Source organism: Prosopis cineraria, unplaced genomic scaffold, assembly GCF_029017545.1.
Source record: "Prosopis cineraria cultivar Desert tree isolate PC_DT_omini unplaced genomic scaffold, ASM2901754v1 PC4, whole genome shotgun sequence".
NCBI classification, from domain to species: domain Eukaryota; kingdom Viridiplantae; phylum Streptophyta; class Magnoliopsida; order Fabales; family Fabaceae; genus Prosopis; species Prosopis cineraria.
In genome coordinates this window covers 14808286-14880374 of record NW_026555335.1, presented here as the reverse complement: position 1 = coordinate 14880374, position 72089 = coordinate 14808286, and the positions used below count along the sequence as shown (strand labels likewise).

The following is a 72089-nucleotide window of genomic DNA, read 5'->3' as shown; positions in this document are numbered from 1 at the left end:
GTTTAATGTGCAATTAATTTTTCTTAAATGAAGGTAGAGGATAGAGAAAGTAAAATTTAGTAAAAATTACATATTAAACTTTGATTTTTAAAACACTAACTAACGTTTGTTTAAATTTAATGATAAGAAAAAATTATCACAACTTTAATTATTTAAATTTTAGAATATATTTTTTAAAAAAATTTAGGATTTAAATCACTCCTAAACTTACAATTTAAAATTCAAATTATATAATAATTTAATATTAGATATTATAAATGTACTAATTATCACATCCTCAAAAATTTCATAAATCATAACTCTTAATTTATAAATTAAATTATTATTTTTTATAAATATAATTCACCTTTCTCACCAAATTTTAATTGTTTTATTTATATTTTTATTTTTCATTTCATTTTATTTTATTTCTTTTCACTTCTCAGAACGTTTTCATGCTCCAAATACCAATTAATTATCTGGGATCTGGGCGCTTCCATTTTCGTGAAAAGACGAGTCCCATCTGGAAATATCAGAAGGTGATCTCGAAAGTACTAAATTTCTCCCTCCGTCTCTTTTAAATACCTGATGTACCCTCCCCATCACCAGCGGAACATTCTTCTATTCGTGACTAATCCACATCAGCATCAGCGCTCTGTCTGCTCTCTCTTTCAATTTTGAAGCTCCACAATTCGAACATGTCGTTGATCCCGAGTTTCTTTGGCGACCGTAGGAGCAGCGTTTTCGATCCCTTTTCTCTCGATGTCTGGGATCCCTTTAAGGATTTTCCTTCTCCTTCTGCTATCTCAACTTTTTCCCGGGAAAATTCTGCATTCGTCGGAACTAGGATTGATTGGAAGGAGACCCCGGAAGCACACGTGTTCAAGGCCGATCTTCCAGGGCTGAAGAAGGAGGAGGTCAAGGTTGAGATCGAAGACAACAGTGTGCTTCAGATAAGCGGAGAGAGGAACATGGAGAAAGAAGACAAGAACGACACGTGGCACCGCGTGGAGCGTAGCAGCGGCAAGTTCTTGAGGAGATTCAGGCTGCCGGAGAACGCCAAGATGGATCAAGTGAAGGCTTCCATGGAGAATGGGGTTCTCACTGTGACTGTTCCCAAGGAAGAGGTCAAGAAGCCTGAGGTTAAGGCCATCGAGATCTCTGGTTAAGAATAATGGATGACAATTCTCTGCTTATGCTCTGCTTTTATTCCTGGGTTTATAATCGTCTTCTTGGCGAGAATTTCGCGTTTATGCTACCGCTCATGAATGTTTGTCATATATGTAAGAAATATTGAATGTCTTGGATGCTTGTAATGTAAAGTTTCGCTTGCCACTTGGGGTTTTGTTTTGATGTGTGTGGTCTTGGATTGAAATATGAGCCTCGTTTTTCTTCTCATATCTTCTTGTCTTCCTTCCCGATTTTAATTTAATTTCTTGTTCTTCTAAATTCAGTGGTGGAAATTTACTGAGATTGGATTGAAGAGGGTGTGAGAGTCAATGCAGGCTGATACGGTAAATGAAGGGGAGAATCACGCTGTAGCCCTTGAAAATAGATTTGTATTTTGGGTTTAATAAATTTTGATAATGCGGTTGAAGAATTTTTGTTGCAATTCTGTTTTGAGAGTGGAAGTATAATTTTATGGCTATGTGAACTTGCGCGAAATTTTAATCTGTAATATGATATTTATGAATACATAATATGATTTACATGAATTTTTAATATAATATTTATAAAATTTTAATACAATATTTTAATTTTTTTATGATTAATAAATTTAATAAAATGTATAAATTATGTGGATTATGGATAATATAATGTTAATAGATGTATAACATAATATTTATATATTTTTAATTGAATATTCATGCCATGGTAGAGCTATATTGATTTGAAGGATGCAAATGTACCTCTCACTTTAAAGAAAATTATAAGTGATATATAAAAATTATATATATCCTTACTTTTAATATTTTATACCCTTTAAATTAGATTAAAAATATTTAAGCTCAAATATTTGTTAGATAAATAATATTTGAATGATACAGATAAGATGAAGAACATATTTATAATAAAAAATCATATCAATTGATTCAATATAATTATTTATTCTAGCTCAAATATTAATAATTAAATATTAATTTTTGTTGCAATTCTGTTTTGAGAGTGAAAGTATTATTCTGTATAATATAATATTTATGAATGTGATTTACGTTAATTTTAATATAATATTCATGAAATTTTAATATAATATTTATATTTGTTTATATAATTAATAAATTTAATAAAATGTATAAATTATGTAGATTATGGATTGTGTAATGTTAATAGATGTATAATATAATATTTATGTATTTTTAATTGAATATGCATGTAATGGTAGAGTTATATTGGTTTGATGAGTGCAAATGCATCACTCACTTTGAAGAAAATTATAAGTGAGATATATAAAATTTATAATTTTGTATCCTTACTCTTAATATTTTGCACCATTTGAATTAAATTAAAAATATTTAAGCTCAAATATTTGTTAGATAAATAATATTGGAATGCATATTTATAATAAAAAATATCAATTGATTCAATATAATATTTTTAAAGATAAAAAATAATGATAAAATTATTTATGTTATTATAATTTTAGTCCTGACATAATTATTATTTTTTAAAAAATATTAATTTTTATTAAATTATTTCGCACCCCTTGACTCGGGTCCTAGCCCTACCACTATGTCCATGCATGATAAGTTAATTAATAGGTTTAATAAAATGTATAAGTTACACAGTTAATTAAATATTCATGGGTGTCAAGTTAATCAATATATTAATAAAATATATAAGTTACACAGACAATATACAACATAATGTTTATGGATGCATAACATGATATTCGTGCAATCTCAACATACTATTCATAAATTATCAACCGAATGTGCATGCATGTTCAGTTGATCAATAGGTTTAATATCACATACAAGTTATGCAAATAATGTACAACACATTATCCATAATTGTCGATAGATGCACAACACGATATTCATGCATTGTCAACTGAATGTCCGTACATGTCAAGTTTATTAGTAGGTTTAATAAAATGTACAAGTTACACATATGATGTACAACATAATGTTCATGAATGCACAATATGACATTCATGAATCCTAACACAAAGTCCATGCATGCACTAGTACAAAATATGAAATTTAAGGGGTACTTTTTATATCGGTTGAAAGGCAAACGGTGTAGAAAGTTAAGGCGGTGGCATTTTATAATTTTGACAACGCGTATTATAGTATTTACACCGGGTGAAAAGGCAACTGTTGTTAAAAATACTTTATACAGTGAGTGCATAAACACCTGCTCTACAGCGAGTGAGAGTCACCTGATGTAGAAAAGCAGCCTTCTACAGCGAGTGGATAACACTCGCTGTAGAAACACCATTTTCTACAGCAGGCTAGAGTCACCTGTTGTAGAAAATCACTTTCTACAGCGGGTGAATAGTGACTCGTCGTAGAAAGTGGTTCAAATTTTTTTTTTCTCTTTTACTCCCCGCGTCTCCTCCCTTATTTCCTCTTCTTTACGCCATCAGAATCTCCTTCCTCCTCTCCCTTGACTGACACCCCCTCCCCTGCCCCGCCATTTGACCCTCGCCCCCGTCCTTCCTCTTCCCCTTTCAAGCCCCCTCCCCTTGCCCCGCCCTTGCCCCTGCCCTTGTCCCCTCACTATCCCCCTCGCCCCTCATCCCCCTCGGCCCTATCCCTTTCCTCCTAGCCCCCCGTCCCCACCCCCCTCGGCCCCACCCTCATCCCCCTAGCTAAAAACTTGATCTCTCTTGCAAGTGTATGAGATTACAGTAATAAATTACTCGGAGTATTCTAGATGTTGAACCTACAAGGAAGTTACACTTTTACTAATTTAAATAATTAGTACTTCAAGAAAAATAGATAAAATGGATAATTTGGATAAAAATATAAGGAATAAAAATAAATCAAGAAAATAATGATGATAAAAATGCAATCACTTAAAGCGTTGGGGTTTAGGATTCACTCTATATGTTGTTAGTTTCTACCCTTTGAGTTGACTCGGATCAATTATAGTGACAACTATTCTTAAAGTGTCCTAATATTCTCCCGAATTATTAGTCTCTTTTTTAATTAGTTCTGAATTCGTTTCCACGATACCCAAACAACTAATTAAACTGTTAAGTTATAGTTTAAGTCACCATTCACCTCTCAGTTCATCAAGATTCCCTCCCCCACACTTAAATTTCACATTGTCCTTAATGTTTGCAGAAAAGGAAAAAGATAAAGGAACTGAAACACCCCTGATTTAATTTGTTTTGATATGACTTTGATAACCTTTAAGCTCCTCCCTTTTAAACATTGTAATCCTGCAATTCGTCTTAGAGGGGGTTTTAGTGATCAAATAAAATTTTATGGAGATAACAAACAGTAAAAAGAAATTAAAACAATTAAAATAACAAAGAAAAGGAAATAAAAACAAAATTAGGTTGCCTCCTAATAAGTGCTACATTTAATGTCTATATCTAGACACTGCTGTAAAAATCAAGAGATTCCTTCTGAGTATGGTAGAAATCCTTGTCCTCCTAAATCAGAAGACACCTTATCCCAACTAATATTCATCTTTCCCTTGGAGAGGGTTCTTGTTAACGAGCAAGGGACTTTCCAATTTGATTTCAATATATGAGTGCCAGTGCTTTTGCGAGGACTAGTGACTATATCTTTAGGTTGCCTTTGTAGCTCCCTCCTTTCTCCATTGCTAATTTCCTCCTCTTTATTTTCTAAAGTATGTAAGGGAGGGTCTTTTAGGAGTTTCTCCTCTTCCTGTGTCACATGTATGCTATATAAAGATTTTTCAAAAATAAGGAGATTAGTAGTTTTAGTAAATTTAAATATCTCTTTTTCCTCATCTATTTTGAATATTAATTCTCCCTTAGGCACATTAATTAAGGCACCTCCAGTGGCTAAAAATGATCTTCCTAATATTAGTAAGACATTTCAATTATCTTCAATGTCTAAAATAATAAAGTCTGTAGGAATATAAAGTTTACTGACTTTCACTGTGACATCCTCAACTACACCATATGGATATCTAAGTGATCTATCTACAAGTTGAAGAGTCACATTGATCGGGTTGATATCTATTATACCAAGTTTCTTGCATAGAGAATAAGGCATTAAGTTAACACTAGCACCCAAATCACATAAACAATTTTCAATAATATTACAACCAATATCACAAGGAATAGTGAAACTTTCTGGATCTGTCAATTTGGGTGGTAGCTTTTTTTGTAGAATCGCATTACACTCCTCTGTAAGTGTAACCGTGGCATATTCTTCTAACTTTTTCTTGTTTAAAACCAACTCCTTGATGTATTTGGCATAAGCAGGTATCTTTGCCAATGCCTCTATAAAGGGAATATTAATTTGAATTTTTTTTGAACATTTTAAGGGATTTTTGAAAGCCTAAATTTGGATCTTTTTTGGAAGGCACTCGAGGTACGGAATGGGGGGCATATAAGGTTTGGCTTCAAAGGGAGAATGCCCACTTTTAGTTCCATATTGATCTCTTGAGATTCCTTACCATTCTGTATGGTGACTGCCATAACTTGCTCTCGTGGATTGACTTTGGTATTGCTTGGAAGTTTACTTTGATTCTTTCCAGTAATTAAGCTAGCCAAATTGCTTATTTGAGTCTCCATATTCATCAAAGAATTACCCATTTGAGATTCTATATTCTTCATAAAAGCTTGAGTTGAAGTGACTATTTGTTTTAGTTGGTCAATCTCTTGAGTAATTCTCTTCATGCTATTCACTTGGTAAGTCGCCATTTGAGCCAAAGCTTCCTCCAACTTCTTTACATGATCTTCAATTGTGTTTCTTGGTTGTTGAAAGCCTAAATGTGCTTGTGGCCCCTGAGTAGAGGAATTCTTCCAAGAGAAATTTAGATGATTTCTCCATCCAGGGTTATATGTGTTGGAATATGGGTCATTTCTTAAATTAACTTAATCATTATTAGCTCCTATATAATTAGCCTCCTCCACATAGTTACCATCACAACCTGTATGAAGAGAATTATTAGTAGAAGAAAGGGAATTAACAGAACTAGAATTTTTCAATAATATATTTAAACTCTTTGTTAAATCCTGTAGTTCATATGAGACATCTGATGTTGAAACTTCATTAACCATCGCCTTCCTTCCTCTAACTGCCTTCTGCCTTGAATTTGTTGCTAGCATTTTATAAATCTCCTCCCTTTCTTCAGCTATCATATTACTTGGATCACCTTGAGCTGCATTATCAACTTTTGATTGGCATTCAACATTAAGCCTATTATAAAAAAAATCCATCAAGAGTATGTGTGGGAATTGGTGATGGGGATATTGGTTTATGAGGAGATTATAATATTCCTAGGCCTCATGGAACAATTTACTATTTTGCTGTGTGAAGAAGTGAATTTTATCCCTTAATTCTTAAGTCTTTTGATGAGAATAATATTTCAAAATAAATTGCTCATACATCTCCGTCTAAGAGCTTATGGAAGCTTCTGGTAATCGTAAAAGCTATTGATGAGCTTCTCCTTTTAAACAATACGAAAAGCAGTGCAGCTTTAAATCATCATCCGATAGATTATTTAGCGGTAGTGTATCAATTACCGCATAAAATTCTCGTATAAAATCCAAGGCATCTTCAGTTCGGTGCCCGTTGAAATTAGTTAGTGCATTTACGTGAATATTCTTAAATTCATAATTACGCGCTCTCGTACTCAGTTGGATGCATGATGGATTAGATGTGATGAATGGGCATTGAATATATCTAAATGTAATGAATGGCTCTGGAATAGTTTCGTCACCCATCTTTCTTCTTCTTTGAGATCTATTTTTCCTGCAAAACCAATTTTTAAATTAATAGGAACCAAATTTAAATCACCATAACTTCTTAGTTGCAGAAAAAAATAAATAAAATAAATAAAATAAAAATTTAAAATTTAAAATTAAAATGAATTAAAAATTAAATAGTTAGTAATTTTATGACTTCCTTGATAATGGCGCCAAAAACTTGATCGTTCTTGCAAGCGTATGAGATCACAGTAATAAATTACGTGAAGTATTCCAGGTGTCGAACCCATAGAGAAGTTACACTTTTATTAATTTAAATAATTAATACTTCGAGAAAAATAGATAAAATGAATAATTTGGATAAAAATATAAGGAATAAAGATAAATCAAGAAAATAATGATGATAAAAATGCAATCACTTGAAGCGTTGGGGTTCAGGATTCACCCTATAGGTTGCTAGTTTCTACCCTTTGAGTTGACTCGGATCAATTATAGTGACAATTATTCCTAAAGTGTCCTAATATTCTGCCGAATTATTAGTCCCTTTTTAATTAGTGTTGAATTTGTTCCCACGATACCCAAACAACTAATTAAATCATGAAGCTATAGTTTAAGTCACCATAAATTTCTAGAACCATCCCTAGCCTAGTTATTTATGTTTATTTCTCTAGATCTAGGTTCTTTCTTCATCTCCCAGTTCATCAAGATTACCCATAGATTTGATTAAATGGTAACCGGTCATTAAATCAATATGAATAATAAGAAAAATAAATATAATTGGGAAAAAGCAAAAATATTCATAAATATAAATGTAAAGAGTAAAAAAAAAGAAATAGAAAACTAGCTCCCTAATTGGATTACATCCTTACCCTAACTAGGTAATTTAAAAACACATAGTAAAATCAAATAAAACCATTCTAAAATTCTCAATCATGAAAAATGATCACAGAGAAAATTAAGGAGTAGAAAAGAAATAATTATAATTTATGAAACTCCTCAATGATCTCACTTTTAACTTTCAGAATGCTTCTACAAGCTCTAAATATCTCAGAGAGAATTCTTGAGGTACTCAGATAAGTGATTGGATGCCTTCTCTCTTGATGGAGGAAGTATTTATAGTTAAAGTGAAGGCTCCTTCTTTTGTTCCTTGTCGATATGAGACTCTAATATATATATATATATATATATATTTCTCTTTTCCTTCTATTTGATTTATTCTTTTTCTCTGCAAAATATAAAAATAAAAAGATATGCGTGGATTTTGTATTAAAATTTCCTTTTGTCTTATAATTAAGTGATGAGGGAAAAATATATAAATATCAATTAAATAGATATGAAATCTTAATAAATATAATCGAATTCAAACTAAAATCTATACCTATTTAATTATAAAATATGCACTTATCACACCTCTTGGACAAGAGGCTTATGGCTACAACTTCTCATGTTAGAAGAAAATATAGGATATGGTGAAGCAAGAAATCTAGTAAGCTACTAATCCTATAACCACTTTTACTTCGATTCCACCTTGTTGTTGGGACATTGATTTTGCTTGTTTGGATGTTGATTATTCATGTTTAGGAGGAAAATAAACCAAACAATTGAATACTAAGCATGCCAAAGACACTGAATCTCAAATAAAATGGGTTCTTAGGTTCCCTTACCTTAATTCACCCGAATGCAGAGATGTAAATTTAGACAGAATGAAACAAGTTTGATTAAATAGTGTGTGTGGGCATGAAATTATAATAGTTAAATTGATAAGATAAACTAAATTGGAAGGTTGTAATTCCCTATGTTAGACTAGTAAGGTTACCCTCACTAATCCTTCCCAATCTCCTATAAATCAATATGATCTACCATTTGATAAAACTATGCAATTAGAATAACCAAGTTTTCACAATTACAAATGAAGGAAACAATTTCAAATAATTGCAATGGGACCGTAAGAAATTTAACATTAAAATACTTCTAGACACTTTTCAATAGTCTCAAATTAGAGTTTTAAAACAATGTAGAAGCCTGAGATTTAAGTAAGACCCAAATCATTTGATTTAAAACTCAAAGTTGTGAATTATGCAAAAATTGACATGTGCACCATAGCCCATGAGTCTTTGTGCCATATACTGCGGCATGAGGTGCCATGTGCCGTGGCGTATTACACAATCTTTAACAACAAACTTCTATTGTCACATGACAGCATTGGGAGTGAACTTTTGATGCGTCCCAAAACTCCATCCAACGTCTGATTGAGGTGATTTTAATATCTACATAGAGCTTTTTTCTAATTCTAGCTAATGGCATAAGTTTCACCCTTAAATTCATTTTCTACAAAGAGTCATACAGCCAAACCTATTTCCACTCCTTTTTCACAATAATTTACAACAATAGTGTCCAAGCTCACACATTAGTGCCAAAAACTTACACCAACTACTTAATCACACTCAACGAACCATATAAGACTCATAAAACATATCAAAATCATATAAATGCATACATAACACAAATTCACCACTCAACCTTAAATTTTATAAAACACAAGGAGGAGTAAATTCTCACACAAACTATTCATCTTCATTCCAAACTATCCAAAATACACATTTTTACTACTTGCACAAATATTTGGTCCTATACAAGGTTTACAACTATAATTCACTAACCCAGATCATAAAATACATAAGTTGTACACAATATTAGTGCAAGTAGCTCAAAAATTGATGAATGAGTCCTAGTTGGCAATTCATCAACAAAAATACACATAAATGAAGTAAAGAGGCATAGAAAGAGGATTTACATCAAAATCCTAAGCCTCAGTATGCTTTCCCTAATTTAGATCTGATGAGTTAAATTTTAAAAATATTGAAGATTGAAGGTGAGTACAACCACTCGGTAACCAACTTCCACCTTAATCTATATAGTCTCATATCAATTAAAAATATATACAAATGACAATAACACATATATGACAAACATAGCCACAACTACAACAATAACAACCATGTGACCGGGCATAAAAACATATATTATCGTTATATTAGCCATCATGCACAACTTGGGGTTGTAAAAATATCAACCATGTGCCCCCTAATGCATGTTGGACCATAATAATAACAACCATATAGCTGGAACTAAATGTATGATTAAATGCTAGTCTTATATCGTCCTGTTATTTTCAACATGAAATCGGTGTCTATTAAGTGATTACGTCTATCACAGACTAACTCAGCCTTCCCTTTGTAAAGAGCTATTGACCTAGGGTTAACTCACTCAATTGCGTATCACAATTTCTTCTAATACTAACAATCATGGGGTCTCATACCGCTAATTTAGCCTCCTCATGAACTGCTAGAGACTAGTTAGATTTGAGTCCCCTATGAAATAAATGGGACAGTCCGAAATCAACCATGGAATAAGGGCTACTTCCTAATTCTAACGGTCAATGTCAAGGCATGCTCTTGATTCCAATGGTCACCGTAATATCATGTGGATTTACCCAACTACTCCTCTCCCTAAGCGAATTCCCACCAATGATCATGCAAGGTACATTTTGACACATATTATGCACTTATGACAAAATTCACAATCATATATCATATTCATATTGATTACTCTCCCAATAGACTCCACATAATATATAACACATGTAGTACATTTTCATCATATTGCATCGTCAATAATCAACATTAACACATTTATGCATCATGCCTAAAATTCCTCATTTTCCCAAGCAATTTCATGTATCATATATCACATTGCCAAAATTGCATCAATAACTTTTTAAACATCAAACAAGTTTCAATTCATTAATTTCAACAATAATCTAATTAACCTACAATTATATAAATTAAATTTTTCCTGATTACCTTAAACCTTTGAGAGGTCAAAAATTTACCCCTTATAATAACCAACTTCTAAAGCTTCTTTGTAAGCTCGAATGGTGCCAAGTGAGTTACTCTACAATCATACCACAAGGATATAATTATTACTCTACTTTTAACAACTTTCACTACTATAACTCTACATTCTCCATTTTTTTACCAAAACCATAAATGCACTTCCAATCATACCCAATTAAATTAGTAAGTTCTATTGACCCATAGTCATTAATGAGTTATTAAAATATCATTAATGAACATTAAATATTCTCAACCACCTTATTTATTTCAAAAGTTGCATATTAATGGCTCCCAACTACTAACCACTCATAAAACCATTAATATTAGGTTTAGATACCCTAAAAAAGTCTTATTATATCCATTTTAATCAATGAGTTCGGACCCATAGTTCATATGGACCAAAAATTACAGTTAACACTCATATTCTGACTCAACTCTTCATAAAGATGGAAGGAAAGGGAAAGAGATAGGGTTAGTAATCTTACTTTAAGTGTTGAGAAGCTTTAAAATATCATCAATGGTCCCAATATATGTGCCCTAACAAAGCATTATGCATGTCTTCATTTTCTCCTTTCCCTTTTCTTTGATTTTTCACACAAATGCGAATTGATTTAACTAAATTTTTGGCCGTGCACTGCAGTGCACGTAGCCCTCCACCATTGCTCATGGCACAGAGAGGCCTTTCCTTGTGAATATGCCTCTGTGCTTCACGACAAACCACACACACGTCACAGCATGTGGCACAAAGGACTTTTCTTCTAATTTTCCTCTTCTTTCCTTGCCCTAATGGCCTAACTTTACTTTAGACTCGCATCTTGGGCTAAAAACACAATCAAATATACTAATTAGACCTTTTTGGTTGCACACTTTATCAATTCACTAATTATCCTCATTAACTTAATTAATTGAGTTTAGACTTCTCGAATGTTACAAAGGTACATTAAGGCTAAAGGCTAATAATTGATAGAGATCTTAAGAGTTTCAAGGTGTTTTTGCATCCCTACTTCTCTACTATTGTTCTCCTATTTATATTGCGCAAAAGCTGTATTGTCTGTTTGCAACTACCAGTTTGTTTTTTCAAAATATTCATAGGTGAAAGTCGCAATCTTGCAAGATTCTAGGCTTGTTTAGATCATGGTTTCATGTAAGGTAACGGTCCGGCTAGTAGTTTCGAGTTTTGAAGGATTCAAGGACCCATGCTTAGTTAGTCAAGCCATTTTACCATGTTGTGGATTGGACCTAACACTATTGGATCCCTTATTGGGTGACTCTCCTGACTCCATTTCCTTTTTTTCTTTTCCCCACTTCAAATGCATTGCTTGGCTTAGCACCTTTAAAAAACCCTAAGCACACTATTCAACTTTGTAAATCTACTCTCCCTCTTGGCCTCTCCTCATGATCTTGGCTTCTCTTCCCTCTTGACTCTTGATCTCGATGAAGGACTCACAGTGCTCTTACCTATTGTTTGTATTTATCAAATTTAATAAAGTTGATCTAGATTGAAGATTTTTATCTAGTAAATACATATTAAATGTGGATAGTTAATATGTATAGTCAATTTATAAAAAAGAATTAATATTACATGTGGATAATTCATATTAAATCTATAGTCAATTTATAAAAAAGAATTAATATTACATGTGGATAATTCATATTAAATCTACTATCCAGAATATATTTGTTTGAATAGTTAATTTATAAAAAAAATTAAATTATTAAATTTGGACCATCTGTATATATATATAATCAGGAACCTAAAGCATATGTCAGCTCCACCTTTGTCTCCTATGATGACACGTGGACGTTGAAATATAATTCTGCACAAATAAAATATATTTTATCTAGGCAATTAAGTTTTCCATTTATCCCGTTAATTAAGGCTTACTTTTTGGTGTAATATTATGCATTAAACAAGCCATGCAATCCACCCCATTTAATGAATGGAATACAATTCAAAATTTACCCTGCCTAATGGTCAACTCCAAATCATTGGATATAATATGGTGTGTTTCTCATGTGAGCGTTGTTGACTGTTGCTAGTATATTTGTCATTGTTTACATAGATGTATATTATGTAGCTATAATAAATTTTTGATTTTACAAAAATCTCTGTCATTATTACCTCAAGATTCAAATTTCAAATCGTCATGCTAATTGCACCATGGAATTCAATTGTATTCTAAATCTCATCAGCTTATCAATATAACTAGTAGATAGACTATTAAGCCTTCGTCAACTTTGTTTTTCATCCATCGCTTCCTCCATTCGGCATTCTTTTCAGGATTTATATGTGCGATGGATCCCTATGCCGATGTTTAACTGTTATCTAAGTCACGGGAAGGCCGTTGCTACTGATCAATCCATTTACAGGTTGTTAGAGTTCATGATGTTTTCTCAAGGAAATTTGAAAACTTACTTCCAAATTTTAACTTCATTGTGTGTGATATCAATGTATGGTCCTTTCACTATTTTTGAGATTTCTTATTGCTACATTTTCTTCAATCAATTATATAGCTTGAGTGAGTATTCATATTATTTATTTAACTCTCTGATGAACTCATTAGGGAAATATGATGCAAGCTAGGGTCGAAGTTTCATGGGTTGTATCGAGATTTTCAGATACTTTGCGTGATACATTTAGAAGATTTTTGGTCCAACATTTAATAGCTGTATTACAAAGGACTAGCAAAATTTTTGTGGAGTGGACATCTCTTTCAAGCTGGGTAAGGAGGAATTTCTTGGACCTACATTAATGTTTAAATCTCTTAAATAGAGATTGCTTCAACATCAACGATTTCTCATAAGTAGTTTATATTCCTCTTTAGTTCTGTTATGTTTTACTGTTAAATATATATATATATATATATATATCTTTTTATAATAGTTACATTTCTAATAAAAAAATATCTTTCAGGTATTTTTGATCTTCATCGTGTCAAATATCGTGGATGAGATATTGACCAATTTGTTTTCACAATAATTAATGATTGTAGGTCATGGTTCTTCATTGTTCAATTGCTTAACTAATAAATGATTTGCACGTCTTTTTGTGTAATGGATGATTGTTATTAAATGAGTGTTTCATTTTATAATTAATTAACATCAGTAAAATCACGTAAATATATTATTTTCTATAATAACAAACATTTTTTTTAAATAACAACCATTTCAAAATAACGTTGAGACTAACAACCATTTATTTTATAAATAACGCTAGAAAAATCACATAAATATATTATTTTATAAAAAAACATACATTATTCTATTGTATAAAAAAGTAATTATTAATTATTTATTTTTAAAATTTATAATATCTTTCTTGATTTATGTTTTAAAAAATGATTTTTTATTTAATTATTTTTCATTTTTTTATTTTTGTATATCCCACATTTTTTAAACATTTTCTTTTATTTACTGTATCAAATTTTGATTTTTTTTAACAATTTAAACAAATATAATAAAAACTCATGGAATAATTAAAAAATTATTTTTTTCTTTAGATAATTAAGTTGAAACAAAAGGGCACGTGATGTGGATTTGATTTTTTTTTTATTTTTTTCATTAGTTTTCTGCTTTAACTCCAAGTAAAAATTTCATCTTCTATATTGTGTACTCAAACATGCTAAATTAATATTTAGAATTAATGTGCAATTTGAACCCAAACTATAAGTTTAGTAGTGATTTGAACCGTAAACTTGTATCTAATATATTTTGAATTTTAATAATTAAACTTGAAGTAATTTTGCCTCCACCATTAAATCAAATCAAATGTTTGTTAACTTTTAAAAAATAGAGACCAATGTGCAATTTTTTCTCAAAGGAGGGTAGAAGAGAGTGGGAGAGTAGAATCTAAGGAAAATTACACATTATGCTCCATTTTTTAAAATAATTTAACTGTGGGGATGAAATTACTCCAAGTTTAATTGTTTAAGGTTTAAAATCTATTAAATATGAGTTTAGAGTTTAAATCACTCTTGAACTTATAATTCAGGGTCTAAATTATATATTAACCTTTAATATTTTATATTTATTGTGATCTAGCTTGAAAGTAAAGAGCCATTTTTCAAAAGCCAACATGCTCTAGGTACTAATTTATGGCATTGAGTATAATATATCATGGGTTATGTTGTTGACTAATTTAAAATTATCCAATTTTTATATAAATGTTAAACAAAACATGGGATATTATGTCAATTGACATTATTAATGTGATTTGTTGGCTACAATCATTACTTTGCTCTGCTAGCTTTTTTACCTAATAAATATGTGATCTTATATTTAGTAATTGGCATTTCTAAAAATTGATTACCAATGAGGAGTTTGACCGTCCTCAATAAATTATCTATTTTAGGAAACTGTGTATGTATATAATTTCAAATTTTCAATTATCATTATAAGATATTATTATACTTTGGCCATTTATTTAATCAACAATTTAGAAATTCATTTGATTGTCTATGTAATTTTTTAGAATGTAAATATTTTCTTTGATTTATCTTCATTTACACACAATAATTTATCATAGGCAAGATAATTATCTTCACCGGCCATGATTTTTTTGTATATCTGACATTGCGTGTATTTGGAAACTTCACACATTGATTTTGTTGTTTTTTTAAAATAAAGTGATTGCAAAGTATTGTGAATATATCAGTCTTTTTTTATTGACCATTTAATAAATACTGATTTCCAACCCCCAAAATACGTTTGATTTTAGCCCCGTATTTGTTAGATTTAAAGTTCAATTGCCCATCTTAATGTGTTTCTCATATAAGGAAAAAAAAATTAAAATTTATTTTGTTTGATTAGTTGACTGCAACAAGCTATTATGAATTATTAAATATATGGTGTTACATTTATCATTTGACCCAATATTAAATTATTTATATTTAAGATCATATGGGTGTATTTAATTTATATATAGAATATTGATATGGCATTTTGATTAGTAAAAAATGGCAAGACTCACATACTTAAGTAACCTTATATACTTAATATATTCTTCTCTAATAAAATCAATATATGTGGATTTTAATGTGTTAATAATATTAATAACAAGAATTTGTTATGAAATAGATAATATATAAAAGATATATATGTCTTTATTTAATTGCTTATTAATTATTGTAAATCCAAAAAAGTTACTAATTTATGTAATTAGTGACAGATTTTAGTTCATCACAAAATTTTCATCACTAAGACCTATAATTAGTGATGAATTAGATATCCGTCGCTAAATGTTCATTACAAATTTTAATTTTTCTAGTAGTGACACTTTGTCAATATCTCTAAGATCAAGTGAAAAGATTGTTCTAAATGTTGTTTCAAGTGGAATAACCTCACAACTGCTCCATGATGGAATAACTTTCCGCTCTCAATTTTGTATACCTCGTGCAATTAACGAAGATTCAATTGTAACATAAAACAAGGTGGTCACCCTACAGAATTGATAGTTCACACTTCACTTATAATATTGAATGAAGCACTTATGGCAAGCAAGTATTGCTTTGAATCATTTGATAGAACATTGAGGGATGTCCTAAAGCTTCAACATGTTTTTGTCGTTGACATGCCATTAGGTGGTAAGGTTATTGCATTTTGTGCGGATTTTCATCAAATCCTTCTAGTGATAACTAGAGGTGTGCAGGAGGACATCATTTTTGCTTCCATTAACTCATTTTATATATGGAAGGATTGTAGATTGATGACTCTAACCAAGAACATGAGATTATTGCTAACAAATTCTTCATAGATGAATAAAGAGCTTAATGAGTTTGCACAATGGATCATATCATAGGAGACAAAATTATTGTGGAAAATACTAATGGGGAGATAGAGATCACTGTTCCAAAATAACATTTTACTAGAATGTTCTGGTGAACCTATAACATTTTACTATTTTTGAGATAGGGCCATACTAGCACTTATGTTTTCTATAGTGGATGAGGTTAATGAATATATGTTATCCATGATTCCTAAATATGAGGTGTTTTATTTAAGCTTATATAGTGTGTGTACGCAAGATGGAAACATTTACTTGATGGATGATTTATATTCTAGCAAGTTTGCAAACTCAATATCAATATTTGGCCTCCCAAATCATAAGTTGAAGCTCTTATTATACTTTCAAGAAATATTGATAAATCTCTTGGTCTCTATAATGACATGTGTCTAATTGTTACTCGAATAGGAAAACATATTCTAGAAGTACAAATAATTGCAGAATCAAATGTTAGGATAAAGGTCAACATTCTAAGGATTGATATATATGACCTTCTAACTCTCGACTGTCATTCACTCTTCTCATAAGACAATTTTTAATTATATTGTCCTTTGCTATAATCATAAACAAAATATAGGGTCAAAACTTACTTGGCATTGGACTGTACTTACCAAAATCTGTCTTTACTCATTGGCAGCTATATGTTATTGTATCTTGAGTGCAAAGAAGGGAAGGGTTGAGGATATTAATTCTTGATGCAGATGGTAAGCTCACAAATGTTACTACAAATGTAGTCTACAAGAAGATTTTCAACAATTTAACTAATGTATGATAGCCATCTATTTATTGAGGTGCTATACTTTTTATTTTTTAACCGTTTTCTATAACAAGTTGTTGCATTCATCCACAATTTGTTTTTACATATTATCTATCTTTCTTTATTTGCTGCAATAGCCTGTTGGGTCCATCGTTAAATAAGTGTTTAAATTTTATCTATTATATTATCACCACAATTTTTTATGACGTAGTTCTTAAATATCAATCATTTAGTTATGTCTTATAATTATTTTAGGCATATAACTACTTAATGTATGCACAATTTGCCACCATCTAATAATTAGAAGAAGTTGCAAAAATAATATCCCATACAACACATAGGTGATTAACTAGTTTATATTAAATTTAGATTGTCAAGATTGGTGATCGGATTTGGTTAAAAAAATTATAATTTTTTATATTTAAAAAATAAAACATTAAATCTAAACTGTTTAAATTATTCAGATTTTGTTGCAGGTATAGCGGAGCCTTAAAGGAGGGGGGCTTCGAAGGAACATAGCAAAATCCATATGCATATAGCAAAAGATACTTAAACCAATTTGGAAAATGACAACCCATTAAATGATATTTACATTTTTTGGGAAATTAGTTTTCACAATTGCCGGCTATGAAAATATCTTGAATAACAAACAAAAATGGTTAAAGCAATAAAATGTTTGACCCGTCAATCCAGTTTTTGAATCCTTGGTATGTGTAACGTGTGAGATTGAGAATCTCCCACCCATCATATCTCACCTCATTCTTAACTTAAAAATGTAAAGCAAGCTTTTAGCAAAAAACAAATGTAAAACAAAGTCAGATGTAGTAAAAAAGACTAGTTACTTATAAGTAATAGCTTGTAATGCGTTGAACTAAAGTTAAAATATGATACTTGTATTGTATGTAACATCCTAATTTTTAGATAAAAAAAATATGAAATTTAAGTTAATAATAGGAATTTATATTATTTGAGGTTATTTGAAAATAATAATATGGTTAAAAATTTAATTATAAATTAAAAATTTAGGTTTAAAATTACATAAGAAATATTTAGTTAAGATAAAATTTTAAAATTTAGAATATATAAATAATTTTTTTTGGTGTGCGTGATAAAAAAATGGTGAAAGCAAAAAAAAAAACAGAGAGATGGGAGTTAGTCCCACATCGGTTAGATGTGGGAAGAGGAAAAGTTTCCTCAACTATATAAAGGAAGCGAAGCCCGTGTCAGTGAAGCACAAGAAATATTTATGCAATTTGTGAAAATTACAACTAAGGGCTCAAGATACAATTTGTGAAAATTACAAGTAATGGCCTAAAGTTTGAATAATTAAATTCAGACCTATAGTTTTTTTTAATATAATTGTGGGACCTAAAATCTCATTTTTATATTATTTTTTCTCTCTTCCTCTCACGTTGCTCGGCGTCTTCTTATAAGAGGGATTATTTTCTTTTTTTTCAGGTATATTCTAACTTTCCTGTTTAGATTAGCATTTAAAAATTTATTTAATTACAAAATGAATTTTATAGTTATTTTTTAAATAATATTAGCTTTCTAGTGATATGATTATTTTGTAGGATAGAGTAAATATTCTGATTAAGATTTTTCTATAGGATAGTTAATATGATGATATGATAGATTAAAAATATAGGTTAAAACTCTTAGGGATATAATAAATATTATAAAATATTTTTTTGAGGTTGAAATTCATGTTTAAGAATTTTTGAGTTAAACTCTAGATCTATATGGTTGAATTTATGTCGAATATGAGATGTAGGGATGAACTTTTGATTATTAAATATTTATTTAAGTATGAATAGGTATTTTTGAGGATATAGAAAGGTGATTTGAGGCTTCAGGATAATTTTGAAATTTTTAATTTATTTTTGGATGAATTTTTAAAATATAGAAGAATGAAATTGTGATACTAGAAGTGATTTGAGGATAAAAAAAATAGTTTATTAGGGTACGAGAATTTTAGAAAAGAATTTGGGAAGTTAAATGAGGCATAAATCTTAAATTAGTGTTAATATAAGATTATAGATCTAAGACTTTCTAACTCTTTAAATTAGAGTTATTTATTTTAATGTAAAATTAATATATAGTATTGTGAAATAATTATGTAGATTATATTGACAAAGATAGTCGTGAAAAAGGAGTTGTGAAGGGGAACTTGTTATTCAAGACACAAGGTAACCATTATTAATGTGTTGTGGTAGGTGTGTTTGTGAATGGTCATGTGTTGTTTTGTTGTTTGAAAAAATTATGAATTATTAAAAATAAATACTATTATATACTTGTTTGAAATCATTGTCAAGTGGGTTAAAAATTTATTTTTGTTTATCATGAGGAGATATTATTGTTCGGATACATTCCTGTTTGGATATTTGAATGATGCATGACTTGTCAGGGTATTTTAATATATGGTGTTAATGAGAATTTCTGTTCGATTAATTATTACCACTTGGTAAGCCCTCATTGGACCCAATGAGTGGCGTGTCGCTTGGTCTAACTCACCTTTGGCCGGGTGATTTGGCGTCCGAGCATGGCGAGAGGAGGATATAAGGTGCAGTCATGCAAATTAAATACTTGTTCGGTTTGTTTGAAAATATTGTTCGGTTAAATGTTTTGTATGCCCACTTAGCAATCGCATGATTAGTTACAACCGCATGCATCATTACATATTAATTTTTGATTACTGGGACTTTTAAGTCTTATTCCCCGTGGTTAATATTTTTACAGGAGCGAGTCTAACCGAGAAAGCATCAGAGGTGTAACTATGGTATATGAGACACCATCTTTTACGTTGCCTCTTATTTTAAATTATACAATGTATCTTGTGCCAACTTAAGACATATCTTCTTTGTGAAGTATGTAAACTCTAATCCTTTTTATTAAAAGTATTTATATGACCAAGAGAATTATGTTTGTCCCTCTTGATTTATGATCTGATTTGAATATCATGCTATGAGGATTATGTCTGTCCCTCATGATTTTAATTGCCTTTTTGGATATTTTAAGACTTGTGTTATGTCTTGGATGTATCATGGTAAGAAAATTTTCTACCATGATAATGGTTTTAATAATTTATGAAAAATCGATTTACAAGTTTTGATGGTGTTACATAGTACCCGATTAAATAAATTATAAATATTTCCTTTTTTTTATTTTCCCTTCCTTGGAATTAAAAAAGGTGAGACAGATTAAAATAAAAAAAATATCTATGGTTTTTCCCTCATGTGAAGAGTATAATTACAATATTCTAGATTTTGGTCCATTTGACGCTCTCCTTGTTCAAATATATCAAATTATATAAAAAAATACATTTATATTTACAAAATATGAAATATAACTTGTAAATTAAAATTTTTTACTTATAAGTTATGAAGTTGTGATTGTAAGTGAATAATAAATATAATTTCAGTCTGTTATTTATAAAATACAAAATCACTTTATATTTGTAAATTGTGAAATTTCAGTAATAATAAGTAAAGAATAAATATAATTTCAATTTATTAAATATAAAACACGAAATTATATATTTGGGAAAATTACGTAAAAAGTCTTGTGTAAGAGAGTTACCTGTAAGGGAGAGGAGGGGTTGCCACTAGACATTAGACAGAGAAGTCGGGTCCTGTTATTATCGTGGGAAAATGGGGATGAAAGACTATGGAAAGATACTTATATTAATCTGATAAGTTATTATCAAAATTTAGATGAAAAAAGTTTAAATAGATTATTATTAATTTAAAATAAATTATTATTAAGACCTAAATAATTATTTATTAATAAAAGACTACTGAATTGATAAGTATTTATTTAATTTTTAATATATATATATATATATATATTTTTTTTTTGTTTTAACGGTCCATCCTCTGTTGTTATTTTCCCTATTATCATTACAAATTGAAGGTAACCACACCCACACGACACGAGTCCAAAAGATGAAATTGTCTCCCATTAAGATCGTGGCTAAGTTTTCCAAAATGTAAAAAGCTTATGGACGCCTATGCGGACGATCATCCTGAATATCTATCTCCAGCTTATGGAAGCCTGTGTTCACTGTTCCCTTCCTCTTTCACGCCCACGTTAGCGCATCCTTGTCAAAGCATTATTTTTTAAATTATAGGAAGGGACCAGATCCTTGTTTGTGATTTTCCCTTATTTCTACTACGGCTGCTGCTGCTGCTGCGGCGTTTCCATGGCAGTACTAATACTCTGCTCAAGCATGTGTCTTAGGATTATACTAGTATATCTTATGATTGTGCCTCTACGGATGGTAATATCTACGTTTTTAACTATAATGGCTGGTCGAGACGGAGCAGTTGTGTAAATATGAAGATTTTACCCCGTGGTTCTTCGATGAATAGGAAGAAACATGGAATAAAGCAAGTGGGCATTGGAACGAGTTGTTCACATGAGGTGGTTGTGGTAAATAAGAAGAGAAGAGAAAAAGTGTCATCTGAAGAAGTTATGAGCGTTCCCAAGTCAATGTGGGAACCTAATTCTGCTCTTTCCTACTTTAACTCAGTTACCCGGTTGCCTAATTTTGTGCATATGACCGAAGCATGCAATTACATGCCTGAGTTCTCAAGGATTCACAATAGGATTGGGGATATGGCTTTTGTCTTCGATTTGATGCAAAAGCGGATTGTCATGAGAAATTTGAATACATGCTCCATCATTTTCAGAGCTCTTTCTGTCAAAGGAGGGATTCGGCAGGCACCGTTTGCACTTGGAAAAAGAAGGAAAGCTGGGTTTGTCTTGAATGCATGTTCATATAACGGACTGATTCATTTACTGCTCCAATCTGGTTCTTGTAGAGAGGCTTTGGAGGTTTACAGAAGAGTGGTCACAGAAGAAATAAAGCCTAGCATGAAGACCTACTCAACACTAATGGTGGCCTTGGGGAAGAGAAGGGATACTGGAACCGTAGAAGAGATGGAAACGTTGGGTTTGAGGCCAAATATTTATTCATATACTATATGTAGGAGAGCTGGGAAAATTGACGATGCCTATGGGATTTTGAAGAAAATGGAAGATGATGGATGTGGACCAGATGTTGTTACTCACACAGTTTTAATTGATGCGCTCTGTGCTGCACGGAAACTTGATAGAGCCACGTAGTTATATACTAAGATGAGAACTAGCAGTCACAAGCCTGATCGAATAACCTACACTACCTTAATGGACAAGCTCAGTGACTGTGGTGAGTTGGGTGTGGTGAAGAAACTCTGGCGTGAAATGGAAGCTGATGGTTGCTTACACCATACTTATTGATGCTTTATGCAAATCTGGGAATGTTGATCAGGCTTTTGCTATGTTGGACGTCATGAGCACTGAAGGAATTTCTCCCAATCTTCATACTTACAACACTCTCTCCAGACTTCCGCGGTTGAGAAGGTTGGATGAGGCAATGGAGCTTTTCAGCAATATGAAATCTTTGGGTGTTGAACCTACAGCCTATACGCATGTTCTTTTCTTTGACTATTATGGAAAGTCTGGTGATCCTGAAAATGCTCTTGACACTTGCGAGAAAATGAGAAGTAGAGGAATTGTGCCAAGTATAATACCTTGTAATGCTTCTTTATATAGTCTTGCTAAAATGGGTAGGATTAGAGAAGCAAAAGAAATATTCAGTGAGATTCAAAATTGTGGACTTGCTCCAGATTCAGTGACCTATAATATGATGATGAACTGCTATAGCAAAGTGGGGCAAATAGATGAAGTCTTAAAGCATCTTTTTGAGATGATGGGCAACGGGTGTGAGCCTGATGTAATTATAGTCAATCCCTTAATTGACACACTTTACAAGGCTGATTGGGTTGATGAAGCATGGGAAATGTTTGGGAGAATGAATGATACGAAGCTTGCTCCCACAGTAGTGATACACAACACTTTACTTGCTGGCTTGGGGAAAGAGGGAAAGCTTCAAAAGGCACTTTAATTGTTTGACAGTATGACAGAATGTGGATGTCCCCCAAACATAGTAACTTTTAACACACTCGTTGATTGTCTTTGCAAGAATGACCCGATTGATTTGGCCTTGAAGATGCGATATAAAATAACAACAGTGAATTGCCTTCCTGATGTTCTGACTTATAACACCATCATTATGGTCTGATAAAAGAAGATAGAACAGATGATGCATTGGATGAAAAAATTTCTCTACCCTGACCAAGTAACTTTGTGCACCCTCCTTCCTGGTGTTTTGAGGCTTGGGAGGGTTGACGATGCTGTTAAGATTGTCATGGAATTCGCACACAAATTTTGTTTACAGACACGCAAACAATTCTGGGAAGAATTAATGGATGGTATTCTAGTTCAAACCAAATTAGAAAAAGCCATTTTATTTGCTGAAAAGTTGGTATGCAATTCGATTTGCCAAAATGACTATAGTTTTACCACTAGTCGGAGTACTGTGTAAGGGAAACAAGGCCATAGATGCTCAAAATTTATTTTACAAATTCATAAAAACCTTGGGAATTCACCCGACCTTGGAAACATATAATTGCTTGATGGATGTACTTTTGGGATGTAATATCAATGAAAAAGCCTGGGATCTTTATGCTGAGATGAAAAATATTGGTTGTGGACCAGATATTTTTACCTACAACTTGTTGCTTGATGCTCTTTGGAAATCCAGGAAGATTGATGAACTTTTTGAGCTTTACAAGGAGATGCTTTCTAGGGGTTGCAAGCCTAGTGCAGTAACCCATAATATCATCATTTCTGCCCTTGCGAAATTTAATAGCTTGAACAACTTAAACAAAGCATTAGATCTATACTATGATCTTGTAAGTGCTAATTTCTCTCCCACTCCTTGTACATATGGCCCTCTTATAGATGGTCTATTGAAGGCTGGAAGATTGGAGGAAGCGATGAAACTCTTCGAGTATATCTCAGACTACCAATGTGAGCCAAACTGTGCAATTTACAATATTCTTATTAATGGATTTGGGAAAGCAGGTAAAATTGAAACAGCTTGTGATTTGTTCGAAAGGATGGTTAAAGAAGGCATGAGGCCTGGTTTGAAGTGTTACACCATTCTTGTAGAGTGCCTGTGCATGGTACGTAGAATTGATGATGCTCTGCACTACTTTAAGGAACTAAAGCTTACTGGCCTTGATCCTGACTCAGTTTCTTACAATCTTATCATCAATGGTCTTGGAAGGTCGCGTAGGTTGGAGGATGCTCTCTCTCTTTTCAATGAAATGAAGAGTAGGGGCATCACTCCTGATCTTTACACATACAATTCACTGATTCTTAATTTCGGGTTGGTTGGTATGGTGGATCAAGCAGGAATGATGTATGAAGAACTACTACAAGCAGGTCTTGAACCTAATATCTTCACTTATAATGCTCTCATTCGAGGATATAGTATCTCAGGCAATTCAGACTGAGCCTTTGCTGTGTACAAGAAGATGATGGTTGGGGGATGCATCCCTAACTCAAGAACATTTGCTCAGCTTCCTAATCAATGCTGACTTTTTATCACATGGAGTCATTTGTTATCTGTGTAATTATGTATATCTTTGATGGGGCCATCTGATGTAACTGTAACTTTCATTTTTCTTGAGAGACGCAATATCAATGATATTGCATTCAAAGCTTATAATTGGTTTACTCCAGGCATTATGACTTCTTGCCTCAACAATCTTGAGGACTATATGTATATTACTTCATTCGGGTGACGCCTCAACGATTTTCAGTACTTGTCAATCAAATTGAACCGAGTACTCAAACCTTGCAGAATATAGTTTTTGCCTTCCTAGACAGAATACATGTTTGCAATTGTTTCTATTCAAACAGTATGGTGATTGCAGACCTACACTCCCAATCCATTTCCAATTGTCCATGTGGCCTTCATCTTGCATGCTTGGAGGACAAACTGTCGTGAGATACCATCACATGGAGGCTCAAAACAATTAAATTTGTGAAAAAGTTGTAGTTATTCATATTGACCAAATAAGTACAGTGTCACGTCCCAAAAATGGAAGTGACCGGCATGAGATGTGAACTACATCACACATCCCTTAAGCCTCAAATCGAGAAATTATTCCATTTCTAAAACATAGTTGGATTTATATTGTAATTCTAGTATCCTTAATAATATTAATTAGAACAAAAGCTTTAACATTTTTGTAGAAATTTTAACATAACTCTCTCGATAAGTAGGATTTTCTGAAATCTCTTAGAAAAGAAAAATGAGGATTCTTTCTATAGTTAACATGGAGCACCTAAACATAATTTTAAATTAAAGCACATAATTGAATATTTACATTAAAAAAAAAGGCATTTCCAACAATAAATATTCACCCACCACAGTTGTAAGCCCCTCAATGACAGGCAAGAGGTCCAACCTTAGCTAATGAGTTTAAGACCAAAAATATTTTTCAGTGAATAGCATTCCAAAAAAAAAATTTAAAAGAGTAAAAATAATAAACTCAAACAATTAAACAAATTAATTGAAGGTATGATAATTCAATATAATAAATTTAATAAATCTGTAAATTTTAATTATAACCATAAAATGAGAGTGAATTGAAAATTGCTTTATTCTATCATTCTTGAAGAAAACAAATTATCTACATTTAAATCAAAGTAATAAATTAACGAATTGAAAGCATTGAAATTTCAAATACCACTTGTTATGTAAAAATCTAAAATTTTGAGGACTTAATAGAATAAGTAACAAACGTGGACACACAGTCTATGAGAATAAATAACCAAACGCGGCTTATGCCACGAATACAAACATGGACATACAATTCACGAGAATAAGTAACCAAATGTAGCCGAGGCTACAAAACAAACGTGGACACACAGTTCACGAGGATAATGCTAATCAAACGCGGCTCGAAGCCACGAAAACAAATGTGAGTATGAGACCCATGAATAGCAAACGTGAGAATAAAACTCACGAAAATCAAACTAACTAGTCATTGACCATGGCGTGCTAAGAGCTAACGGGACTGCCGTTAACAACCAGTGTTCTACATAAAGTCCTCTAAAAATCAATTTTCAAACATGCGAGATGAATCATTTTTTTGAAATACAATTTACATTCTCAATATCAAACTCACATGAATCATTTCAAATCTCAAAACTTGCCAAAATAATATTTTATAGTTAATGTACAAGCTTGTATTAGTTGAGTAACCAAGAATTTTCAGAGTAAAATAAACAAAGATGCCTTCATCAATCTTGAAAATATATTTCGTAAAGAAAATACATGCACATACCACAATTTAATTAACTTTCATCATCATTCTATATTTTTCAAAACCAAAATGATTTAATTAACAAAGTACATAATAATCATTATAGTTGTGAAAATGATTTATATGAAAATATAATATTTTCAAAACCAGACTACTTTTATTGAAAAAAAATAATGGGGGTGCTATTCACTTACCTGCTAATTTCCTAAAATCTAATGATTTTCTCCCATCAATTTTTTTTATCAAAGTCCTCATCTTTCACACACCCTATAGGAGTAGGTATAAACGAAACCTCAATTTATTCTCTATAGTTATATAAACTTCATCCTATTACCAACGCAATCCTAACTGATTGCAAGTACTCGAAATTTCAAAACCAAAGTTCATATCTTAATAATTTTCCAAACATCAACACTTATTACCAATTTACCTCATATCACTTAATAATGACTATTATTCAAATGAGGCATGATTTTCTTATACCTTGTGTCAAACACCTTGTGTACATAATTACCAATCTATTCAATAAAACTTTTAAATCAAATACCTCTTGCCAAACAATTTTCTTTTTAAACTCCTACAATTAAATTCATTATACTTCTATCACCTATTTTTATCAGATATCTTCAACATCCTCAAAATCAAAAGATAAAACAATACCATAGTTGTAAATTTCTCAATATACCACTTCCAAGAATTCAACTAAAAACACTATCATTTCAAAATTAGATTCTTTGCAATACCTAAACTTAACTCATCTAAATAGCATTTAAATCAGCTATGCTATGTCTAATTTAATGGAATCTCACAAAAAATGCTGCTCCAAACAAAAATCCTATTCTATTAACTGAGATACATCCTCAAATATCCTTTTTCTTTCCATAATTAATAATTAGTACAGAGGAAAGGAAAAGAAAACATGCAGGCTTCTCAAGCTCAACTCCTCCTCCCAAATCAATTAAGCTTAAAAGAAGATTTAAACTCACATCTATATCCCTCTCATAGCAACAAATCCATGAATATATATTTCTTTTCTTCTCTTCTTTTATGTTAATTTCAGCTTGTTTGAATCACAATTTGTCCTTCCCAGTCAAACATGTACAGCATCACAGAAGAGTAAAATATTCTTCTTCAATTATCAAATCATACACCCACACGTACAGAATCCACAAGAAGGAAAGGTTATCATTTCTCACCTTAATTAGTAACAACAGAGAAAGGAAGGAAGGGGAAGGAGCTGACCAAACAGACGAAACACGGGAAAACAGAATTCATCACTCCAGCCACCAACAGCCACTGCATTCATTGACGGTGCATAGCTAGAAATAAGGGGAAAGAAGTTCGAAAACACCCACAGAACCGGAACGCCATAGCCACAGGCAAAGATGCAGAGGAAGGGACAAGAAGATCTGAATGCACCCACAGCCACATGAACCTAAAAGCACAATCGGCACTGGCGTTTTTAGTCGAAGAAGGAAGAAGCTTGAACGACGACACCCATAGCATCGGCGACGGCAGCAAACAGATGAGGTGGAGAACTAAGGTCATGTTTGGTACATTAGAATTGGATCTAAGAGAAATGGAATTGGAATTGGAATCATGCTTTCAATTGTTTGGTATGCATGAATCCAATTCCTTATGGATTTCAATTCCACCAAAATACCTAGAATTCAATTCCATCTCCATTATGATGGAATTGCTACAATTCCATGGAATTGTCATAAGTGCCCCACATACACACTCCATCATGATGGCTATGTTTTTTATTTTTTTATAAGGGCATTTTGGTCTTTATCTATTTTAAATACATATATTTATTAATATTATATTCAGATTCTATCTTCATACCAAACATACATTTATAACTCAATTCTATTCTAATTCCAATTTCGATTCCAATTCCAATTCCGATTCCGATTCTATCAAAAACTCTTCCATCATACCAAACGAGGCCTAAGATTTTCAGCCAGAGAGAATGAAGGTTCTGGAATAAACTCCCTCTCCATGGTTCAGATGCAAATTTATCGGGAAAGGAGAGAAGAGGGATAAAACAAAAAGAAATTCTCATACTTTAAGTTAGGGCAGTAGGGTAATTTCATAAGGCTGAAGAAAAATAGACTCCTTTTTAGCTTATAGATTTGATCCCTTTAATAGAAAGTTGGGCACTAAGAGAATTTCCATTAAACCACCTCATCTTTCTTCTTATATTTATCCTAAAATTAATAAAAATATATTTAAATGCCTCATCAGAAATTTCAATTTAATTAATTTAATTATTATTACTTTATTTTATTTATTTTTTATTTTTTTATTTTTTTAAACTTTTGGGCCACTACATATAGCCTCTAAATTTCTTTGCCAAAGATTGTTGATCTTCTTTGTAGTGAACAATTTGTAGACGCAATTCGAAATTGTCATATAGCATGTAATTAGAGAGTTGTTAAGTTGAATGGCAAAATTACAAGCTTTGGAAATAATTAATATAAGTTGATATTTTCAGTGTAAACATAATATTATTTGAAACATTGCCATAATTCACTTATTGAGCATAATATTATTTGAAACATTGTCATAATTCCACTTATTGAAATTATTTTGTTACATTCTTAGTTTGTGAGCAGGAATGGTGACCTTATGAAATATGAAGGGCTAACATCTGATCCCTAAATCTATGGATTCCTGAAATGGCAAAATAAGTTGTGCAAATCTATACTCATGGTTTTTTTATGTTTCTTTGGTCCGCAGGTACTCCAGTGTTATTGAAACTGGACCGGACGGTTCGACCACCACCTACTAAACAAAACAGTTTGGTTCAACCAGTTGAACCAATCTGGCATTGGAACCGGGTTGACCCAAATTGACCTGGTCGGTTTTGAGAGAACTAACTTTGACTCAAAAACCGAAGCTGATTCAACTCAATTCAAAGACAAATATATATATATATATATATATATATATAAGAAATTTAAACTAAGTCACTTAGATTCATGATTTCTCTTTTCTAATCCCTTTTTTCTTCTCTTCTTCAATCTCTAATCTCTCCTTCATGGCCCAAGCTCAATCCTCTAACTTCTCCTCCAACTCCTGTCTCCAGCTCTAGCGATCTAACCTTTGACATCAAGATCGAAAGCTTGTAAGTCATAATATGACAGTGTGCCTCCAGTTCTAGCATTTTCCTTCAAGATCACAAGCTTGTGCTGAAATGCCTCTGCCTTTGGCTCCAACGGTTCTAGCATCTAGCCTTTGGAATCAAAATCTAAAGCACTATCAACAAATTAATGTTTTATTTATATATTTACGCATATAAATATTATTTTTTATTTAATTTTTATATCACTAGTTTGACTGCCAATCTAACCGGTTAAACCATGAAAACCACGATCATTGTTCTTTCCGGTTCGATGTCCAGTCCGGGTTTCAAAACACTGAGGTACTCTGTAGCTATGGTTTACATATGCTTATTTGGCGTTTTGGAGGAAATGGAGCAAGTGTTATTCGGATTATTCGTTATACTGCCTTGCATTTTATGACAAATGAGTCGAACAAGTGCTGGATCTTGCAGAATTGTCCAATGTTAGGTTCAGGTTCTGTTGTTGATTTTTTAGCTGGATCCACAGCTGGAGGCACTTCAGTTTTATGCACATATCCTTTGGACCTTGCTCGTACAAAACTTGCTTATCAAGTAGGGATTTCCGCTAAACATTTTGACCCATTTGAAAATATTTGAGCTAGATGTCTATTAAAGCTTGGCTGGATAGAGTTTGGTAAAATGTAGCTGATAAGAAGTAGATCAGAAAGAACACGAATGATATTTATGGTTTAAATACTTGTGGCCTTTGGTTTATCTCATAAAAGGTGACACAGTCAACTATGAGTAGCAATGCATTCAATAAAATGTTAAAGAATGTTGGCTTAAAGATTCATTCATATTTAGGACAGTTTATTAGTATGTTTCAACTTAAGCCTCTTGAATGTAATGTGTCCTGTTCTCTTTAGGATCGTATTTCTAAAAAGAGCTAATTATGTGACATTTTCTTGCAACAATCCATGTTACTTCTTTTCTGTTTCTTTTTCTAAGAATATTTGTTAGTCACTTAAAATATGCACATGCATCAACTTTAGATTTTTTTTTTTAAATTCTTGTGTCGGGTGTAACAAGCTTATTTCTACCTTGAAATTAGTTGAACCTGTACCATTTATTTCATAAATTTATTCTGTAAGTGGTATTATATCCATTTCTTAGTGGCTTTAGAAGTAGAGGTTGTCTTTTAAGGATGGAATTGTTTGCATCATGCAATCGAAGTCTTTGTCAAAATGTTATAGGTGGTAGACGCAAGAAGTATAATGGACAACATGAAAGATGTTCTTCCTCTGCAAGCACATAATGGAATTAAAGGTGTACTTCTGGTGCCTACAAGGAAGGGGGAATTCGTGGTCTTTATAGAGGTGTAGGTATCTCTATCCCAGGATTTAGCCATAAAATTTTGTTGGTCCATTTCATGTTAAGAATTAGTTGCTATTGATAAAGAATGTGTTTGTCTTTAGCAGTATCCCTCTAAATTGTTTTGATGGTATATACGATTACGGGATTATTTTTTTAGTGCTATCTAGACTAATGGAATGTGAAGAATTCAATGCGTTTGACACTTTGACTGCCTGGTTTTTTTGTCCGGAGTCTTAAACTATTTTTAGCTTACACGCACATATCCCATGAATATGGTTAGATTCCAAAGTATTTTACCACTTTTGATTTATCATAAAGGTACAATTTCCATCAATTTTTGCTTCCTATCTGGAATATCAACTCTTTGTTTATGTCTACTTGCTTTTTTATTTTATTTTTTGTTCCAACTTCCTGTAATTAGCTGTGAAACTGCATGATATTATGATATTTTTTTTGAAAGGGCTTGACTTCATAGCAAGAGTTTTCTGGTTTTTATTTATTTGTATAGATAATTGAAGGTGACCACGTGGAGGCTCATGAATTGTGCACCAGAAGGGAATTTGCAAGATGACTAGTTCAATTAAATTATTTTCTAGAATGGTCAGTGTCTAACCAAAAGCATGAACATGGCTTTGCAGTTGGAAATGTGTTAGAGCTGAAACTTCCCTTTTTGGTTTTTTTTTAAATGGATTTTTTTATCTTTCATGAATCCAAAACGCAGAATTGCCTCCAATAGTTACACTCTCTGGGTCATTGGTTACTACTTTTGATGATATCAAGGTTGAAGATGCAGATTTTGCGGCCATTCAAGGTAAAAGATATGGTTGGTCTTTGCTCCTAGAATAAAATATGTTTTCTGCAGGCAGAAATTTAATAATTTTAGGCCCCCCCACCAATTTTTTTTTTTTTTTGCAATTAAAGCCTAAGCTGGAGCTAGTGTTATCTTCAAAAAGTTGGTTCAATTCTAGTGGACCTGAAGGTCAAGAGACCTTGAAATTCTTTCTTGATAAGTAAATTTATACTCACTTCTTTTCCTCATTAATGAATTTCTGTTTTGCTCTACTAATTATATGCTGTTTTTCAATAGCATAGAATGAATTATTATGCCACCTTAAGTTCTTAACCTTTAAGAAAATATATCATATTTTTAGCTTTGTTTTTTGACAAATTATAAGCACAGTAAATAAATGTCTTTACATGTATTCACTTGATTCATGATGCAACTAAGAAGAAATAGCAAAAAGCAAGCATGGGCAAGCTACTCAAAAATGCTTAATTGTTTGCCTTCATGTGAATGAGATTCTCATCAAGACTATTGTATTCCACTGACATCCAGTTTTATGATAGAATTTTGTATCATTGAGATAAGTTGTTTCATTGCCTCTCTCTCTTTATTAGATTGGAAGTTAAGGGCATTTAGTGCCTGAAAGTGAATTTCAGGGTCATGGGCTCCTACATAAACAATAGCCTACACCTTGCTTTCATCCTATATAATGCATAAGAGGATTTAAGATTAGCCTTTTGATGACCCATGGATCTTTCAAGTTATGCTAAGCTTATAGAAAGTACTTGTCTTTAATGTTTCCCAATTGATTTAACTTCTCTTAAATATTGTTGGATCCAAGAAAGTACCAAGCTTTTATAGCTGATTTTATTTGCTTTGGCATACTGTTTCTATAAATATTGTTCCAAAATTATTGGATCAAGAACAAGAGAGTTTCAGGACTTGATTTTAGCTGGCTCTCCTTTTATGTAACTTTCTATAATTCTATCAAACCCTAAATGTACTCATACCTATAGATATGAGAAATGTCAAGAGTCGCTTATTTGAGCAGTTATGGGAAATCATAGTCAAAATATGATTTTGATGGTCTCTTGATTTCACTGCAAATACTTGAACTATAATTCCAAAGAAATCCAATCCTCTCCTTGGAAGAGGCACATTAGGTATACTATATACTAAAGTAGCACATATACAGTGATTCTGAAAGTTGATGTTGCTAATTATTAATTATTAATTATAGAGCTTTGTTCTGTTCTTTTTTTTTTAATTTATCCTCATTCATGTTATTATTTAAACTGTGCAGATACAACTTGAGTTTGTCTACATCTTATCAAGGTCAAAATTTCTGAAAATGGCATTCATGAAAAAGGGTACACTGACGCGTTCTTTGACAATTGTGACTTGCCTACTTCGGCAGAGGCACATCTTTCTCCACAAGCATGAGTAGAAAGCAATGTTTTAAAAATGAATATCGTACGGAGAAAGTTAGTAATTATTAATTTTTGTAGTTTAATCAATTAAGTAAGTAGTTAAATTGATGGTATAATAATTAAATAAAAATAATATTAAATATATATGTAACATTAATATGAGAAACAAATTTACAGTATCCCTAATTGCTAATAAAATGACATAACATCATCATAAATTAACAATATTAAAAATTTCTTTTGTTGCCGCTGTTATGTTCTTTGTTTCTTCTTTTTGCTGCTATTTTTGCCTTGCCCAACTTCTTGAGCTTTGAACCCTTCTCTTTTGCTGCTGGTTTGCATTTCCTATGGTTTATGCCATGAAGTATCACTGTTAGCCAAAAAAAAATTGTAAATATTTAATTTAATTTAATATTTTTGTCTTTCCATCACTCCTCCCTATACTCATATATAATACCTTTCACATTTATATTTATATTTATAAATAAAAATGTTATGAAACAACAATTATAATATTTAATTTAATAAATTAATAAATACTATTATTCATGAACAACATAAAAATAATTTCACTTATCAAACATATCTATTCCATTAATTATAGGAGCATCCTTCAACAGCTATATTTTAATTTTTCTATTGGCAATGCGCATGAAGCCATTAGGGCATAGTGCCAGTGTGGGCCCCTGATTCCCTTCAATGGTGTTAAAAAAAATTATATATATATATATATATATATATGTATATATATTATAAATTATTAATATAAATTAAGTTGTTGATAATGATAAAACTAATTTTTAAATGAGAATATTCATTTAAGGACAGAAAACTTATAATTTTTTCTTTTAATTTTTTAAAATAATTTTACATATTTTATTTTAAAGAATAATTTAACATATTTCATTTTGTCTTTCCCATTTTCTACATCCATGGATAACATTTAATAATAGTAATAGGAATTGGAATGAGGATATCTATCAAATGAGGACACCATTTATATAACCGTACATGAATTTTACATTGCCTGTTACCTAATTAGCAATTTAGTAAAAGCAAATTCAATCAAAAAAATTAATAAAAGTAAATATATTATATAATAGGAAAAATACTATTTTGCTCTATACATTTTTCTTGGATTGTGATATAGGTTTCTACACTTTTTATGTGTGGATATTTTAGGTTTTATATTTTTCTCTATCTATAACATTAATTCTTACATATTTAAAGGAACGTTAATGTGGCATAAATAGCTGTTAATAATACTAATATGTCAATTAACACTATTAATTTTATATTTATGTATCAAACTCATGTTGATATAAATTTTTTAACAAGCAAAAATAAATAAAAAATTTATATTAGATAAAATAAAAAGATTGACATGAACTCTTAAATGATCGGTAGAAAGCACAAATTAAATAGACTCAAACCTTCATTTTCTAAGGCACAAAAGAGTTTAAATTAGCTTTTTATTTAATCTGATATAGCTTTTTAAAATTTTTGCTCATTAAAAATTTATGTCAGCATCAATTTAATACATAAGTATAAAATTAATTATATTAATTAACATATTATTATTATTAACACAAATATATTTCTTTAAAAATGTAAGGATCAACGATTTAGGCGGAAAAAAATGTAAAGACTTGGACAAAAAAAAGAAAAAGAAAAAACAAGCACATATTTCAAAACCAGAGAAAAATGCGCGGCTAAAAGTAGAGCTTTCCCGGTACAATAATATAATAATGTTTTGTCTCCTTCCATTTCAAATCTCGTGCTTTTTTCAACCTAATAAATAATAACATTAAAATTAATTGATGGCAGGTGAGAGAAGGATGACGGTTACTCTTTTTTTTTTTTTTTTTTATTTATTGGATACCCTAAAAGGCTCCAAACTTAACCGGCTACTCTCCCAACGTTCTAGTGTCCAAAAGGGAAAACCCTGGGTTCATGAATCGTCTTCTCTCCTCTTCTTTTTCCCGTGTGCTCAATGATCTGCGGCATTTCATTCGACTCTCATCTCCTCCGATGACTTCATCTATTCTCTGCGTTTTTTTTTTTCAAGTCTTATTTCCTGAACCGATTAAACCCTGTTCTATTCCCCAAACCCCTAAATTCCATAATTTCTATATCTTTCTTGCGCTGATAAGTCCTACTTAATTCCTCCAGTTTCCATCCCACTCGCGGAACCGCCGCGGCCGATCCTCCACCACCGTTCCTGTTTATCCACCCTCGCGGGGGTCACTGCCGTTTCCGTATCCTCCTCCACCACGGCTATACCAACTCCCACAGCCGTACCCGCCGCCGCCGCCGCCGCCTGCTCTTCCGCAAGACTGAGCTTCGTTCACCCTAATGTTCCGGCCATCAAGGCTCTGACCTTTCATGCCGTCGATCCTATCGATCCCTCATGGTCTGCTCTGATCCGCACTCTCTTGACCTTCCTGTCTCGTGATCTTTCGATTCGATAATGTGGCCGAACAGAGCAAAGGCCTTGCCAAGGGCATCTTTGTCTCTCTCCCCATTATTCTTCAAGGGCTCGAAGGTGTACTGTCTTATTATTAATAGTTTTTTTCTCGTACTGTTTTCCTCAATCTAGAAATTCTAGTTATGTTTGTCATTTGACTACGAATTAGGCCATGACTTGTTGAAAACAACAAAATGGCAGCAAAAGATGGCCGTAAAGAGGCATAAGGTGGCCAAACATTGCGTGGCTTCTTCCACGTGTTCAAGATGTCACTGATCGTATCAGGTACCAGGTAATTTCGTTTATTGCTCACAACACTGATATATTATTTCTTAATTTTCTGCTGATATTCTTGTCTTTTAAAGTTTAACTGCGTCACCTGGTTGATGTGACTAGTTAATTCAGAACTCCTAATGAATATAATGTTATTTGCTCTCATTTTCATAGTATTGTACATTTTGTGAGATATCCTTTCGAAAGGAGGGTTATTTTGTTGTTGATTGCTGGGTGGATTTATCATATTTTTTTAATACCTATTAGCATCCATCTTGTGTGTTTCGGAGCCAATACTTATATCTTATGGTCTGTGTCATGTTGTATTGTTGTTCACTACTTTTGTCAATCTAAGAAAGAATTTCTCAGTTAGAAAATACTACTACATTATTGTCCATGAAATTGTTTCGCAGCCACATGCTTGATACATTAAAACGACTCTACACAGCTTCCTTTTTTATAGATAACCATCACACCAATGTTCTCTATTATGATTGATGTAGGACTTGAGGAAACTGCTATTTGCATATACCATATATAATTAATTGCATTCTTTTTCTTTTTCCTCCAAGTGCTTTTTATTGATTTTTTTCTTACATTTTAAATATTTTTTAAATATAAGAATATCCTTTTAATCTTTGCACTTCCTATATTATTTATCTATATTTTAGGTCTGAACTTGATTTTTTTATTTAGCTTAGATATGTCTTGGAAAAAGCTTAATGTTTTATATTTTTCTTAATATCCTTCTCAGTTTTTAAATTAAAGTCATCATTTATGAATAATGTTAATCATGCATTCATAAAAAATGTGTGATATTTTCAAACATTTATAGTATTTCCATTAAAAAAAATGTTTTTGATTTGGGACTTGAGGAAACCACTACACACACCATATATTACTCACTGTATTGTTTTTCTATTTTTTTCCTCTTGTTTTTTGTTGATTTTTCCATACATTTTGAAGCTTTTTTAAATATAAACATTTTTTAAATCTTTGAACTTTCTATTATTTATCTATATTTTTTGTTTAAAATTTATTTTTTATTTTAGCTGAAATATATCATAAAAAAGTGCTTAGTGTTTTATAATTTTGTTGATGTCTTTCTCTCTTTTTAAATAAAAGCCATCATTTATGAAAAATGTTAATCATATGTGCATCATATTATCAAAGATTTATAGTATTTTCTTTTAAAAAAATATTTTTGATGTGGGACTTAAGGAACCGACCATGCAAACACACCTTTTATAACGCGTTGCATTCTTTCTCTTTTTTTCTTCCTTTTGCCTTTTGTTAATTTTTTCGTACATTTTAAAGCTCTTTTTTTTTTAATATAAGCTCATATTTTTAATATTTGCACTTCCTATTTTTTTATCTATATTATTTTGAACTTGATTTTTTTATTTAGCTGAAATATGTCTTCATAAAGTGCTTAACGCTTTATATTTTTATTGATATCTTTTTCAATTTTTAAATAAAATTCATCATTTCTAAATTATGGTAATCATATGCTCATAAAAATTGTATCCTATTATTATCAAACATTTATAGCATTTTCTTTAAAGAATTATATTTTTGATGGAGTATTTGAGGAAACCACCATGCACTCAGTCATATGTAACTTATTGCATTATTTCTTTCTTTCTTTCTTTTTTAAATGTGTTTTTTTGGTTGATTTTTTTTCCTTACATTTTAAAGTATTTTTTTTATTTTAAGCATATCTTTTTAATCTTTGCACTTCATATTGTTTTTGTATATTTCCGTATAAACTTCATTTTTTAGCTTAAATATGTCTTCAAGATCGAGCTCAATGCTTTATACTTTTCTATATATATATATATATATATTTTATATTTTTTAAATAAGTCATCTTTTATGAATAAAGTTAATTATATATTCATAAAAAAGTATCATGTTTTATGGATAATGTTGATATCTTTCCTAAATTTTTAAGTATAATTCATCATTTAAGAATTAGGGTCACCATATATTCATAAAAATTGTATCATATCATCAAACATTTATAGCATTTCCTTTTAAAAAATATATATATTTGATGTGGGAGTTGGGGAAACCACTACGAACACACTGCATATATAACTTATTACGTGCTTCCTCTTTTTTTTTTTTTAATGTGTATTCTTGTTGATATTTATCTTACTATTTTAATTTTTTCTTTTTCATTGCATTCTTTCTCTTTCTTAATTTTTAAAGAAAAATAATCTTTTATGAATAATGTTAATCATATATTCATAAAAATGTATCATATTATAAAACATTTACGTTATTTTCTTTATTTAAAAAATATTTTTGATGTGTGACTTTTGGAAACCACCATGCACTCACGCTACATATAAACTCATTGCATTCTTTCTGTTTTTTTTTTCCATGGAATTTCTGTTGATTTTCCCCACCATTTCAAAGCTTTTTCATAAATAAGAACGCATCTTTTTAATCTTTGTATTTCCTATTATTTATCCATATTTTTTGATTAAATTTGGCTTTAAGAAGTGCTTAAAATGTTATGTTTACTTAATATTTTTTTCAATTTTCAAATGAAAGCCGTCCATTAGGAAAACTGTTAATCATATATTCACAAAAAATGTATCATATTATCAACAACATTTAAAGTATTTTCTTATAAAACTTGAGGAAACCATGATGCATTCACACCATATATAACTCATTGCAAGCTTTCCCTTTTCTTTCGTTTCATTTTTTGTTAATTTTTTCTTACATTTTAAAGTTTTTTCTTTTTGAAAAATATCAGCTCATCTTTTAACAATTGCACTACCCATTCTTCATCTATAATTTTTGTTTAAACTTTATTTTTTTTGTTCTTTTTTAAATCGTGCATATTGTTGATTTCTTTTCCTTACATTTTAAAATTTTTTATTTCAAGCACATTTTTTAAATCTTTGCATCTCCTATTATTTATTTATGTTTTTGTATAAACTTATTTTGTAGCCTAAATATATCTTTAAAAAGTGCTCACTACTTTACATTTTCTAGATATCTTTTTAAAATTTAAATAAAAGTAATCTTTTATGAATATTGTTTAATGTATGATATTATAAAACATTTATGTTATTTTCTTTTTAAAAATATTTTTGATGTGGGGCTTTTGAAAACCATCATTCACTTACACCATATATAGGCTCATTATATTTCTCTCTCTGTTTTTTTTCCTTTTCTTTTTGTTAATTTTTCTTACATTTTAAAGCTTTTTTCTTTTTGAAAAATATGAGCTTATCTTTTTAACATTTCCAATTCCTATTTTCTTATCTATAATTTTGTAAACTTGATATTTTAATGTTCATTTTGTTTATTTTTTCTTACATTATAATTTTGTTATTTTAAGCACATTTTCTAAATCTTCACACTTCCTTTTTTTATGTACATTTTTGTATAAACTTCAATTTGTAGCTTAAATATATTTTCAAAAAAAGCTTGATGCTTTACGTGTTTCTAGATTCTAGATATAATTTTTTTAATAAAAGTCATCTTTTATGAATAATCTTTAATGTATGATATCCTAAAACATTTACAGTATTTTCTTTTTTTCAAAAATATTTTTTGATGTGGGACTTTTGAAAACAACGATTCAGCTACTCATTGTATTCTCTCTCTCTGTTCCCCCCCTTTCTCTCCCTTTTCTTAAGGTTAATTTTTCTTCTTACATTTTAAAGCTTTTTTCTTTTTGAAAAATAATAGCTCATCCTTTTAACATTTCCAATCCTATTCTTTTATCTATAATTTTTTAAACTTGATTTTTTTTATCTTTTGCTTCTCTTTTTTAAATGTGTATTTTGTTGATTTTTTTCTTACATTTTAATGTTTTTTTATATAAAGCACATTTTTTTTAAAATATTTGCCCTTCCTATTGTTTATCTATATTTTTATATAAACTTCATTTTGTAGCTTAAATATATCTTCAAAAATTGCTTAATGCTTTTTATAAATAAAGTTTATCATATATTTATAAAAATATACTCCCTTCGTTAAAAAATGTAAGACATTTTTAATTGAATCTCACTTTTTAATAAAGTAGTTAGTTACTTTCAATCTAACTCTATTTTTTTCATATTTATTTCTATTAAACACTTTACAATAAATATAAAGTAATTCATCGATAAAGATACTTAAAAAAAAGGTAATGATTACATCTCAAAAGACTACAAATGTTTTATATTTTTAAACATTTAACTCCTCAAAAAATGGACAGAGGAAGTATGTTATTATGAAACAATTGCAGTATTTTCTTATTGTTTTAAAAATATTTTTGATGTGAGACTTATGAAAATTGTCATTCACTTACATCATATGTAAACTCATTGCATTGTTTCTCTTTGTATTTTTCCGTTTCTTTTTTTTTTTTTTCCTTACATTTTGACGGTTTTTTTCTTTTTGAAAGATATTAGCTCATCTTTTTAACATTTCTAATTCCTTCTATAATGTTTGTAAACTTGATTTTTTTTTCTTGTGGTTCTCTCTTTTTAAATGTACATTTTGTTGATTTTTTTCTTACAATATAATTTTTTTTTATTTTGAGCACATTTTTAAAATTTTGGTACTTCCTATTATTTATGTATATTTTTGCATAAACTTCAATTTGTAGCTTAAAAATATTTTCAGAAAATGCTTGATGCTTTACATATTTTTAGGTATCTTTTTCAATTATTTAATGAAAATCATTTTTGATGAATATTGTTTAATGTATGATATTCCAAAGCATTTACAGTATTTTCTTTTTTTAAAAATATTTTTGATGTGGGACTCATGAAAACCATATGCACTTACATATAGAAATATATAAACTCAAATTATTCTTTTTTTCTTGTTTTTCCTTTTCTTTTTCTTAATTTTACTCCTCACACATTAAATCATTTTTCTTTTTGAAAAATATTAGTTCATCCTTTTAGCATTTCCAATTCCCATTCTTTTATCTATAATTCTTCTAAACTTGATTTTTTTTCTTTTGCTTTTCTTTTTTTAAATGTTCATTCTGTTAATTCTTTTTTACATTTTAATGTTTCTTTTATTTTCAGAACATTTTTTTTAAATCATTGCACTTCCTATTATTTATGTATATTTTTTTATCAACTTCATTTTGTTGCTTAAATATGTCTTCAAAAAATGCTTAATGCTTTACATGTATTTTAGATGTCTTTTTTAATTTTAAATAAAAGTAATCTTTTATGAATAAAATTTATCGTTTATTTATAAAAATGTATAAAACTTTTTCATTATTTTTTTAAAATGATATTTTTGATGTGGGATTTATGAAAAGCCATCATTCACTTACACTATATATAAATCCATTGCATTCTTTCTCTCAGTTTCTTTCATTTTTTTTATGTTAATTTTTGTCTTTCATTTTAAAGCTTTTTTTCTTTTTGGAATATAACAGCTCATCTTTTTTAACATTTCTAATTCCTATTTTTTTATCTATAATTTTTGTAAACTTGATTTTTTTTATTCTCTTTTGCTTAAGTGTACATTTTGTTCATTTTTTTTTCATTATAAATATTTTTTATTCTTTTGAGCGTATTTTTAAATCTTCGCACTTCCCATTATTTATGAATTTTTTTGTATAAATTTCATTTTCTAGATTAAATAATATTGTCATACAATACTTCATGCTTTACATTTATCTGGTTATCTTTTTCAATTTTTAAATAGCAGTCATCTTTTACGAATAATGTTTTATGGATGATATTATATAATGTTACATTATTTTGTTTTTTTAAATAAATTTTGATGTGGGACTTATGAAAACCACCATTCACTCACACCATATATAAGCTCATTGTATTCTTTCTCTCCATTTTTCCCCCTTTATTTTTATTTAATTTTTCTCCTTACATTTCCAATGTTAACTATATATATATTTTTTAAATTTGATATTTTTTTCTTTTGGTTCTCTCTTTTTTTTTCTTAACATGATTTTTGTTGTCTTTTTCTTTCATTTTATTGTTATTATTATCTTAAGCGCATTTTTTTTTTAAAATTTTGCACCTCCTATTATTTATATATATTTTTGAATAAACTTTGTTTTGTAGCTTAAATATATCTTCAAAAAGTGTTTAATGTTTTATATGTTTTAGATATCTGTTTTAATTTCTGATAAAAATTTAAGCAACTCATTTTTTATTAATAAAATTATCAAATTATCAAATTATCAAATATTTATAAAAATGTATGATATTATGAAACATTTACAGTGGTTTTTTTATTAATAAAATTATCAAATTATCGAATATTTATAAAATGTATGATATTATGAAACATATACAGTATTTTCTTTTTTTTAAAAATATTTTTGATGTGGGACGGATGAAAACTGCTAGTCACTTACACTATATTTAAACTTTTACATTCTTTCTCTATAGTTTTTTTGTCTGTTCTTTTTGTTAATTTTTTCTTTACATTTTAAAGCTACTTTCTTTTCGAACAATATCAGCTCATCTTTTTAACATTTGCACTTTATATTCTTTTATCTATATTTTTTGTTTAAACTTGATCTTTTTTGGCTTCTCTCTGTTTTTCTTTGATGTTCATTTTCTTTATTTTTTTATATATATTTTTTATTCGAACCACATTTTTTAAATCTCCTCACTTCCTTTTATTTATGCATATTTTTGTGTAAACTTCATTTTGTAGCTTAAATATATCTTCAAAAATTACTTGTTGTTTTACATTTTTATAGATATCTTTTTCAATTTTCTTTTTATAAAAGTCATCTTTTATGAGTAATGTTGATATTATAAAACTTTTACATTATTTTTTTTCTTAAAAATTTTTTGATGTGGGACATATGAAAGCCATCATTCGCTCACACAATGTGTAAACCCATTGCATTCTTTCTCTCTATTTCTTTCCTTTTCTTTGTGTTAAATTTTTTCTTACATTTTAAAGCTTTTTTCTTGTTGAAATATATCAGCTCATCTTTTTAACATTTCCAAATCTTATTTTTTTATCTATAATTTTTGTGATCATGATTTTCTTTTTACATGATAAAGATTTTTCTTATTTTTGAGCATATTTTTTAAAATCTTGGCACTTCCTATTATTGATGTATTTTGTTTTTTGGTATACACTTCATTTTGCAGATTAAAAATATCTTCATAAAGTGCTTCATGCTTTACTTTTTTATAGTTATCTTTTTCAATTTTAAATAACTGTCATCTTTTGCGAATAATGTTTTATGTATGATATTATATAACATTTACATTATTTTGTTCTTTTAAATTAATTTTTGATTGGGGGACTTATGAAAACCACCATTCACTGACACTATATATAAACTCATTGCATTCTTTCTCTCCATTTTCCCCCCTTTACTTTTATGTAATTTTTCTCGTTACATTTTTGTGTTTTTTTGTGTCTTTTTGAAACATATCAGCTCATCGTTTTAACATGTCTAGTTCCTATTCTTTTAACTATATTTTTTTAAAAGTTGATTTTTTTTTTCTTTTCGTACTCTTGTTTTTTTCTTAACGTGCTTTTTGTTGTCTCTGTCTTTCATTTTGATGTTTTTATTATCTTAAGCACATTTTTTTTTAAATTTTGCACCTCCTATTTTTTTATGTATATTTTTGAATAAACTGTGTTTTGTAGCGTTAATATATCTTCAAAAAGTGTTTAATGTTTTATATGTTTTATATATCTGTTTCAATTTCTAGTAAAAATTTAAGCAACTCATTTTTTATTAATAAAATTATTGTATATTTATAAAAATGTATGATATTATGAAACATTTACAGTATTTTCTTTTTTTAAAAAATATTTTTGATGTGGGACTGATGAAAACTACTATTCACTTACACCATCTTTAAACTTTTACATTCTTTCCCTGTGGTTTTTTTCCCCCTTCTCTTTTTGTTAATTTTTTCTTTGCATTTTAAAGCTACTTTCTTTTCCAAAAATATCAGCTCTTCTTTTTAACAGTTGCACTTTATATTCTTTTATCTATATTTTTTTGTTTAAACATGACCTTTTTTGGCTTCTCTGTGTTTTTCTTTGATGTTAATTTTCTTTATTTTTTCTTATATTTCTTATTTGAAACACATTTTTTAAATCTCTGCACTTCCTTTTATTTATGTATATTTTTGTGTAAACTTCATTTTTGTGGCTTAAATATATCTAGAAAAAGTGCTTGTTGTTTTACATTTTTCCAGATATCTTTTTCAAATTTCTTTTTATAAAAGTTATTTTTTATGAGTAATGTTGATATTATAAAACTTTTACATTATTTTTTTCTTAAAAAAATTTTGATGTGGGACATATGAAAGCCATCATTCACTCACACCATGTATAAACCCATTGCATTCTTTCTCTCTGTTCCTTTCCTTTTCTGTGTGTTAAATGTTTTCTGACATTTTAAAGGTTTTTTCTTGTTGAGATATATCAGCTCATCTTTTTAACATTTCAAAATCCTATTTTTTTATTTATAATTTTTGTGACCTTGATTTTCTTCTTACATTTTAAAGATTTTTTTTAAATTTTTTTGAGCATATTTTTTAAATCTTGGCGCATTCTATTATTGATGTCTTTTTTTTGGGGTATAAACTTCATTTTGTAGATTAAAAATATCCTCATAAAGTTCTTCATGCTTTAAATTTTTGTAGTTATCTTTTTCAATTTTTAAATAAATGTGATCTTTTACTAATAATGTTTTATGTAGAGCCGTCAATTAGGGCCGAGCCCGTAGGGCCGGCTCTTTTAGGCTCGAAAAAATTGAGGGCCGGGCTTCCATTTTATCTTTAAAAATGTAAATCGGCCCTTTTAGGCCCGAAAATAAAAGGGCCGGCCCTTTAGGGCCAGGGCCGGCCCTTTTAAGCCCGTTTATAATTTTTTTTTAAATTATAATATAAAAAAATAAAAAGATTAAATACATAATTCAAAGAAATGAACATATTAAATGCATTCATTCATCCCTTATTTATTTATTATGATAATATTAGTTAAGTTTAATTTTTATTGGTATTCACTTTGATGTTGCTATTTGATATTAGACCTAAATATTTTAGTTTTCTTTATTGTTGTGGTGTAAATTAATTTAAATTTATTTTCTTAAACTTAATTTTATGAATAATAACTTTTTTTATAATTATAAATATATATTTTATAATTTTTAATTGAAAAATAATTTTAAAAAAATAGGGCCGAGGCCCTGAGGGCCGGCCCTTTAGCCCTGAGGGCTAGGGCCGGGCCTTAAAAAATGGAATCCTGACATGTAATCAGGCTTATTAGGGCCAGCCCGTTTAGGCCTTGACCCTTCAAGGGCCGGCCCTTTAGGGCCGGGCTGGCCCTAATTGACAGCTCTAGTTTTATGTATGATATTATATAACATTTGCATTATTTTGCTCTTTGTATAAATTTTCGATTTGATGTGGGACTTATGAAGACCACCAATCACTCACACCATATATAAGCTCATTGCACTCTTTCTCTCTATTGTTTGCCCCTCTACTGTTGTCTAATTTTTCTCCCAACATTTTAGTGTTTTTTCTCTTTTTTTTAAAAATATCAGCTCATCATTTTAACATTTCCAATTTAACTATTTTTTTAAAATTGATTTTTTTTGGTTCTCTTTTTTTTTCTTAATGTACTTTTTGTTGTCTTTTTCTTTCATTTTAATGATTTTATTATCTTAAGCACTTTTTTTTTTTTTAAATCTTTGCACCTCCTATTCTTTATGTACATTTTTGAATAAACTTTGTTGTGCAGCTTAAATATATTTTCAAAAAGTGTTTAATGTTTTATATGTTTTAGATATCTGTTTTAATAAAAATATCATATATTTATGGAAATGTATGATATTATGAAACATTTACAGTATTTTCTTTTTTAAAAATATTTTTGATGTGCGACTTATGAAAACTACTATTCAGTTACATCACATTTAAGCTTTGACATTCTTCCCCTCTGGCTTGTTTTTCTTTTCTTTTTGTTAATTTTTTTTCTTTACATTTTAAATCTATTTTCTTTTCGAAAAAATATCAGCTCATCTTTTTAACATCTGCGCTTTATATTCTTTTATCTATAATTTTTGTTTAAACATGATCTTTTTTGGCTTCTCTCTGTATTTTTAAATGTTCGTTTTCTTTATATTTTCTCATATGATATTTTTTATTTGAAACACATTTTTTAAATTCCGCACTTCCTTTTATTTATGTATATTTTTTGTGTAAACTTTATTTTGTAGCTCAAATATATCTTCAAAAAGTGCTTTTTGTTTTATATTTTTCCAGATATCTTTTTCAATTTTCTTTTTTTAAAGGTAATCTTTTATGAGTAATGTTGATATTATAAAACTTTTACATTATTTTGTTTTTTTAAAATATTTTTGATATGGGACTTATGAAAGCCATCATTCACTGACACCATATATAAACCCATTGCATTCTTTCTCTCTGTTCCTTTCCTTTTCTTTGTGTTCAATTTTTCTGACATTTTAAAGCTTTTTTCTTCTTGAAGTATATCAGCTCATCTTTTTAACATTTCCAAATCCTATTTTTTTTATCTATAATTTTTGTGATCTTGATTTTCTTCTTACATCATGAAGATTTTTTTTTATTTTTTTGGGCATATTTTTTAAGTCTTGGCGCTTCCTATTATTGATGTATTTTTTTTTTTTGGTATACACTTCATTTTGTAGATTAAAAATATCTTCATAAAGTGCTTCATGCTTTACATTTTTGTAGTTATCTTTTTCAATTTTTAAATAAATGTGATCTTTTACGAATAATGTTTTATGTATGATATTATATAACATTTACATTATTTTGTTCTTTTAAATTAATTTTTAATGTGGGACTTATGAAGACCCACCATTCACTCACACCATAGATAAGCTCCTTCCATTCTTTCTCTCCATTATTTCCCCTCTACTTTTCTCTAATTTTTCTCCTTACATTTTATTGTTTTTTTTTTTGAAAAATATCAGCTCATCGTATTAACATTTTCAATTCCCATTCTTTTAACTATATTTAAAAAATGATTTTTTTCTTTTACTTCTCTTTTATTTTTCTATGGTGCATTTTGTTGTCTTTTTCTTTCATTTTAATGATTTTATTATCTTAAGCGCATTTTTTTAATCTTTGCACCTCCTATTATTTATGTATATTTTTGAATAAACTTTGTTTTGCTACTTAAATATATCTTCAAAAAGTGGTTAATGTTTTATATCTTTTAGATATCTGTTTCAATTTCTGGTAAATACTTAAACAACTCATTTTTTATTAATAAAATTATCGTATATTTATAAAAATGTATGGTATTATGAAACATTTACTGCATTTTCTTTTTTTAAAAAATATTTTTGATGTGGGACTGATGAAGAATAATATTCACTTACACCATCTTTAACCTTTTACATTCTTTCTCTATGGTTTTTTTTCCTTTTCTTTTTGTTCATTTTTTCTTCACATTTTAAAGCTACTCTCTTTTCGAAAAATATCAGCTCATCTTTTTAACATTTGTACTTTAAATTCTTTTAGCTATAATTTTTGTTTAAACTTGATCTTTTTGGCTTATGTATGTTTTTTTTTTTAATGTTCGTTTTCTTTATTTTTTTCTTATATAATCTATTTCCTTTTATTTATGTATATTTTTGTGTAAACTTCATTTTGTAGCTTAAATATATCTTCAAAAACTGCTTGTCGTTTTACATTTTTCTAAATAACTTTTTCAATTTTCTTTTTATAAAAGTCATCCTTTATGAGAAATGTTTAATCTTTAATGTGCGATATTGTAAAACTTTTACATTATTTTGTTTTTTTTTTAAAATATTTTTGATGTGGGACTTATGAAAGCCATCAGTCACTCACACCACCTATAAACCCATTGCATTCTTTCTCTGTTTCTCTCCTTCTTTGTGTTGAGTTTTTTTTCTCTCACATTTTAAAGCTTTTTTCTTGTTGAAATATATCAGCTCATCTTTTTAACATTTCCAAATGGTATTTTTTTATCTATAATTTTTTTGATCTTGATTTTCTTCTTACATTATAAAGATTTTTTTATTCTTTTGAGCATATATTTTAAATCTTCTGACTTCCTATTATTTATATATTGTTTGTATAAACTTCTTTTTTCAGATTAAATATATCGTCATAGAGTGCTTCATGCTTTACATTTTCTAGTTATCTTTCTGAATTTTTAAAGAAATGTGATCTTTTTCGAATAATGTTTTATGTATGATATTATATAACATTTACATTTTTTTGTTTTTTTGTATAAATTTTTGTTGTGGGACTTATGAATACCACCATTCACTCACACCATATATAGGCTCATTGCATTATTTCTCTCCATTGTTTCCCCCTCTACTTTTATCTAATTTTTCTCCCTACATTTTAATGTTTTTTTTTTCTTTTTGTAAAATATCAGCTCATCGTTTTAACATTTCCAATTCCTATTCTTTTAACTATTTTTTTAAATTGATTTTTTCCTTTTGGTTCTCTCTTTTTTTCTTAACATGCTTTTTGTTGTCTTTTTCTTCCGTTTTAATGTTTTTATTATCTTAAGTGCATTTTTTAAATCTTTGCACCTCCTATTATTTATTTGCATTTTTGAATAAATTTTGTTTTGCAGCTTAAGTATATCTTTAAAAAGTGTTTAATGTTTTATATCTTTTAGATATTTGTTTCAATTTCTCATATTATGAAACATTTACTGTATTTTCTTTTTTAAAAATGTTTTTGATGTGGGACTGGTGAAAATACTATTCACTTACACCATATTCAAACTTTTACATTCTCTCTCTCTTTTTCCCCCCTTTTCTTTTTGTTAATTTTTTCTTTACATTTTAAAGCAGTTTTCTTTTCCAAAAATATCAGCTCATCTTTTTAACATTTGCACTTTATATTCTTTTATCTATATATTTTTTTTAAGCATGACCTTTTTTGGCTTTTCTATGTTTTTCTTTAATGTTAATTTTCTTTATTTTTTCTTATATTTTTTATTTGAAACACATTTTTTAAATCTTCGCACGTCCTTTTATGTATATTTTTGTCTAAACTTGATTTCAAAAAGTCATTGTTGTTTTACATTTTTATGGATATCGTTTTCAATTTTCTTTTTATAAAAGTCATCTTTTATGAGTAATTTTTATTGTTTAATGTATGATATTGTAAAACTTTTACATTATTTTGTTTTTCTAAAAAATAATTTTGATGTGAGACTTATGAAAACCATCATTCATTGACACCATATATAAACCCATTGCATTCTTTCTCTCTGTTTCTTTCCTTTTCTTTGTGTTAAATTTTTTTCTCAAATTTTAAAGCTTTAACATTCCTATTTTTTTATGTATAATTTTTGTGATCTTGATTTTTTTTCTTTTGCTTCTCTTTTATTTTAACGTGCATTTTATTGATTTTTTTTACAGTATAAAGATTTTTTTATTCTTTTGAGCATGTTTTTTTTAAATCTTCTGACTTCCTATTATTTACATATTCTTTGTATAAACTTCTTTTTGTAGATTAAATATATCGTCATAAAGTGCTTCATGCTTTACATTTTATCTTTTTCAATTTTTAAATAAATGTCATCTTTCATGAATAATGTTTTATAAATGATATTATATAACATTTACATTATTTAGTTTTTTAAATAAATTTTTGATGTGGGACTTATGAAAATCACCATATAAGCTCATTGCATTCTTTCTCTCCATTTTCCCCCCTTTACTTATATTTGATTTTTCTCCTTACATTTTAGTGTTTTTTTTTTCTTTTTATAAAAATATCAGCTCATCAATTTGACATTTCCATTTCTTGTTCTTTTATCTAATTTTTTTAAATTGATTTATTTTCATTTGCTGCTCTTTTTTTAAACGTGCATTTTGTTCACTTTTTCTTTCAGTTTTATGTTTTTATTATCTTAAGCACATTTTTTTTTAATCTTTGCGCTTTCCATTATTTATGTTTATTTTTGTGTAAACTTCATTTTTTAGCTTAAATATATCTTCAAAAAGTGTTTCATGTTCTACATTTTTCTAGATATATTTTTCAATTTTCTAGATATCTTTTTCAAAAAGTTGCTGAAATCATGGTAAGAATATATTCATAAAAATTGTATCACATATGAAACATCTATAGTATTGCCTTTTAAAAAAATGTATTTTTTATTTGGGACTTGAGGGACCACCATGCGCATATGCTCTCTTTGCATTCTTTGTCTTTTCTTTTCCTTGTACTTTTTGGTGATTTTATCCCCTACATTTTATAGCTTTTTTCAAATATACACGTTTTTAATCTTTGCATTTCCTATTATTTTTTTATTAAGTTTAAATGAGTCTTCAATAAGTTCTTAATTCTTTATATTTTTCATGATGTCTTTTTGAATTTTTAAATATAATGTGTTAGACCAAGCAATAACACCTAAAGAGGGGGATGAATTAGGTGTTTAGGAAATTTTCAACCAAACAGATTTTCACGAATTTTGATACAATTTGAAATGCAACAAGATTGGAACAAAAGAGCAAAACTTAAATACTTTTGTTGCAGGAGATTTGTCAAAACACTTGAAAGGTATTTCACAGTCAAATGCATAAATAAAATCAAAATCGGAGAGCTTGAATAAGAACAGATTTGGGAAGCAAGTTTGCAAGAGCTCTTTTTAAAATAGATAACAAAATCAACTCAACTAAACTAAGTCTTGAGAAATGTAAACACTTACAAATACAAGAACCAAGAGATAGGGAATAATATAAATGAACTGAATATAAAGAGTGTAGGTAGGGATAGAGATATTGAGCAAAGAATTTATCCTGATTCGGCTCAATCGCTTGACTTACATTCAATCCTTAATATCACAATTGAGATTTTCCACTATATCTTCACAAGTTTGCTCAGGCACTTGTGAGTCGTTTATAAGTCTCTCACTATAATAGTGAGCCTCTCAAACTCAAGAGAATGCTTCTCTTGATGGCAAGAAAATTTTTCTTTATTGAAATTACTTTCAGAGAGAAAATCTTTTCTTTGTAATAGCACAAGGGAAAACTACCTTTGATTTACTTAAAGAGATGATAAGAAGTGTTTAAGGACACTTAATAAACTCTCTTAAAGAATAGATATTACAATAAATGCATATAAACTAGCTGAGAGCTATTTTCACATATAATGAATGCAAGATGTAGAAATTTGCACTTAAAGCTTAATGATTTGATGCAAGCATTTCACACTCAAATGAGATCCTATTTATATTTATAAGTCAACGTGTTTAAGATCATTAGGGACATTTAGGGTAAGGATTTTAATCATTGAAGATGTGTAGAATTCTATGGTCAACATTAAATACTTGTTAGAAGCCAATTCAAGCATGAAATGGCACAAAGGCTTTTGGTTCTAGTTCACTCTTGAAAATTCAAGCATGAGGTTATAATATGTTTAAGTATGTTCTCTATGTGATGAAACACAATTGAACCATTCTGAAACAAGCTTGATTTGGTTTGCTCAGTTCTAAGTCTCTCTAATTTAGACTTGAATGGTTCTAAGCCAACTTACATTTCAAGCGTAATTCTCTAAGACTTAAGCATGAAATGTCATAAGGAAAACATCAAACTGAAGCTATGGACAATTTAAGCATGAATACAAATTGCACTCAAGTATGAATTAGAACGCAAAAAATATCTCCAAGACACTTCCCACACGGAGCTGCCAAAACATCTGCTAGTCCTTCTCAGAAGCATGAAATGACTCAGTGTAGTGTCTAATCCAAGGGAGATTCATTCTAGCTCAAGTTTGAATTGGATCCATTAAGTCCTATCATATACAAAGGGTAGCCAATTCACACAGGATATGTTCCATTTCAAGCGTGAAATGAACATATGAACTTAGATGCATTTTAAAAGTCTAACATTTAAGACTAAAGGACTTGAGATTAATTACTTGAGGCTATAGCTCTGTAGAATTGGGATGTTGGGGAATTTGAGATTAATTTGAAGCTAACAAAGAATTGAAATAGATTAATTAATTAGAATTCTTAAGGTGAGAGAAGTAATTTTGTGACCTAATATATTCTTTCAATCAATGTGATTAGATTTGAGTTACGCGAACACCTTAAGTGATTGAGATGTTATGAATTATGTAACATCTTGATTTCTTGATTAGGGATTTAAAGTCATTAGAAGTTGATTTGTATATCTTATTAAGGGTCATTATATGACTGGATAGGTGGGAGATCACGTAGTTGGCTTATTTTCAGGGATTTTAAGGTTCTGGTCTCATTTAATGGCATATATGGCTATAGAGGTCCACATCCATCCACAACCACGATGAGTCACCAAGTTTTTCCTTAAAAGTCCTGCAATATAGGTTGTTGGCTGAGCATATAGCAGTGGGGTTTAAGTCATTTAGGTGATTGCCTAGCTTCAAATGGTCACTCCTCTGTAGTGCATAGCAACTATTCCCTAAACCCTAAGTTCCCCATAGAAAGCAGCAACAAAACAGCCACAACTTTCCTAATCATAGACATGGTAGAGAGCTATAAGGCATAACAAGCTAGAAATAAGTATTTCATAAGCTTTTTGATGATATTTATTCATGGTGTAACAATGTTGGTTCTATTAATTTTTTCTTTTTTTAGCTGGTCCTAGTCAACATAAATTGTCTCAATGTCATTTGGTGAAACCCAGATTGATATCAGGCTCTTGTTTTGACCATAAAAATTATATTGACTTCATTGATTGTTTAAAATTGCCTTGAACTTGAAATCAAGGATTTGATTTCGTCTTAATTCCTTTTCCTTCTCTTGTATTCTTGTTGTAAAGTCTCTATGGATGGATTCATATTCAATGGTTATAGATTAATTAATTAATTAATTAATTGAGGTAGTTTTTCGGCAGAAGCTTAGTTCAAGATTTTTTCCCCTTATTTTGATAGTGAGCTTGTTAGCCTCATGCTTTGAATTAAGTAGAGTTTTTAATCCATAGGGTTTTATATATTGATAATGTTTGGTTTGTGATGAGACCGTTACTCCCTTGGGTCATGTTTATGGGAGGAAATGGCTTAGAGCCATTGTCAATGACAAAGACAATCATAAGAGAGAAGATAAGGGCACTGTAGCAAGCCCAACCTCAAGAAGAGCAATGGGACAATTACAAGAGAAAGGCAAGCAATCAGAGAAGTGGTGGCTGGGAGAGCACCTGACCTCTCAAAAGTCAGGGAAGCATTTCTATCTTCACTCTATTTTATCTCCATTTTAGTTTTGTTTCCACTATACTTGATCTTAGTTGGTTCTTATCTCTTCTTCCTCTTCCAACCTCATAAAAGAGGTATGACTAGCTATTTTTGTGAAGTAATATTAGTATATTTTTCGAGTTGCATCAACTTGGTATTAGAGTGGGCTGATCCAATGGATAATGAATTACACAAATAGAGGCTAGGTTAGATAGTTTTTGAAAAGTCTATGAATGAGTTTCAGGGATTGAACGGAACAATGGCTAAGTTATAAAGAACTAATAGGATAGCGCAAGAAGAGAGGTTAGCAGTGTAGAGAACCCTCACCCAATTGCAAAATCAAAATAACGACATCCTCTCTACTCTTAGATAGTTGTCTGGAGGAAATAATGATAAAGTGGTGTGGGAAAGAAGAGAGGATGAAATACCTCAGAATAATGACGAAACTCATGTTGAGAGAGGAGATGATGGAGGACAGGGTAGGATAGTGACTAGTGAGATGGGGGAGAAAGATGGATAGAAATACTAATAGTTAGAGATGCCCTTGTTCAATGGAGATGATCCTATTGTATGGACTTTCTGTATGGAGAGATAATTCTCTATTAATAGAGTTCTGAAGGCATAAAAGATGGACGTTGCATTAGTGCGATTAGAAGGAAAGGTTTTGAACTGGTTCCAATGGGCTAAAACTAAATTTCATTATACACAAGCTAGAGACAACTATGAACACACAGCAACCTTGAAACATAGTGGGTCTGTATTAGAGTACTGTGAGTAATTTGAGATGTTGTCTGTAACCCTGGATGATGTGACTGAGGTTTCACTAATGGGCATGTTCCTAAATGGGCTTTAGGAGGAGGTTAAAGTTGATGTATGTATAATGAAGCCCAATAACTTAAAAGACCTCATGGATATTGCTTTTGAAATTGAGGGCCAAAACGCAACATTGGAGAAAACTTGTCAAAAGTGTGAAGCACTCAGTCAATCCTAAGAGCCGAAACTCGACGCAAGTGAATTGCACGAACTCCAATATGTTGGATAGGGAGGCACAATGAAAGGTTAAATTTTTAAAATTTCTATCTCAATGTGGAACAAACGAACTCATTTAAGTCAAGGGAGATAGAAAATTACTTTTTAAACTCAAACTTTAGTCCTTCCTTTAAATGTTTGGATCTCAGGAGATGACAACGAGATTAGCTCCCTTTATTGGAATCCATGCGAATAGATTTTCAACACGAATGTGCTAGGCCTCCCAATATTTGATGTTCATATAAGTAGAAGTCTTGAAAGATTTGATCTTATGGCCTCAATTAGATGCTCCTTCCTTTTTTAGGGTTTTTTTTTCTTTTTATGGCTCTAACGTGTTGGGCCATCAAGAGGCTCTCAATCAACTCACTTATTAGGCATGTCCCCTTTATCTATATTATATAGATTAGGGTTTTGTCTTCCCTTATGAATTTTCAAAAATAACTATAATTATTTTGAAATTCATATCTTGAGCCAGTAAAGATAAAATTAAATTTATCTTATAAATTGAAATTATAGAATTGATATAATAACTTTTTATATCATGTTAGTTATTAAATTTAATCTATCATATGAAACTAAATTTAAAATTTACACAATATAATATAATATATCTTATATATATATATGATATATTGTATATATACATATATATATATATATATATATATATGTGAGTACACACACACACACATATTTTGAAAATATATATTATATATATTGAATTTTGTGTATCATATACATACAAATATAGATGTATATATATAATTATATTTTGAATTTTATATTTATATGTAAATATTTATCAAATAAATATTCGAATGTATATGTATATAAATTCGCTCGCCTCAGATAAAGCATTACATTCATTAAATCTAAACACATTTTAGATTTAATAAACTTGGACATTATAGTTTGAGTTGGGTTATTTTTGCATACAACCATGTAGGCCCATATGAAATTAGTAGTAGGCTAATTACTAGCCCACAAGTCACAAGTAACTTTTAGCAAGACATTACAACTACTTAATTTATATGGGGATCAATAATGTGATGTAACCAATTATATAATCGTATCACATCCCTTCTGTCACATGATATTTTAGATAAATGTGAGACATGAAATTATCATTCTCATTTAATTGATCATTACTTTCTCAATCTTTGAGTGGACTGATAATAGCAATAGAAAAACTCTTTTCATTGTAGTATGACCATATATATTTTTGAGTCTTACTCAATTAATCAAAGTCATATAAGTGCTTATGATTTTGATTTATATCTTTATAATTAATTAAAGTCATACTAGCCTTTTTTTAATCTATGATTCCTTAGATAATCGACAAGGAATATTTAAGACAATTATTATAGCTTATCTAATGATAGTTATCATTATGAACATGTAATTAATATGATAACAAAATAAAAATTCATTAAATAACAATGTTTATAGTATAAATAATAGGCCCTAGGGCACAATTTCTAACATAGTAACTAAGGTGGTAGCGAGAAATCAAAGCCCTAGTAGTTGGAGTAGTATGATGCAAACCATGAAGAGATTGTCAGAGGATGAGTTGAATCGCAAAAGAGAACTTGGGTTGTGTTTCAGATGTAAGGAGAAATATGGACCCAATCACAAATGCAAAGCCAAGTGTTTGTAATTATTAACAGTGGATGAGGAAAGTGGCGATGTAACTGTAGAGAAGGATTTTGAGGATTTAGAGGAAAGGGATATTGAGAAGACATACACGAGCATGGAACTCTCTCAGTCGACAGTACTGGCATCTCTAGTTATAAAACCATGAAATGAGAGGGCTACTTAATGATAGGGTTGTGGCCATGCTGGTCAATAGTAGGACAACCCACAGTTTCATTTCTAGTCAAGTGGCAAAGGAACTTGGATTAAAGGTGCAATAATTAAAGACATATTTGATGGCAGTAGGTGATGGTAGGAAAATGTACTTGAAAGGTGTGTGTTGAAAAGTGGGATTGAATTTACAAAGGTTGTAAGTGGCACAAACTTTTTAACCTTGCCCATTAGCGAATATTGATGTGGTTCTAGGTGTGGCATGGTTAGAGTCTTTAGGTGAAGTGAAAGTGAATTGGTGGTTGCTGTACATGAAAGTGAAGGTTGAGAAAGCTTAGGTTTGTTTACATGGTGACCCCACGCTAACACAGACTATGGTGGCCTATAAAGCTTTCAAGAAAGCATTAAAAGGACGAGTAAAAGGCTATATGTTGGACATAAATGTATTGCACTTGAGATTGAGAAGTCAACTTCCATTTCTTTTTGAAATTTAGAATCTATTGGAGAAATACCAAGTTTGTAGACTTGCTTCCAATAACAGTTAGGGAAGGGGCTTAACCCCTAAACTCATGCCCTTGTTGTTACTCATGCTCATAAGGCTGAAATACCAAGTTTGTAGACTTGCTTCCAATATCGAAGTAGGAATTATACGACCGAGTGGCTGCCCATACTTAGTCCCGTGCTCCTAAGGAGGTTCTGTGTTGATTATAGGGCATTGAATAAGATAATTGTCCTTAATAAATAACCAATTCCTGTAACTAATGAGCTTTTGGACAAACTTGGGGTGCAACTATATTCTTAAAGCTGGATTTGAATTTCAGATATCACTAAATTAGTATCAAGGTAGGGGATGAGCATAAAACAACTTTTCATACTCATAATGGGGACTAGGAATTCTTGGTTATGCCCTTTGGCCTCACAAATGCTCCTTTTACTTTTGAATCCTTGATGAATGACATATTTAAAGATTATTTGAGGAAATTTATACTAGTATTTTTTGACGATATCCTTGTTTGTAGCGGGATGAAAAATCACATTTAGAGCATTAAAGCAAGGCTATAGATGTTATAGCAACACAAGCTAGTGATTAATCCAAAATAGTACTGCTTTGGGCCAAAACAGCTTGAGTATCTTGGGCATACTATCACTATTGGAGGGGTCAAGGCAGATACCATGAAGATTCAAGCAATGGTGACTTAGTTGATACCTAGAGACATAAAAAGTTTACATGGTTTTCTAGGGCTTATAAGGTATTACCAAAATTTATCAAGAACTATGGAAGAATTGCAGCTCCCTTGATAGTTGTAATCTAAAAGAATGCCTTCAAATAGGATGATCACGCTCAAGAAGCCTTTGAACAATTGAAGACTGCTATGACAAATGCACCTGTACTTGCCATGTTAAATTTCCAATTGCCCTTTGAAATAGAAGTTGAAGTGTGGTGTGGGAGTAGGAGTAGTTCTTATGCAACAAGGGAAATCCATTGCTTATTTCAGCCAGAAACTTTTAGGGAAAGCTTAGCAAGGTTTAGTGTATGAGAAGGAATTAATGGCCATAGTTTTTGCAGTCAAGAAATGGTAGCACTATCTTACGACCGCACTATTCATCTTCAAAACTAACTAGTAAGCTCCAAAGTATTTATTAAAGCAGCACATTGTGGATCCTAATCAAAAGAAGTGAATTTCGAAGCTTATGGCTTATAAATTTGAGATTCACTACAAACTGAGCAAAGGAAATAGAGCTGCAAATGCTCGATCCTAAAAGGATGTTTTTGAGTTGGTTTTGAATGCATTTTTGTTGTGGCAATATGCTGGAATTGGAGGGTTTGAAGCTAAGATCATTAAGGATGACAAGCTTAAGAAAGTGTGGCAATAGGTCCTGGTTGGGTAAGATGTTCTGGCAGAGTAAGCATTAAAGGTGTTTGGTATACCAAGATAGATTGGTTTTGCCCTAACATTCACCTAAAACCATTGCTTTGATAAAGGAATTTCACAATTCTCCTATAGGTGGCATTCGGGCTATCTTTGCATATACAAGATATTTTTAGAGGTGGTGTATTAGGAGGCATGACGAAGGATGTGTAGGAGCAAGTTGCAAAATGTGAAACTTGCCAACATAATTAACACAAAACAGTCAACCTAGCTGGATTATTATAGCCTATGTCGATTCCTCAACATGTGTGAGAAGATATTACGGTGAATTTCATTGTTGGAATGTCTAAAACAGCTAGGTATGACACAAACATGGTAGTGGTGGACAGATTCACTAAATATGCTCACTTTACACCTCCCTCACATGCTTTTACCGTTAAAGATGTGGTTGAATGATTTGTTGCCGAGGTAGTCAAATTGCAAAGCTTCCTAAAGTCAATTTTATCCAATAGGGACAAAATATTCAATAGTTAATTCCAGAGGGAGATGTTTGCACAGTCCAGGACTACCTAAAGTATAGTTCGAGTACCATCCACAAACTGATGGCCAAATGGAAGTGGTGAACAGAAGTTTAGAGACTTATCTATGGTGTTTTATAAGGGAATGCCAAAGGAAATGGGTGAAAATGCTACCATGGGCAGAATTCTAGTTCAATTGCAATAGATCTTTGGGCATGACTCCCTTCAAAACCTTGTTGGGCGAGATGCTCCCATGATTTTGAAGTCGAAAGATGATGTTTGTATGGTAGAAGAGGTGAATGAGTAGATAGAGAGGAATGAAGTGTTGTTGAAACTAACATCTCACCTTGACTAGACCTGGGTGATTATGAAAAAACAAATTGACAAAAAGAGGAGACAAGTTGAGTTTCAAGTAGGCAACAATTTATATTTGAGGATACAGCCCTACAAGCTCAAGAATTTAACTGAGAAACAAAATGAGAAGTTAGTGCCTAGATTCTATAGGCCTTGTGAGATTATCTAACGAGCAGGCAAGGTTGCTTATAAGCTCAAACTGCCAGAAAAAGCAAGGATTCATCCTACTTTTCATGTATCTCATCTCAAGAAATCTCTTTCTCTATTTGTGACGACTTGAAGATGTGAAAAAGGTGAGGTAAATGACTGATGGTAGCAAGCAATTTCCTATTAAGTGGAAAAATCTATTTGAGTGTGACAATACATGGGAGCTGATGACTACTATTGCTTCTTAGTTTCTTGAATTTTCCCTTGAGGATGAGATGAGACTTTTGGAGGGGTAGATAATGAGATTGTTACTCCCTTGGGCCATGTTTATGAGAGGAAACGGCCTAGAGCCACTGTTAAGGACAAAGACATTGATAAGAGAGGAGATAAGGGCATTATAGCAAGCCTAAAGCCCAATAACCTCAAGAGTAATGAGATCTTAGGCAATGTGCCCGAAAGAAAGGCAAGCAATTAGACAAGTAGTGGCTAGGAGATCACTTGACCTATTGAAAGTCAGGGAAGCTTTTTTGTTTTCACTCTATTTTCATCTCCATTTTAATCATATGTCCACTTACCTGATCTTAGTTAGTTCTTATCCCTTTCTTCCTCTTCCAATCCTATAGAAGAGGCTGTAACTATTTATGTTAGTGAAGTAAGATCAGTATATTTTTTAAATTTGATTAGTTTGAGATTTTCTTATGCATTGAAAACATTTTTCCAATAAGTTTGAACTACAGGTATGGTTTAAGTAAATAATGGAATTTGTGTGTGTTTTCTTATGAAAAAGTATAAGGTGTTTGAATATTTTTTTAAAAAAGAATAGAATATTACATATAATTACCTATGTTTTTTTTATAGCTTTACTTCGTCGACAGTAAAATATTATTTTCCTTGAGATATCCAAGGATGATAGTAAATCTCTTTCAACTAAATTACTACATACACAAGGATTGAGATTTGGACCCACCCCAAACATTTACTTAAGTGATGAGAATCTTTATCATTGACGATAATTTTAGTTGGTTATATAATTATCTCTCTGTCACACACACATACAAGTGTTAAAAACAATTTGGTGCATGAGACTTTATTTTTTTTTTGAAAATGCCCTGATTTTGACATACTTAACTATTCCATCTTACTATTGCTCTGATTCCTATCTCATATATTCTATTTGTTAATTATTATAATGTATTTTTAATTACTTCACATAAAAATATCTTTGTTAACCGATATTCCAAATTCTTTTTGAATTTAGCATTTTGTAATTATAGTCTATCCTCTTATTGTATAATTCCAATCATTGATCATTTGCAAGTATTTTTTATGTAGCCCTATGGTCATTTTAGTTTTAAAAAAGTATCAATCACTCTTATATTTCACAACATATTTTATAAGATAACTTATAATAGCAAATGGAGTGAAATAACTTCAATGAAATGCTTTAATGAATGAATCAACTAAGTCCATTAAATTTTCAAATTTTACAGGATCGTTTCTTAAGAGAAAAAATATTAATTAAAAATTCTAGAATATGAATTAGTTAATGATACAAATTGCTTCACTATGCATATTGGTCACTTGCTTCTATGGATAGTAAATTACTAAATTATTCCAGCTATTCCTTTTTTCAAGACACTTTTAACATTATTACTGAATCAAAGGGAGACTTAAAATTCAATGCCTATTGTTCTCTTCACAATTAGTGGAAAAAATTTTGATCTTTCCCCTAGTGATGAATCATGTCCTCAACCCTATCATTGCCTTTTTTGTCCCTTTTTGTTTTTTTTAGCTACTAATTCATCAGCAAATATATTTTCAAAAAATCAAAAACTAAGTGATAAGGATTTTGTGAAATCTTCCAAGAGGTTAATCGGTAAAAGGATTGGGGTTGGTTGGATGTGTTTACCAAAATAACCTAATCCTTTTTTTTTAAATATGTTTATAAAAATATGCTACCGACATAAGTATAGGCAATGCAACTGTAGTATTTATATCATTTGTGGGTGTAGCTAACTCTCCATGAGGCAACTGTATGATTTTCCAAGGCAAAAAGGCCCTTGACCAATTCGAAACAAAAATAAATACAAACATAATTCCAATAAAGGGAATAAAGGTGTGGGCTAAGTAAATGAACGGATAATTTGGTCCTATTGAAAATACCAATCCAAGTGAAGACCCAATTCTAACTGATATGGATAAAAACATTCAGAGGTGGAGTGATGGTTACAATTCTAGTTACATATATAAACAGGACAATTATTCATAGATAAAATATTTTACTATCAATTCTCATTCATCACCACAAGATGGAAGAGACTCATCATATTTGCTTTCCTGATAAGAAAATGAATTATCAAGAAATAAAATAGAGAATGAGGCTTACCAAAATTTCTAGTCTCATAGCCTTCAATTTCTTGCCTTGCCAAAATTCCTCTGTTGTACGAACAAATCTTTTTTTGTTCTCTGTATATTTGTGTGGTGTATACAATACATTCTCAAGGATGAAGGTTCTCAAGTTCAATGCATCAGTGGCTTTATTGCTTTGGAATTGCCTTGCCTTCTCATGGCCCTATCTAGTACACACCCTATAACTATACCCTATTTGGATTCTATCAATTTTGTCTTCAAAAGTTTACTCTAACAACAAGCCTTGTCCTGCTAGGTGAGATTAGTTATATGAATTGCACGACGTTATTGTGTTTTATCATTTACCAAACTTTTAGAAATTTTGTTAACTAAGTAGTCTCGATTAGTCAACAACTTCAATAAGTGCTTTTTTTTTTGCCTTCCTTTATCCTTCCTAATAGGGCTTAAAATTATCCATTTCACTTTCCTCACTGGTGCCTCTTTTTATTTTGTTTGTACATGTTCCAAAGTTCACTCCAAAAAAAAAAGAAATAAAATTTAATCATTTGGTCATTGTAGTTTTGATCAATTATAACTCAGTCTCTAAATTTTAACTCTTTGTAACTCAGTTCTTATAGTTTTAACTAGGTTGTAATTTAGTCCTTGAGTTTTTCTTCTTGCAATTCAATCTCTATACTTTAAAAAATAAAATTATAAGGATTAATAATAGTTTAAACTTTTAATATTTATAATATTTAAAGATTTAAATTATGATGTTCAAAAATTTTAATATTTATAATTATAATATTAATAATAAAATTATAAAGAATTTATTACTATTACTAATATTTTAAATTATTAAACCCTTTTAATCTTTATAAATATTAAATATTCAAAATATTTTTAATCTTTATAATTTTATTTTTTAAAATATAGGGATCAATATTTAAGTAGTTGAAATTGAAATTATAAGGACTAAATTGCAAGAGAAAAAGTTCAAGGAATGAATTATAATCAAGTTAGAACTATAAGGATTGAATTATAACTAGGTCAAAACCATAAGGATCAAATGAGTAATTTTTCCAATAAACAAACTCTTATGAAAACTAGATGAACATGATTCTGATATTAACTTAATGTGTGAGTCCATGTGAGGAGTTAATCTCGTGTGGAATGCATCTACGTAGGTGAAAAATTTTTGACATTCAAATTAAACCAATGTTATGAAGGACATTTGGGTGGCTTGAAAAGCTATGACCCATGAATGTTTGACTAGAGATGTGCCTTATAACTTCGTGTGAATATATAATTTTTACATTGGAAGTTACACAGGGAGGTTGTTGAATAAATGGACTAATTTTCTCCGCTCAAGTTCTTGGACCAAAAGTGTAATATAAGTAACACACATGTATACAATTAAATATAATGTGTATTATTGAAAATTTGAACATTGCATATTTAATAAAATTGTAGACAAGGAAGAAAGAACCTGATGCCCATTTGGAAACCATTAAATTTCTTCTCGCAAATAAATCAGAGATGGTCAAGCTATAAGCTGAACAAACTATAGGCCTTGTAAGATGTTCATTTGCTGCATTACAGTTATCTCTAAAACAAAATGTAGGTCTCTTCAGCAAAGGAGGCTTGGTACTTCCATTTGTTAGCATTGACAAAATTTCAGACATGGTGGGTCTATGAGTTGGTCGTTCTTTTGCACATAATAGCCAGCATGAATATCTCAGCACTTGATTTGGAACCAAGGTATCTTTCATTGCTGGATCTACCAATTCTAATGCTGCTGCTTCACCTTCTTTCCAAAGCTCCCATGCCTGAGATATGTTAAATGCTTCTCATTTTAGACACTAACCACACAAAGGACTATATGGTTGAAAATTTATAGTGAAGATAGTTGCCAATACTCAACATGGTGGCATAAGTGTTGTTGATGAGATGGAGGCTGATCTGGAGGAGGAGAGAACAGGATAGTAGGCTCTTGACTTTGGTGTCTAATTTTCAACACGCTAGAATGATCCGAAGTTAAAGCTTTAGACTCTAAAGAAGCATTGAGAATTCGATCATTTGGATTGGCAATCTAAACTGGCGGGTCATCATTATATGAGTTCCAGACTAATAGGTTGTAAAAAGGGGAGTAATAGTACGTGGCTATTTTCTTAAAAGCCATGCAACAATTACCCCTGGCTGAGCATATAGTAGGGTTTGTGTGATTTAGCTGATCTGGCGTCAAACGGTCACGCTTGTCTTGTGTATCACAAAAAATTCTCCAAAATCCCAAGTTCCACAAAGTAAGAACCAATAATACAGCCTCAAGTTTGCTCATCGCAGACATGGTAGAGCCAAAAGGCATAACCAGCTAGAACTCAAGATTTCATAAAGCTTTTGATGATATTTATTCATGGCGTATTGTTGGTTTTGTGTATTTGTTATATTTTGGTTGGTCCTAGTTAACATTAGCTGCCTAGATTGACCACAAAATTGAAGTCAAGTACTTTATCAAAATTTAATTAAATTGCTGTAAACTTGATATTAAGGATTTGATTCAGCCTCTCAAGTCCTTTTCCTTCTCTTGTATTCTTGTTGTCAAGTCTTTGTGGACGGATTCAAATTCAATGATTGGAGACTAATTAAAGGAGTTTTTCGGCAGATGCTAAGTTCAAAATATTTTTTTCCCTTGTTTTGATTGTGAGCTTTCCAGCCTCATGTATACTAAGTAGTTCAAAATACTTCAATCTTTAAAGTGTACTAAATAGTTACGTATAAATTTCTTGTAATAGCAATGCATAATTTTTTTTTTAAATTTTTTTAATAATAGTTAGGTCCAACTATTATTGGTGGAAGCTCAAGATCACCATCTATTCCTCGTTCAGGGAGTAGCAACAGTAATATTTTTAGTTGGATTGTTTTTTTGGATACATAACTTCATCAGGGAGAATCATTCCACATTCCATAAATTGTGCTAATGTAACTTGACGTCCATTTTGAAAAGCTGAGCGTTTGAGATGATGGTATTGTTATGCAAGTGATGCGCTCTCTTTGATATGTTTAATAGCTAGACACATGAAAGTTTGACAGGAAATGTAGCATATAACTTCATGTGAGTAATTTGATACTGAAAGTTATACAAAGGGAGGTATTGACTGCATAATCATATAGAATAAATGGGCTAATCTTCTCCATTCAAGTTCTTGCACTAAAAATGCAATATGAATAACATAAATCTATACAATTAAATGTAATGTGTATTAATGGAAGTTTGAACTTTACATATTCCATAACATTGTAGACAAGAAAGAAAGAACATGATCGTGCTCATTAAGCTAATAAACAATGGATCTTGTAAGATGTTCATTTACTACACTAGCATGATCTCTAAAGCAAAATGCAGGTCTCTCTAGCAAAGGAGGCTTGACACTTCCATTTGTCGACATTGACAAAATTTCTGACATGGTGGGTCTATCAACTGGTCGTTCTTTTGCACATAATAGGCCATCATGAATGCATCTCACCACTTGATCTATCAACTCTGTTTATTGCTGGATCTATCAATTCTAATGCTGCTGCTTCACCTTCGTACCAAAGCTCCCATGCCTGAGGTATGTTAAATGCTTCTCATTTGAAACGCCAACTACACAAAGGATTTGATGGTATAAAATTTGCGATGAAAACACTTACAGTTTGACTTACATGTCCCACTAAATTGAGTGGATCATTGGCATTGTAAAAAGCTATTATTTCTTTTGCCACTTACAATCTCAAGCAGTAGGATTTCAAAACTATAGACATCTGACTTTGTAAAAAAATTCCTTTCATCATATATTCAAGAGTCATGTATCCACTGTAATATCTCAAAAAATTTTCCTATAATTTATTAATCTAATGAAAGGTAGTTTTGTAAATTTAAGTATAATTAAATTTGAGGATAGTTATAAACAGCTATTTGGTTTGGCTTTAGCTTCTAGATTAGGTTTAGAGGTAAATTGGGTCACCCAGGCTCAAATTATAGAGAGAAATTGGATTATTAGCACATTGTGTGTTATGCTGCAGCATAAAAATTTATGTTATAACAATTTCCTAAACCAATTTTTTCTTTTAAAAATGTGAATCGATTTAAAAACATAGTTAGATGAGAAAATAGAGAGAGTGCGACCAAGAGAGAATTTTCCTTGCTAGTGTATTAATTTTTGGGCATTTTTTAAGTGTTTGGAGCTTGCTTTCACTTACGTATGCTTTCCTTATCTCTTTTTTCTTCTACATGTTTTTGAAATGAGATTTAAGATTGAAAGATGATGCTTTTTAGATTTAAGGCTATGGATATGAACCCATTGGTCTAAATAGGATTAATGGGAGTTGTTTAAGTATTTTACACATAGTTTAAAAGTTTTTACAAGGTTGTAAGCTTGAGTTATGTCAAGAGTAGGGAAAGAAAATCAAGAGATCTAGAACAGGTAAGGTGTATTAAGGATGAAGAGGGAAGAATTTTAGTTACAGATGATGAAATTAAAAATAGATGGGAGACTTATTTTTTTAAACTTTTCAATGATGGAGAGGATCCATCTAGTAATTTGGAGGATTTAGTAACTGGTGAAGGAGAACAAAATTTGTCATTCTATCGAATAATACGTGATAAGGAGGTAAAGGAAGCTCTTAAGAAAATAACAAATGGTAGAGCCAACGGACCTGATTGTATACCTATCGAAGCGTGGAAATGTTTAGGTGAAGAAGGGGTGAGATGGTTAACTAGGTTATTTAATGTGATTTTACGGTCCAAGAAAATGCCTGATGAGTGGAGGAGAAGTACATTAATTCCTATTTATAAAAATAAAGGAGATATTCAGAATTGTACTAACTATAGAGGGATTAAACTCATGAGCCACATAATGAAATTGTGGGAGAAAGTAATTGAGCACAGGTTGAGATTGGAGACAAGTATTTCTGTGAATCAATTTGGTTTTATGCCAGGTAGATCAACTACAGAGGCGATTTATCTACTAAGGGGATTAATGGAAAAGTATCGTTGTAAAGATAAAGATCTACACATGGTTTTTATTGATTTTGAAAAAGCTTATGACCGTATACCAAGAGAAGTACTTTGGAAAGCGTTGGAAAAAAAGGGAGTATGGATTGCTTATATTAAAGCCATACAAGATATGTATAAGGGGTAAAAACTAGTATAAGAACGCCTAGTGGTCAAACAAAGGATTTTCCTATAAAGATTGGACTACATCAGGGATCATCTCTGAGTCCTTATTTGTTCAACTTGATTTTAAATGTTTTGATGGAACATATTCAAGAGGAAATCCCGAAATGTATGCTCTTCGCGGATGATATAGTTCTTATAGCAGAGACAAGAGAAGAGGTTAATTGCAAACTTGAGTTATGGAGGAGGACATTGGAGTCGAAAGGTTTTCGTCTGAGTAGAAGTAAGACGGAATATTTATATTGTAAATTTGGTAAAGGACTATTCGAAAATAATTTGGAAGTGAAATTGGGAGATCAAATTATACCTCAAGTGAAAAAGTTTAGATATTTGGGAGCCATTATTCAAAATGATGGCGAAATCAGTGGAGATATTTCACATAGAATTCAAGCTGGGTGGTTTAATTGGAGAAAAGCTAAAGGAGTTATTTGTGACCGTAAGGTGCCTAATAAACTTAAAGGAAAGTTTTATCGCACTGCTATCAGACCGGCAATGTTATATAGTAGTGAATGCTGGGCTCTAACGGGACAGCAAGAGCATAAAGTTGGAGTAGCAGAGATGAGAATGTTACGATGGATGTGCGGACATACACGTAAAGATAAAATTCGAAATGAGCACATACGCGAAAAAGTGAGGGTGGCACCTATTGAGGAAAAAATGATAGAAAATCGGTTGAGATGGTTTGGGCATGTACAAAGAAGACCAAGGGAGGCACCAGTGAGAAGAGTGGAACATATAACTTTGAGTCCGATTAAGAGAGGTAGAGGAAGGCCTAAGAGAACACTCTTGGAAGTTGTTGAACGTGATCTCTTAATTAATAATATTCCTAAAAGCTTGATAAATGATAGAGCACAATGGCGTCTTGCAATCCATGTAGCCGACCCCACCTAGTGGGATAAAGGCTTGTTGTTGTTGTTGTTGTAAGCTTGAGTTATCCATTTTAGATGAACCCTAGACCTCCAAAGTGTGATTTTGGATTGTTGGGTGTTGTATTAATAATTATTTAAGTTCATGGAAGCTAAATGGAGTTAATGAGAGTTAATAAATCTAATGGTTATGCTTAAGTGCAAGAGATCAGAATTTTGAATAATTAAAATGTTGATTTATTAAAGTTGAAAGAGTGTTTATAACAATATTTTTAGAACTGGATTGAATATTGAACCGAAAAAGTCAACGGTTCATGGTTTGTATGGTTCAATTAAGGTGGACCAGTGGTCAAACCGGTGATGTAATGATTAAATTAAAAAAATTTTTATATATATGTATATATAATTTAAATGTGAGAAATACATATGAAATTGCTACTTAACTTAAAAAAACTAAATATTTTAAGTTTATTAATTAACAAGTCACATGATACAACATAATATCAAATGATTAATAAAATTAGTCACTTTTTTAAAAAAATTCAAAAATAATAAAATTTTTTTTTGAACAGTTCGATTTTTCAAAATTGGATTCGGTTTTCAGCTTGATTTTGATTCTCAGTTCAAAACGGCTCAACCTGGCTCAACTCCTAAAACGGTTTTCTCATATGAACCAAACCGAAATCAGACCGATCGACGGTCAAACCGGTCTGACCGTCCAGTCTAGTTTTAAAAATAAAGCACTGGTTTATAGTGATATTAATGATGATTGGTATGGTTAATTGTAAATTAATCATCTTGTGCACCATTCAAGCTTTGAGACAGCTTGTGAAGAATTTGTATTGAGGGGTAAACTTTTGATTTCTCAAAGGTTTGATATAATTAGGGAAAAATTTAATTTGTATAGTTGTTTGTTAATTAATTATTTGTTAAATTAAGTTGTTTAGAACCTATTAGGTGATTGAAGAATTGATGTAAATTTTGGCAATGTGATGGATTATGTGTGTGAAATTGTGTTGGATTGTTGAAAATAATATGCAAGTTTTTACATATGTGATTAATGATGATAATTGAGAGCATGCCATTATGAAAATGATGAATATGTAATATTTGGCATATGGAATATAATGGAAAAAGAAAATTGTGTAAATATGATGTGATGTGAATGGCTTGTAAATTATCAATTTGTGTATGGCATGATCATTTAGGCAGGAGTTGACCTACAAGAAGAGTAGTTGTGTTAAAACCACATGGTAGTAGCAGCTTATTGTTGAAATCAGAAGCTTGCCTTGGCATCGACCGTTGAAATTCAGAGATAGCTATTATCCCATGGTTGATTAGGGATTATCCCATTTGTTCTTCCAGGGATTCAAACCTAACTAGTTTCTATTATCTTATAAGAAAGCTAAATTAGGGATACGATATCCCATGATTGTTCGTATTGGGAGAAATCGCGAATCACAAGTGAGTATGTTCGCCCTAGCCTAGTAGCTCTTCGCGAGTGGAAGGTTAGGTTAGTCTAAGTTGAAGACATAGCCATTGAATAGCCATCGGTTTCATGTTGGAAATATTAGAAAAGTATAAGGTTGGCATTGATCAAGCATTCTATTTTTAGCTATATGATTATTATTATTGTGGTCTGATGTGTTTTCTATTAAGGGCATATGGTTATTATTATTGCAATCCCATGATGTGTATTTTAAAATTATGTGATGATATATGTTAGTGCTTGGTTACATGATTGTTGGTTTTGTGGCTAAGGTTATATTCGAAATATATGCATATGATATTTGTGAAGTTATTAATTATCATTTGCATATATAATTAATTGATATGCAACTGTATAGATTAGATTGACTTTGGTTAATGAGTGGTTATACTCACCCCTCTCTATTTAATATTATAGGAACTAGCTTATCAAGACGGGACTAAGGAAAAGAGTCAGTGGCTTAGGATTTCTATCCTAAATTTGTAGGCCTTGTTTATTTTAGAGTTTGTGTATAATGTATCTTGATAATGCCAGCTAGGAGACTGTATGTTTTTACTTATTTGCATTATTTGACTCATGATCTAAGTTGTGCATTTTGGGCCCTAAGTTGTATGTGCATTAATGTGAAATTTAAATAGGGTAAGAATACTTATGTAAGTAAGAAGTGAGTATTTGTGAATGATGTTGATTTAGATGTGGGATTACATGATTGAGACTTTCCCTATCATTCTTGAGGTTAAGGAGTTAAGTATTGAAAATGTGTTGTACATATTATTGGAGTGTTGTGATATATTGTAGAAGTCTTGTTAAGTTTATTAAGTGTGGTCTAAGGGTGGTTAGTGGTTGTGAGCTTATGACACTTGGTTGTGATTTTGGATACTTTAGTCATGTTTTAAAAGCATAAATGGGCAAGTTTGCAGTAGGTGTTTAACTTTTAATTGAAAAATGATTTGAATGTAAAATTAGTGTCATTAGCTATATCTTGGGGAAAGCTTTGTGTAAACACTTAAATCACCTCAATCAAATATCGAACAAAGAAATGCGATGCATTGTAAATTTGGCCAAAAAATATTTGCTACTATGGGTTTCTGCATTTTGTGCTGCAGCTTATTATGCTAGAATTATTATTTTTGCTCTTTTGACCCCAATTTGATATTATTTTACTTTGTATGATGTCCATATTTTTGTATACATATTTTCCTTTGATTTTTTATGAAATAATTCTTTTTAGCATGTTAAATTTTGAAAATTTAGGATCTTATTTATGTAAATTTTACAAATTTCATAATTTTCTTAGGTTAGTCCTATGATTACTTTGATTATGGAATTAATTGTGGATTAATAAGGGAAATCTTTCATCCATTGCTTAGATTCATGGATGACAAAATATTCAGCTCATAACTCACAAATATTTATATTTTGATAAATCAAATGCAAGGAGAAAATATATTGCAATAGCTCTTTAAATAGCATAAGAATTAAATAGAAAACAAAAAGACTTTAGCCCATGTGTACTAACAATGTACAAACAATTCTATTGGTATTTTCCCGAGTCTTGTGCAATAAATCTTGCTAAACAAAAATAAAAAATTTTTAGGATCAATTTTCCATTGAGTGGTATGTTACTTGCTTTCAAGTCATTATGCGCTATTTTTAGTCTTAAGTATTTATGATTGTATAATAATCCTTGAGCAGTATCTTTAATTATGTTGAGTCTTTTCTCCCATTCTAGTAGCTTGCTTCTCATAGGATCTTTGAAACAAAATTGTCAATGATGGATGAGGAAGACAAACAATAAGTTGAGCAACAAATAACATTTGATTTTAGTAACTTCCTGAAAAGCATGCATACATTGAGAATTCTTACCACATAAAATGAAGTCCAAGCTTTTGCTGGGCATGTACTCATAAATTAAAATTTTCTCATCTTCTTGAATGCGGCATCTCATTTTTGTCTTGGAGCTCCAATATTAGTTTCAACTCATTTTTGAATTGTGTTATTCCTTGTCTAGAGTTTCTTGAAAGTCTCTTAAAAGCCGCTCCTTTCCTTGTTTGTAGTTTTCCCTCATTGAAAATTAAGAACTCGATTTTACTATATCATAATTTTTCAATCAATTGAAATAATTCATTTGGAATGACCCAAAAGGGCTATATCTTGTAAATAGGTCCAAATCCTCCCTCTCCTAACTTGTTCTCTGATGAGAAGTTATCTATAGCTTTTACGAGGGATGCATAACTAAACATTCTATAAAAAATGTCCATTCTTATCATAGTTTTGACCGTCATTCTATTTGCAACTCCTTTTGAAGTTTCCTCCATCTCTGATTTTTCCTTGTCTGCTGGAGTTTAAATGGGAGATGTAAATTCAATTCAAGGATTTATGATATGCCACTTACATGCAAGTACTATGTGCCTTTGACCTTGAAATTCCTTCTCTTCAGCAGTAGCGGCCTTGCATCGCAATTATAGATATTATGAATAAAGTGATTGCAGAGACGACAATAAGCAATTTGACTATTTTTGCACTTGAATTTGATTCTCGGCAAGGTCCTGTTGGCCCTGAATTGGGCTCAGGTGTTGGGTTCCTTGTATATTGGGATAATTTATCAGATGATATTTTAATAATTTAGAGTCTGAGCTCATTACTAAATAGAGCTAAAACTAACCTAAGGATTATGACTAATAAAGATTTTGCCAAATGATTATAAAAGCTTGACCCTGCCCATGTGCCTTGAAGTACTATTAAGGAAGCAATTATCGAAGAAACCATCTTCAAGTTGTCATAGTAAAAGACACATCTAGTTTTATTGTCATTGTATGAAGTGAATCCATTGCAGTCATAGTTGCTCCAGCAAGTAGTCTTGCAATCACTAACGATCAGACCCACTTTTCCAATCAAAGTTGTAGGTGATCCCTAGATCTCTTAGTTCAACAGACTTGGAAGTTAAAGAATTTGCAAGATGGTTGATCCCGTAGTTGGCATCCTCGATCACTGTTATAGCCATAACAGTTACTAGCATCTGCAATCAACATTAGTCCATAGCTATCACATGGCAGCTCAGTATTATCTATTGACCACATTGCTGTTTGTTTTTTTTTTTTTTTTGATTTAATTGCATTATTTCTAACTTTGAATGTCAGATACTCTTCATCTCTGTTTGAGATGATGGTGAGGTTATACCAACTTTGGGCTTCCCATTTCTCAATACCCCGCTTGCCCAATGAACCTTTTGATGAGGAGCTGAAGAACATATATTGGAAAACACGTCAACAAAAGAAGGGCCTTAACTAATTTGTTTGACTCAACTTATTTAAAGATATTCTGTATTCACATTAAAGGCAAAAAATATTATTATGTATCCTCCGTT

At 30.5% G+C, this 72089-nt stretch overlaps 2 protein-coding genes and 2 pseudogenes across 2 annotated transcripts; 3 read left to right on the top strand and 1 right to left on the bottom strand.

Annotated features, from left to right (window-relative positions):
* Nucleotides 1-545: 545 nt before the first annotated feature.
* On the top strand, nt 546-1318 carry LOC129309564 (17.3 kDa class I heat shock protein-like). Its single transcript, XM_054951176.1, has one exon. The coding sequence runs from the start codon at nt 678-680 to the stop codon at nt 1146-1148; it is 471 nt and encodes a 156-aa protein (XP_054807151.1). The 5' UTR covers nt 546-677; the 3' UTR covers nt 1149-1318.
* A 19954-nt stretch (nt 1319-21272) lies between these two features.
* LOC129308863 (pentatricopeptide repeat-containing protein At4g31850, chloroplastic-like) lies at nt 21273-24760 on the top strand (annotated as a pseudogene).
* Nucleotides 24761-29951: 5191 nt separating this feature from the next.
* On the top strand, nt 29952-35626 carry LOC129308862 (uncharacterized). The gene is made up of 4 exons (XM_054950240.1): nt 29952-30179; nt 30821-30893; nt 31663-31752; nt 35328-35626. Exons 1-4 carry the CDS (start codon nt 29952-29954, stop codon nt 35624-35626), a joined length of 690 nt encoding a protein of 229 aa, XP_054806215.1.
* Nucleotides 35627-62111: 26485 nt separating this feature from the next.
* LOC129308861 (G-type lectin S-receptor-like serine/threonine-protein kinase RKS1) overlaps nt 62112-72089 on the bottom strand; it is a 16552-nt pseudogene continuing 6574 nt past the window's right edge.

Bases quoted from the DNA above. Each gene is read 5' to 3' on its own strand.
- LOC129309564 (XM_054951176.1), top strand. From the start codon at position 678: ATGTCGTTGATCCCGAGTTTCTTTGGCGACCGTAGGAGCAGCGTTTTC.
- LOC129308862 (XM_054950240.1), top strand. From the start codon at position 29,952: ATGCTTATTTGGCGTTTTGGAGGAAATGGAGCAAGTGTTATTCGGATT. The intron at 30,180-30,820 runs GTAGGGATTTCC...AAAATGTTATAG, and splicing joins GTACAAAACTTGCTTATCAA to GTGGTAGACGCAAGAAGTAT. The intron at 30,894-31,662 runs GTGTACTTCTGG...TCCAAAACGCAG, and splicing joins AGCACATAATGGAATTAAAG to AATTGCCTCCAATAGTTACA.